The sequence below is a fragment of the Lactuca virosa genome, chromosome 2, assembly GCF_052849685.1.
Source record: "Lactuca virosa cultivar CGN04683 chromosome 2, Lactuca_virosa_CGN04683_v6, whole genome shotgun sequence".
In the NCBI taxonomy this organism is placed as follows: Eukaryota; Viridiplantae; Streptophyta; class Magnoliopsida; order Asterales; family Asteraceae; genus Lactuca; species Lactuca virosa.
Window position 1 is genome coordinate 274,250,832 of NC_136427.1, and position 72,089 is coordinate 274,322,920.

Consider the following 72,089-nt stretch of genomic DNA (forward strand, 5'->3'; position numbering starts at 1 on the left):
ACCAAACCCTGGTCCTACCCATGTGTGCTCATCCCCATTCTACAAAGTGGCTATTCCCACGATCAAGGCATAACCAAAAATTCTCCTTCCCGTAAGCTTCTCAGATTCTCCAAGACTCTCACCGATTCGAGTATGGGTCCTGTGCTTTCAGTAGTACGGGCTCAATACTACCTTCCACACCTACCCATACTTTCCTCAGTAATCCTCCCGAATCCTCTAAGTCACTTACTCCACCGGTATACTAAATGTTTTCTAAACAGCAAGACGATCTCTACTGTAGCACCTCCTAGGCTCCCCCTAGGTTCCCAACTTCACCGAACTGCCCCACTAAGCTCATTGGAGCATATCCTAGGCTTTCCTAGGTTCCCAACCTCACCCTGCCCTCAGCTGTTGAAAGATTCCCATTAATGTCAACCAGCTACCTCATGAATATAGCCACATGTAGCAGAGATCAAATAATCCTTCAAGTAAAAGTCTCATCCCTAGAACGGTTGGACTCATACGAGAGCTGCGCAATATGGTCAAGCCCATCACTCTGAGATTATCCATTCTGTGCTACATGTGACTTAGCATATTCACTTAATAGCTAACTCACAAAAATAAGAGTCCTACAAAGCACAAAGCAAGCACCATTCATGTAATCGGTAAATCTAACCAGCATACACTAGACAAGTCAGTCTATCCACTCGTACAATCCGCAAGCAGGTAACACGTGTCACTAATCTCATCCTAGGCTCTCCCTAGGGCACTCTCCAACCTGCAAAGCTATCATCGGACATTTAGTCCACGTACCACAACCCATGCTCTCACGTCCACACTCACTGTCAGCTGCATTATGCATGCAAATTGTATACAGAACAGGAAACGAGCCAGACCAATTATTCTGAGGCTATAATATCCTAACCGTATACAATTTTTAAAACATACACTTAGCAGTTATCAATACCAAGAATCATTCTCATTCTAGCATGGCATCCAGTATTCCAAGGCTACAAGCATCACATATCAGGCCAATCTATCACTGACTACTCAGCACTAGCATGCAAGTCTACCAGCTCATACAACATATAAAGGCATATCTCCTAGCCCTAACTAGAATGCGATACACAGATTCATAATCAAATCATAACAGATAACAAATGTGGGTATTCTAGGGAAACTTACTTGATCTCGGCTGATTGCATGCCCCGCACCTTTTCTTTTCTTAGAAAACTTTTCCTTGAAAACATTTTTCCTTTAAAAACATTACAGACCCTCAGTTTGAGTTCAGACACACCCGAAAATATGTTTGAATCCCTCAAACCAAGACTCTGATACCAACTTGTAGCAACCCAAAAATCAAGGGTAAAAATTTCATTTTTAATATAGCTAAAACATTGACACCATTTATTTCAAACATCTTAAATCATCGTTAAGTAAATCATTTATCAGAGTTCATCCCAAAATCATTCATTGCGTAAATCATAGGTGTGTGCACTGCGATCAATCTGAGCTCTTCTTTTCCAAATCGATGATACCTGAAACCAAAACTGTAAACCATAAGCACAAAGCTTAGTGAGTCCCCCAGAGCATACTCCACACACAATCCACATAACATATATCATATTAGCTATAAAAGCTATCTCTACCACATATCATATATCACATTAGCTGTTAAAGCTATCTCTACCACGTACCACATATCATATTAGATATACAAGCTATCTCTACCACATATCATATTAGCTATACAAGCTATCTCTACCACATATCGCATACCATATTAGCTATACAAGCTATCTCTACCATATGCCACATATCATATAAGCTATAAAAGCTATCTCTACCACATATCCCTGCATAAGGATGCCATGGGCTCTCCCACATGGTCTTACACTTAAGTGTCATGGGCTCCCCCATGGGCTTTCCCTGTCGGACAGCCATGAGCTCCCTCACATGGTCTTACATCCAAGTGCCAAGGGCTCCCCCCATGGTCTTTCTCTGCCGGACGGCCATGGGCTCCCCCACATGGTCTTACATCCAAGTGCAATGGGCTCCCTCATGTTCTTTCATGCAAATATCACATAATCACTAGCATACAACTTAGCATAAATATAACTATCATACCACATATCTCTACTACAGCTAGTGTACCATATATAATAAAATGGGTCTGCCTTGGTGCCTTAGACCCATTGGTATGGTGAGAAGACTCACCTCGCACTATAGAAGCTTCCCGCATGAATTCCTTAGCTACTGCCCCGCCAGCTTCCCGAGCTGTCACTACCAAACAATATACCCAATTAGCAATTGGGTCCCATACCGTAATCCTTAATCCATGCATGGGGTAAAATTACCATTCTACCCCTAGCCCAATATGATCCAAAACTAAGGCCCAAACCCAAAACCAAAGCCCAACCCTATGATGTCCATAAAACCATCAATGGCCCAATTTTCCAAATTGGGCCCGGACCTTTCTAATGGACCTTATACTAAAGCGCAATATTCTCCTTAGTCAATAATCCGGACCCCAATTGGCCCACAAAAGCCCACAACAACCTAATCAAAGAAATAGCCTAAACCAAGGCCCACAAATGTAAAGTCCATTTCTATATTGGGCCACAAGGCCCAATAGGCCCAACTATTCCAATATTAGCCCAAGATACATTTAGACCCAACAAGCCACAAATCCAGGCCCAAAACCATTAGGGCCCAAAGGTCCAAAGTCCACTAAGGCCCAAGTCCTCCTGAGAGCGTACGCCCAGCGTACCCCTTCTATACGCTTAGCGTACTGGGCAAATGGACTGTACGTGCATCGTACTACATAGTACGCCCAACGTACAAACAACTCATGTCCAAAATCCATTAAGTGCTTAATACTTGATCCCACCAGTCCAAATCACAGATCTGAGCTATACTTCACGTCTAAACCCATAAAGTCACTGATTTTGTGACTTTGCATGCCCGAAACAAATCCAAACTCCAAAAATGGCATTCTACTTCCATAAAAATAGTCTTAACTCTTGCATGAACCCATTAAGACCTTCAAGATTGCAACTTTCTGTCTTAGGGGCTCAAATAACACCAAGGGTGGCAACCCTAAGCCTAAGAATCAGATTTCCACCATAAAGCTTCATCCTTGGGACCAAAATGAACTAAAACTCACAAATGAGAGAGCTAAGATAGCTCGGCTAAGCCTGAAAATCATGAAACTTCCGAAGGCCATAACTTCTTCGTTATAAGCTCGATTCCGACGAGACTTATATCCACGGAAAGGTGACGAGAAGCCTTACAATTCTAACAACTCAAACCTTTCTTGAGACCTTCCGAACAAAAATCCATTTTCCACAAAAGCCCGAACCGCCACTTTACCGAAATGCCCCTAGGCTCCAAAACACGAACCGAACACCCGAATCACTTCTAATACATCACCTGTACCCAAATGGGCCTAGATCTTACCTTCCCAAAATCCATAATCCTTATAATGACCGATCTTCGAGCTACAGCCTCAGACTAGGAGTCAATTCGGAACAGAGCGTTATAATGGGCCCGCCCGACATCTGGCCCCGCTCGGTATACAGATCGGGCCCCGTCCGACATACATATACACATATATATCATATAAACACATACACATGTAATAATCATAAAAGATACGTAGCATACAAAATGATTATCGGGCCCTGCCGGGTAAGCATACAAGTACATAACACATGCAAGAGTCACGCAGAAACCTAGCACCCGAACATAACATAATCACACTTGCTAAACACATTGAGGAAACTCACCTCGAACTGCTGAATCACACTGATAAATCTCTGGCTAATGATCCGACAAATCCCCGAGCTATCAATACCAAATAACATCCAATTAGTTATTGGATTCCAATCCATAACCATCAGTCCCAATCATGGCCCAAATACCAAAATAATCCAATTAATTATTGGATTCCAACCCAAACCTACAATCCAAAAGGCCCAAATACCAAAATAATCATCCAAGTCCCAATCATGGCCCAATTTTCTAAATTGGTCCCAAATCCCTTTCACGGGCCTTTTCCAAGAGAACCCAAAATAGGCATTAACCCAAAAACATGATGGCCCAACAAGGCCCTAAGCATCTAAGTCCAAATATGGCCCACACCAAATCCCAAAACGTTCGAAGCCCACGCGTACTCAACACGTACGCGCAACGTACTCACTTTAGGGATTGTACGCTAAGCGTATCTGCTTGTACACCCAACGTACTCCCCCATTTGGCCATTTTCCATTTCCAGCTCTTAATCCATTAAGACATCACTCTAAATCTTAGATCTGACTTCCTTGAGATGGTTTATCATGTAAATTTGCTAACTTTACGTGCATGTATGACTTAATGAAGCTCTTAAAGCTCAAAGGGACTTAATAGATGACTTAATGCATGCATGAGACCATAAACTCCAAAAAGTTTGCACCTTTAAGCTTAAGAAACTCATAATATGCCCATATCTAAAATAATAAGCCCCACAAACGACTTAACTCATCAAACTAACCCAAAAGGGACCAAAAGCATAAAAACCTTTACATTAAGAGATCTAAGCATAAAAGGATCAAGGTTGGGACTTTATACCTCAAAGTTCACCAAAAGATGGAGCTAAATCTAGATCTCTAAGCTTCCTTCCAATGATGAGTCTTCCACTTCTTTTTCTTTCACTTCAAGGAGCATAAACCACCAAAAATCAATATCAAGGCTCAAGAACACTCAAATAGGCTATTAGGGTTCGAGATTAGGGATTTAGGGCAATAAAGGCTGATAAAGAGGCCAACCCTAGGGACTTAAGGAGCTTATATAGGGTGCAACACCCTAAAATTAGGGTTTCATTAACCCCTCATACGCCTAGCGCAATCCTCATACGCCCAGTGCAATCCTCATACGCCCATCGTACGAGGCCTCGGTCCCGCGATCAATCTCACTTAGTACACTAAGCGTACCATGTGGTACACCCCGCGTACTAGCTTCTCAGCTAGAACGTTAAGCGTACCCAGTGGTACGCCCTGTGTGCTAACCCTAAGGACCAAATTGCAATAATTAAATATAAAGGGGCTAAAAAAGGAACATACCCAAATCCAAGTGTTACAGAAAAGTTCAATAGAGAACCATTATTAATCAATGGACCAAGAAACTAATTCAAAGCGTCGAAATTTAAAACGACCAATGACAAAATGAATGGTTGTAGACTTTCACAATGGACGCACATACACCGGATTATAACAAAACCTACTTCCTTTTTTAGTTTAATTTTTTTAAGCCATATTTTTTGTCAAAAAAAAACCGAATATACCATTATTAATGATTTTTCATCATCTTTCCATAGAGACCTATATTGATATTTAAAAAAAATGATTTTTTTCTTTCAAAAAAACTCACTTCATTTTCTCTGTTTTTTGAAATGTTAATGTCTATTTTTTTATCGAAAGAAATTAATAAATATATCAAAATTCATATTTGTTGGTACTCTTTAAACATAGATTCATATTAATGTTACAAAAAAAATTCAGTTTAGAATAACATTATGAATCTGCTCAGATTCACAGTGTGAATAATAGTAAGTCAGATTCACAGTGTAAAACTAAAACTACGTGGAAATATATTTCAATTCATATATAAATTTCACTTAATATGTGAGTGATCAAATAGTTGAATTAGTAAGTCAGATTCACATTGTGAATGTAAAAATTAAAATATTTATAGTTTAAATTCACAGTGTGAATATGAACCGATCGAGTTTTTTTTTTAACTCATGTTGATGTTTATTAATAGACGACAAAAAATTAAGGGTATAATTAATTTTTTTTGATAAAAATAAACTTAAATATTGACAAAAAAAAAAACAAAACGAAGTAGGGTATTTTTCGAAAAAAAAAATTGTTTTTATATATCAACATGGATCTCTATGGAAAGATGATGAAAAATCGTGAACAACGGTTTATTCGGGTTTTTTTCAATAAAAAATATGGATTAAAAAAATTTAAACAAAAAAAGATGTGAGCTTTTTGGTAAAAAATTGATTTTATGGTATAATCCGGTGTATATACGTCCAATGTACAAATATACATTCATTCATTGATTGTTGATCATTATGATTTCCGACACTAACGATTGGTTCTTTGATTTTTTTTGTTAATAATGGTTCTCTATTGAAACTAATCTTATATATATATATATATATATATATATATATATATATATATATATATATATATAATCATTATGATTTCCGACACTAACGATTGGTTCTTGATTTTTTTTGTTAATAATGGTTTTCTATTGAAACTAATCCTATATATATATATATATATATATATATATATATATATATATATATATATATAATTTTCGGATTAAACTCGATTTTATTTTATTTGAAAAAGATTTTGTATTTTTTTCGTTTTTTCCGAAAAGCCCTTAACTTTGTATTTTATTCCGTTTTTTCCTAAAGAGATTTTGTATAAGCTATGGATTTTATATGTTTTACGATATCGCCTTTCAAATGGCGTTGCAAATTTACCATATAAAAATGAGCAGGTAAATTGCAAGGGGTTGTACGGAAATTGTAAGGAATCTGCAACCGTATGTTAAGCATATCCAAATGTCTAGTAGATATGTGAGATTCGATTTTATTATTATCAATTTAATTTTATATGTTACAAGGAAACATCAAATTACTAAATATACTACTCCATTATTTACCTTATAAAAGTATTTTAAATTTACATGACATATCATACAACTTTTTAAAAGTGATATGGTCAAACTAATACAAATTGTTTTGTCAAGTTTAACTGATCTTTAATATTTTGTTAAACTAGTCAAATGAAGAGTATTATATTGTTTTGCTACAATTAATCCTTTTGATAAATCTTAATGTTCTATGAAATAGGATGGTTTGTGGTTTCATTTTTAGTAAATTATTATGGGCTATATACAAGGAATAATCACACAATCTTATTTATTTGTTTATTACGGTTTTTTTATTTTTACCTTTTACACAATATTGTAAGTTTGGTTTTTGGTCTACTAATGGATTGTAAAATTATAATATGATTTTTATTGGGATATTATAATTCAAAAACATTATCATTTACAATAATAATTAAAATTATTGGTATTATATTATTATAATTTGGTAGATTAGACGCGGTCAGAAAATAAAATAGTTTTGTTATATAAAATAATTATATAATAATTTTTTTAAAATATTTGAGAATAATAGGTTGGATTTCTAAGGTTTTCCTTTTAATCAAATAAAGAAAGGAAAAAATATAACCACTTTCTAATGAACTGTCAAAAAACAGTCTTTTTTTTTTCAAAATAACAATCAATTTTACTGTATCAATTGTGAAATATATACTATTTACAGTGAAACGCACCTGTATTTGTATGATCCCTCAAAAAAGGTTTTAAGAAATTACAATATGAAATCATATTCACTAAGAAATAACGTATTGTGAAATCATTGTTTACCGTAAAACCAAATATATATATATATATATAACTACGTAGTATGTACTATCGAAATTGTTTCTTGTACTATGAAATACTTTTTTGAAAATTATGATTTTTTTTTCAATATATATATATTTTTGGTATAAATTTTCAACGACAATTTCACAGCAAAATGAAGCTTGCGAAAACAAAGTTTTAGGGTGAGAGGAATTTCATAAAAACATACATTGTAGAAATGAGGACAAAAATCTTATGTAATAATAGTAATTTATTTTATATGTCCCGCTAAAATGTTAACACGACGTGTTTATGGGTTTTGCGGTCCCTTCACCATTTCGTAGTGCATCAAAACCAAGCGTTTTATGGGTTTTATAGTTCCTTCACCATGAGCACTACAACATTCATGATTATTGAGATAAAAGTCTTAAATTGTTGTCTAATACAGGTATTAACACTTAAAAAAATTGGCTATTTTGTGTCATTTTCTCAATTAGATAATAAGTATCTTGTTTCATTGTTTGCTTATGAATTTATTTTTTATAAAGAGACTATTACATGGAGAATTAAACTTTAATTTTAAATATATGCTATAATCACACTAGTAAATATTATATAAGTTTTTGGGGCCTTTTCAAGGAGGGTAGGGGCATTTGTTTTAGGTTGAAATTTAGCATCCACCGTATACGCACCCACGTTTTGTGTTGTTATATTTTAAATGAATATTTATACTTCCTCACAAATTATGATATTTAAGAAAACTTTAAAATGATATACGTCTCAAAATCTAAGGTAAATATGTGTAATCAATATAAAATGATATTTTTTTCTTTTTCGAAGGCCATCTTGTTAACCTAAACATACTGTAATATTATCTTATGGCAATTTATCATATGATTTTTTTTATTATTATAAATTTAAGTTAGGTACTATATGTTCGATATCCTAAACAAGTTTAAATGATATATATGTCGAAATTGTGTTTATATGGTTAATGTCATGTTTAAAAACTTAATGACAATCTGTTGAATTATACTTACTATTTGAACAACAATAATTGAAGTTACCAAGTGTTGTGATTTTAGTGTCATCATGTCATTTTAAGTAATTGGAACCAACATGTGAGCTAAGGGGCTTCATGATTTGTACTCTAATATATGTACGGGGTTGTGCGGAGTGCACACATGTATAAGATTGAATCAGAAGCCGGTTTGACGACTAGTCGGGGGTCCGGGGGCAGCGCCCCTTTGGCGGGGTCTAGGGGCAGCGCCCCTAGCGGGGTCCAAGGGGCAGAGCCCCTGGCTGGGGTCACCGAATTTTACATATGGGAACATAATGGAAAATTCAATTTCTTGAGGGTGGTTATGGTAAAACTAACGAAACTCGTTAGTTTTTGGTAACCCTAAATCCTCATTAAATCCAGATTAACATTACTTGCTTCCAAAGCAACTAATGACGGTCCAACCCTAATGAAACCCTAATCGTGTTTGATATATAAACAACGCTTCCTCTACAGAAGAGGGTTACGATCTTAAGCTCTCGTTTTCATCTGACTTTCACAGAATCCTCTAGCATATTGGCTTACGTCTTCGGTGCCTAGAAACGTAAGTGTCCACTTGGATTATCCTAGGCTGGATTTCTTGTAACTCAGGCATAAGGTAGAAATATCAGTTCGGAAAGTGATATCACGATCCAAGTTAGTATCCAGATCTCCACCACAAACCCTAAATTTCCCAACACCAAGTTGGCAAGTTCATGTTGTAAATAAAAGTAGGTTTAATCACATTGACCTTCGCATTCCATTAGCATTCATATATGTACACCAATGAGTTATAAAAGAATCCTATCAAATGCTAAATATTAGAAAAGTAGTAACACAAACATTTCTGGATCTTTTAAATTATGTATCACATATACCAATCTACTACATCCAAGTTTACTCATGCTCACAACAAAATATATGATGATTCATCAAACATATATTCCTTTTCCTATCTTACTTCATCAAACACATTGAACTCTTGTTTGTCCCACTTGGTTTTAAAATAGCAACATTCTTGGTTTTATCCTTTCGTATACTAACATGTTTTTATTCATATATTTCTTATTGTGAAACATAACATTACTCATATAATGTCTTTAAGTAGCTTTCCAGATCATATATTAATGATCCTTGATTCCTTATGCTCTTTCATCTATTTCCTTCTTGTCCCCAAATTCTAGAAAATAAAAACATACTTTGCATTTTGTACCATTTCTCATATTAACACTTATTTCTTTATACCATTTCCATTCTAATGCATATTGTAATACCTTCAAACATTATTCACACTCCAAATCGACATTTAAAGCATAGTTTGGCAAGTGTTTACAAGTTCTCATAACTATCATAATTTCCCAAGATTACGACTTTCTATATCATAATTTGAATTACTACTCACAAAATTTGCATTTGTTTTTTTAACATAAATTTAAGGTTGTTACAGGTATGGTCATAACAATTATGATAACATTATTGGAAGAAAATGGTGATTGGAATTAATACATCATCCGATGGGATTACCGCCACAAGCTCAATGCCAAACACATATCGATTGATGTTTTCCATAACATTGTCGTCCCTAACTATTTTCCACTGTAGAAGGTTGCGATTTATGGAAGTTATTTTTTTAAGTTCCACCTTTTAGCCATAAGTCGATATCTTTCCCTTTCTTTAGGTATCTCCTATTTACAAACTTTTTATTTTGCAACGATCAATCATGTTCCACCAAGTTAGCATTTTGAAGTATGGGCATATCCGCAATGTTGTGCTCATTTATTGTCCTCCTTGTAGTAAATAAAGAGGGTAAGATGCACTAAAACGAAAAAGCCCTAATGCATCAAACAACCTAGAAATCCGAATCATGAGAGCAATATTAGTTCAAGCAGAATATGACTAAAATATCAAACCACAATCAATCACATGCAATGAAAAATACCAAGCAAGAAGTAAATCAAAGAGGCATAGAGATTTACGTGGAACACTCAAATCGAGAAAACCAACGAGCAGGGGAAGTCGAGAACCAATCCACTAAAATATGTCGCTAAAGAAGGAAGAAGAAAAAGTCTTCAAAACTTTCTCTCACTTAATTTGCTGATAAAGGGGAAAACCCTAAAAAATGTCGTTGACAAAGGAAGAAGAATAAGTCTTCAAAACTTTCTCTCACTTAATTTTCCAGCATTCAATGAGATTAAAAGGGTAAAAGCATTCCCAATTTGGCAGATTTGGCCCTTCAATAATAGAGTAAATACATTTTAGGAACAAGTCCTTTTTAGACCTGAAACCCCCATTTTAGACCCGATGCCCTTTTTAGACCTAAAACAACCAAATTAGACTTCGATTGTTGAAAAGACAATATAACCCTTGAACTAAGCAGAACTTGTCAATTTTGGAAGGCATGTTTCCATAATCTCCGTAACATCCGGATTTTAAGGTACTTTGTAATTAAAATTTTGCCATGTTTAGGGTTGCCACAAAGTGGTGAATGAACACCACAACGAGGAAAGTCTGGATTAAAACGCATGTTTCATTTAGCCACCACGATGTGACAACATGTGGCCACAGCGTGGCAGGGGCTTGATGGAAAAAACCATAATAACTCCCTATTCCAAGGAGTGAGGAGGCTAGGTTTAGCTCATCATCAGCCTCCATCAGCCTCCTCAAGCCTTGATGATACCCTAATCTTTCCCCTCTATTGTTGAAGCTCTTTTTAGTGCTCTTAGAAGCTTTTGAAGGAAGAATGAGGAATTATTGAGTTAGGATCCAACAAACAAGTTTCCATTCTTTACCTTGGCACTTTTCTGGACCTTTGTAAGTGTCCTCAACTTGACTTTTATCCTGTTAGGATGCTAGATCTTGAGTTTTGTCCCATAATCTTCTTGCTCTAGTTAGTTAGAATGGTGGGATCTCATAAAGTTTGCAACTTTATGAATTTCTAGGACATTTGTTGTAGTTTGTGACTTGGCTCTAAGGTTTAGTTGTATTTTGAAGTCATGCATAAGATTTATGTCATAAATTCTCATTTTAACCTAATTTGGGTTCAAGACATGCATGTCTATAAAGCACCAACTTTCATGTTAGTTTTAGTGTTAGAAACACTTATGGAAAAGATGGACTTTGGACTTAAAGGAATAAGTGCTTAATCATGCCTTATGGAACCTAGGGTTTGAGTTTTTGACCTTTTTGGATGGTCCTAATGGGTAAAGTTAGAAACTTATCCTTATAGATCATGTTTTGAGTTAGATTTGAGCTTTAAAGCTCGTGAGGTTGAAGAAAACAACTTAATTAATTAAGCTGTTTGGAACCTAGTTCCCACGACGTGGCATCAGGTTACCATGCCGTGGCGATTGGGGTCAGATCGTCTATTTTGTCCTTTAGGGACCACGACGTGGCCAAGGGTGGGCACGACATGGCGAGTCAACGTTGACCGTTGACTTTGACTTTTGACTTGTGTTGACTTTTGGTCAAACCCCTAGTCTGGGAGGAAAAGCTAAGGACGTACTTTATATGGTTGTATAGGTGGTTGGTAGCATCTGTGTTCGCAGTCGTAGTAGCAGTTGCAGTTGACTATCATTTGACAAGTGAGTTCTGATGGGTTTTGAGCATTACATCAATCATATGGTGCACATGCAAACCCTAAATCTTGGATCTAGGTTTCTCTAATTGTACATGAAAATCGTCCAAAGCTTGTAAACCCTAATTCTAGCATACAAAAATCGAAAAATCATAACTAAACTAGGGTTAAGAAATTACCTTTCAATTGTAGCTTGAAGATCTTGAGCTTTGAGAACCTAGCACCTCAAATGAGATGCCTCTAATGAATCACAAACACCAAAGCAAGTTGGATGATCTTGGAGAGAAGGGAAGGAGGCTCAAAATCGGCTCAATGATCTCTAGGGTTCCAGTGGTAGCCGATTTGTGAAGCCATAAGGTCCTTTATATAGGTGAGGTGCTAGGATTTCAGTCAAAACCCTAATTTGATTGCTTAGGCCTTAAGAAGTCCACAGGAACCTTCCAGAAACAAGGCCTTGGACGAAATCAATGTGGGCTTTCCCTTTGATTTCGTCCACCCCATTTCTAAGGGATCCACAACCCAAAATCCAATTATCTTATAACTGCAATTCTAGTCCCCTATGTTCAGTTAATATCTTTTGATCACAAAATTAATTCTTGACCAATATTAATTAACCAATATGATTTCTCTTTTAATATATTATTCATATAATATATTAATAAGCCATAATAACTTCTTTCTCCATTAATCATCCAGGCAAGTTGCTCTGATGAAGGTAACCCAAAAGGATCATGCTACAACCGGGTCAAGTACATACCAAATATAGTTATGGGCTTAGACACCTAATCCAACAGTCTCCCACTTGGATAAGTCTAATAACTATAGATGCAAGTACGACTTCAAAATCCGATTAGCAATCATGGCTCTCAAAAGCCGCTGTCGAACTCTGACACGTCCTTTAGATAAGGGATCGTATAGTCCTTTGTTCTCAAGATATCGTGTGGACAATCACATGGAACATAGTCATACTTATTGTCCAGCAGTTTGTTTCTCGATCTCTGATTCGTCTGACATGGAACTTAATTGAACACATCAATTCAATCATGACCGGGCCTGACACATAAGTCAAACCAAATCATCGAGGGGGCCAAGATATCGCTTTTACCCTAGTAGGATAAAAGGAACAGATAAAGTTTGACTTATATGCTTTTACTATTTACTCATCAAATCATACACAACAATGCGTTTTATAACATCAAGTTACTGATGCGTTTACGCATCATCAATGCACAACCAACTTGCAGACAATAAACCATATATCTAGGTTTAAAGACTATATGATATTATCGTCTCACAATCACTCGTGATTAATTCCATGAAGTGATTCAAGTGAGCGCGGGTTTAATCCAATACTTAAATCTTATTTCAAGAGCACTCATGAACGTTGCAGCAAACCTTTGTTATGTCTAAACACTTAGACAATCTACAAGCCAATTCATGACAACCTTCTCTCATACCTACTTCCAAAGTATGATCGACTTTGGGTAGTTTAAATAATCTTATTATTTAGGAAGTCAAAACATGCAAAGTGAAACAATATAATTAATTAACACAAGACAGTAACTTTACTTATAAATAAAACACATTTTATTTAATTATCAAATGTTAATTACAATTTATCTATTATAAGTTTCTAAAAGCTATCTAATCACTAAAACTAATATCGTCCTTCAGCCCAACGCTCCTAGCGTGCTGCAAGTGCTTAACCTTACTCAGTCCCTTCGTAAGGGGATCTGCTGGGTTACCCTCTGAAGATACCCTATTTACTGCAAGGATTCCCTCTTCTACCCGATGTCTAATGAAATAATATTTCCTGTCGATATGCCTGGATCTGCCATGATCCCTCGGTTCCTTGGTTAAGGCAACCGCACTTTCGTTATCGCAGAAAATCTCCATAGGCTCCTTTATGGCTGGCACAACTCCAAGGTCTCCGATGAAGTTCTTCAACCATATTGCCTCCTTCGACGCTTCGCTCGCTGCTATGTATTCTGATTCGCACGTTGAATCAGCTACGGTCTCCTGCTTGGAACTTTTCCAAGTCACTGCTCCTCCATTGAGGGTAAAGACCCAACCCGACTGAGAGCGGAAGTTGTCTCGGTCGGTCTGAAAACTGACGTCACTATACCCTCGCACCTTTAAGTCATCACTTCCACCAAGGATAAGAAACCATTCCTTAGTCCTCCGAAGGTACTTAAGAATATTCTTGGTTGCGGTCCAATGTGCTCTACCAGGGTTCCCTTGATATCTGTTGACCATGCTTAAAGCGAAGGCCACATCAGGGCGAGTACAAGTCATAGCATACATGATCGAGCCAACTACGGAAGCGTAAGGTACTCGACTCATTTCTACTATCTCAGCTTCGGTACTCGGGCTTTGAGTCTTACTCAACTTGGTATTGCTTTGGATTGGTAACTCCCCTTTCTTGGAATTTTCCATGCTAAAACGTTTCAGCACTTTATCCAAGTAAGTACTTTGACTAAGTCCTATTAGTCTTTTACTCCTGTTTCTCACTATCCTTATCCCAAGAATATAAGCAGCTTCTCTGAGGTCCTTCATAGCGAAGCACTTCCCAAGCCAGGATTTGACCTCCTGCAAGGTTGGGACGTCGTTTCCTATGAGCAGTATGTCGTCCACATACAAAATGAGAAAGCTAACTAACTCCCACTGGCTTTGACATATACACAGGACTCATCCTCGCTTCGCAAGAAACCAAACTCTTTGACTTTCTCATCGAAACAAAGATTCCATCAAAGAGACGCTTGTTTCAATCCATATATGGATTTCTAAAGCTTACACACTCTATTAGGGTGTTTTGCATCGACAAAACCCTCTGGCTGACTCATGTAAACATCTTCAGCCAACTTCCTATTAAGGAAAGCGGTTTCGACATCCATCTGCCACATTTCATAATCATGAAACGCAGATATGGCTAGCATAACCCTTATAGACTTTATCTTCGCTACTGGTGAGAACGTCTCATCATAGTCAACTCCGGGAGTTTGAGTAAATCCCTTCGCAACCAATCGCGCCTTATAAGTGTGTACTTTCCCATCTATGTTGGTCTTCTTCTTGAAGATCCATTTGCACCCGACTGTTTTACGACCTGGTACATTGCCAACCAAGTTCCAAACTTGATTGTCATACATGGACTGAACCTCGCTGTCCATAGCATCTTTCCACTTTGCAGACTCTGGGCCTGCCATGGCTTCCTTGTAGCTGTTAGGTTCATCCAAATTTACTAGTGTACTATCACTAATAAACGTATCACCCTCACTTGTTATATGAAAACCATATAACACATGTGGAAAACTAACTCTATCGAAACATCTAAGAGGTAAGGACTCGTCAATCGGTTCAACAGGAGTTTCCTCCTCAGGTTGAACGCCAGCGTTAGAGTTTCCTTCATCGCTTGACTCTTGAAGCTCTTCAAGATCAATTTTCTTCCCACTGTCCTCTTGGCTTATGAGTTCTCGCTCTTGGAAAACCCCTCTCCTCGCAACAAAGACAACATTGTCACTCGGTCTATAGAAGAGATTGTTGGATTAGGTGTCTAAGTTCATAACTATTCCTGGAATGTACTTGACCCGGTTAACATGGTTCATTTGGGTTGCATGGCATTGCAACACTTGGATAGACTAAATGAGAGAAAGGACACTTAAGGATTATTAATATATTATAAGTTCTAATATATTAATAATATTATTTAATTAGTATTGATCAAAGAATTAATTTGGAATTAATTAAGTGATCAAAAAGAGACTAATTAAATATATGGGGTTGATTGTGTAAATCATCTATTCTTGTATAGTGGGCTAATGATCCATGGTTTATATGGATTGGGCTAAAACCCATAAGGTGCTCCATGGATAGTCCATGGAGGTTACAAACCCATGGATCATGGAATATGGAAAGCCATGACAATTAGGGTTTACATGGTGTAACCCTACTTGTGCCACAACTATATAAAGACCCCTAGACTAGCAAAATCGCCACTACAAGCAAGTACAAGAGGGCTAGCCGAATTTTGAGTGTTAGTGAACTTCTCTCAAGGTTATTCCAAGTGTTGTGGTGTTGTGTGAGACATTTGAGGCATCACACTTGAGGTGCTAGGCTCACAAGGTTCTCAAGGATTCCAAACAACAAAAAGGTATGTTCTTCTACTAGCATTTACATTAAAAAGTTCCCCATGCCATGCTAGTTAGGTTAAGAACCTTGGAAAAATCAAATTTGCATGTATCATAGTAAAACATAGATCCAAGGTTTCTAGGGTTGTATGTACACCTTAGGAGTGTTAGAATGCTCAAAACCCTTCAGTGGTATCAGAGCCTAGGCTTGTTTATTTGATACTTGATGCAAATTGTTAAAAAAAAGTCGAAAAATATGCAATCTGTTGAGTGAACTCGCCGAGTCCATGGGGGGACTTGACAAGTCCATGCCTAAAATCATCCTACTCGTCGAGTAGGTTCATGCACTCGACGAGTAGAATGCCCAGAGTGCAGTTTTTCGAGTTTTGTTGCTGGAAATGGACTATAAACATTACCCTAAACTGTTTTGGTCTTATAAAACTTGTTTTAGATGATGTAATGGTTATGCTAATCCATTTTAAATGGCTATTATCAAAATTTCAAGTTTTATATGGTTTATTTATGATTCTTGAAATTGTTGATATGCATGTTCATGAACTTATGAGTTTAGAAGATCATAGGAATTATTTGTAACTTGCTTGTTAGTTTAATTATTGATCATTATGTGTTTTAATGGAATCCATAATTTGTACTCAAGTTATGGATTACCAAAAGTCACTCTTTTAAAAGTCCATTATGAAACACATAGGTTACATAAAATGAAAGTCTCTCGTTTTAATAAACCATTAACTCATAAGTTATGAAAGATGAAAAGTTTTGAAAGTTACAAAACTTGCCCTCAAGTTTTGGAACATGTAAAGTCACCTTAAAAACTTTTGTTCCAACCCCTGGAATTTTAAAAGTTAAAATTCAACCCTTATACTTTATAATATTATAAGTTTAATAATTATACGTATAAGAACAAGTCGTTTTACCATTAGTAGGCCTCATTCACGCAGTCGGTCTATAAGGGGGTATAAGGTTGCTGCCTATAAAATGGCAGCTTAATGGGTATCCACTCTCACCCACCGCTTCCTTGACCGGTGGATGGTCGTTAGCCGAACGGGTAAGACAAGGACTTTAAATCCTCATTAAAAGTATGATGAATGTAAAGTAACTAGATGTTTTTATAAATTCCCAATCTTAGTTACCTTAGGAAAATGTGAATAAGGTGCTAACCCATGAAATTACACTTTGCACCTTGATTAAGTCGTTAGTGGAGCGTGTGTGGTTAACCGGCACACTAACCTGGACTTAACAAGGTAGGCAAAGGATGGCTTAAGGTTTATCATAGGTCTGTGGAGCGTGTGTGGTTAACCGGCACATCCATTGAGTGATAAACATTAAGGGTACCAAGTAATTTGCATGGTTACTTCACACCTTGTTTTGTGATCCTCGGCATCCCAGTCACAAAACATGAAGGGCACACTCGAGATTGAAACATGCCATTGAAAAGTTCAATGAATCTCAAAGAATCTAGGAGTTTCAAAACCAATTAAAAACCTAATAATTTATTTCGTTTTTCATGGTGGAAATTGGTGAATCGTCATTCACCTACCTTCAAATATTTTATAGCTTGGATTACGGCATCCCTCTTCTAAGTTATAAAATATTGTGTTGGGTCCTAGCCTTAATATTACATTTGGGTGTCTTATTAAGGACTATCTTTATATCTAATCTAAACTTGTCTTTCTTCCTTTTCAGATGTCTTCCAACAATGTTGCTTCTGGCTCAAACCCTACTGGCTCCTTCTCTCTCATGAATCTTTGTGGGAGAGTCATCTTCGATGGATCCAACTTTATGGATTGGATCAGAAACATCAGGATGGTCACTCGGTATGAGGACAAGGAATATGTACTCAACAAGGAGCTTAAGGAGCTTCAGTCGTCTGCTACTCCTGAGGAGATCGCTGAATATCAGGCACATGAGAGAGATACTACCAAAGTGGTATGTATCATGTTGGCCACAATAACAGCCGAGCTCCAAAAGTCCTATGAGGACTACTACCCTTTTGAGATGCACCAGGACTTGATGGACCGCTACCATCAGAGTGATTGTCAAGAGCGGTATGCAATTATCTCCTCCATGATAACAACCCGAATGAAGGATGGAGAACCCATCACGGGCCACATGCAGAAAATGCAAAGGTATGTGGACCGTTTGCTGAAACTGAATGTGAACTTCCCTGAGGAGTTGGAAATTAACATCATTTTGCACTCCTTACCTTCGTGTTATGATTAATTCCGTATGACATACCACATGAACAAGGAGGAAGTTACACTCAGCAAACTTCAAGGACTTTTGAAGACCGCAAAATGTGGTCTTAAAGGTAAGTCGGCTGTTACTACTCCTACTCCTACCGCGACCCCTGTCTTGGCAATCGGGCAAGGCAAAGGAAAGAATAGGAAGAGCCCTTCGAAGGGTACCAAGGGAAAGACCCTTGATGGCTCCACTTCAATTGGAACCAAGAAAGTTTTCGTCACTCCTTCTGCCAACCCTGAAGAGGCTGAATGCTTCTATTGCCATGAAAAGCCGCACTGGAAGCGAAACTGCCCAAAGTAACTGCAAGATGTAAAGGATGGGAAAGTAAAACCCAACCATCCAGGTATATACACTATATTGTCTAATAACTCACCCCATTCTAATTCTTGGGTCCTTGATATAGGTTTTGGTATTCACATATGTACTGATTTGCAGGGACTAAGAAGAAATGAGAATGTGGAGCATGGGAAGATAAACTTGATCATGGGGAATAGGAAAGCATCACCTGTCACCAAGATTGGAGTTTATTCTTTGTTGCTAAGTAGTGGGTTAGTTTTAGATTTGAATAAGTGTTGTTACTCGTCCGAAATGGCGAGAAATATTATTTCCTTTCATGGTTTGTACAAACAAGGTTTTACCTTTTTCATTTGATAGTGAATGTGGTGGTATTAATGCTTTCTTTAATAATGTTCTTTATTTTAAAGCATTACCTTGTGATGGTGTGTATGAAACTGTGTCGGTTGTAGATAACCTAGGAAATAATGTATTGTGTATCGATTCTTCCACTAGCTTGGATAAAGCATCATTATGGCATTGTCGTCTTGGACATGCAAGCAAGAAACGCATAGGCCAACTCCAAAAGGATGGAGTCTTGGAGTCATTTGACCTAAAGTCAAATGATAATTGTGAATCTTGTTTGCTTGGAAAAATGACAAAGTCACCCTTCATTGGTTCTTGGGCTAGGGGTGAGGGTATGTTGGATCTCATATATACTGATGTGTGTGGACCCTTCAGAACCGCCACAAGAGATGCTAACCGCTTCTATGTGACTTTCACTGATGATTTTAGTAGATATGGATATGTCTACTTAATCAAGCATAAGTCAGAGACCTTTGAAAGATTCAAAGAGTTTAAACAGGAAGTGGAGAATCAGTTGGGCAGGAACATTAAGATGCTTCGATCCAATCGAGGTGGTGAGTATCTTAGTATAGAGTTCCTTGACTATCTTAAGGAATGTGGGATTATCTCACAATAGACACCTCCCAGGACACCACAGCTTAATGGTGTGACTGAGAGGCGCAATCGAACCTTGTTGGATATGGTTCGTTTCATGATGAGTCGAGCTTCGCTACCAATCTCATTTTGGGGGTATGCCTTAGAGACTGCCGCCCATATCCTTAATCTAGTCCCTACCAAAAAGGTTGCCAAAACACCTCATGAGATGTGGACCGGAAAAGCTCCCAATCTGGACCACATCAAGATTTGGGGTTGCGAGGCTTTTGTGAGGCGCGAGTCTCACGATAAGCTCGAACCTCGAAGTGAGAGGTGTATTTTCATCGGCAACCCAGAGAGATCCTTCGGTTACCTCTTCTACAGACCTAGTGATAATGTGGTCTTTGTAGCAAGGAGAGGAGTCTTTCGCGGGAGAGAGTTCATGAGCCAAGGAAACAGTGGGAGGCAAATTGACCTTGAAGAAATTCAAGAGTCAAGTGGTGAAGGAACCTCAAACCCTAGCAATCAACCTGAGGAGGAAACTCCTATTGATCCGACAGAAGAGTCTGTACCTCTGAGGCGTTCCACGAGAGTTAGGAATGCACCTGAGCATTACTATGGTTTCCATATTACTGCGGAAGGTGATACACTTATCAGTGATAGCACACTGGTAAGTCTGGATGAACCTAACAGCTACACGGAAGCCATGGAAGGCCCTGAGGCTGCTAAATGGAAAGAGGCTATGGACAGCGAGATACAATCCATGTATGATAATCAAGTTTGGAACTTGGTTGACAATGTACCAGGTCGTAAGATAGTTGGGTGCAAATGGATCTTCAAGAAGAAGACTGATATGGATGGTAATGTACACACTTATAAGGCGCGACTGGTTGCAAAGGGCTTTTCTCAAACTCCGGGAGTTGATTATGATGAGACCTTTTCACCAGTAGCGAAGATTAAGTCTATTAGGGTTATGTTAGCCATTGCTGCATTTCATAATTATGAAATATGGCAAATGGATGTCAAAACCGCTTTCATTAGTGGAAAGTTGGTTTAGGATGTTTACACGAGTCAGCCAGAGGGTTTTGTCAGTACAGAGTACCCTAATAGAGTGTGTAAGCTTGAGAAATCCATCTATGGATTGAAGCAAGCACCTCGCAGATGGAATCTTTGTTTCGATGAGAAAGTCAAAGAGTGTGGCTTTTCGAGAAGTGAAGATGAATCTTGTGTATATGTCAAGGCTAGTGGGAGTATAGTTAGCTTTTTGGTACTGTATGTGGATGACATACTACTCATAGGAAATAACATCCCAACTTTGCAGGAAGTGAAGTCCTGGCTTGGAAAGTGTTTCACTATGAAGGACCTTAGAGAAGCTGCCTATATCCTAGGGATAAGAATTTTGAGAGACATGAGTAAAAGACTAATTGGTCTTAGTGAGAGTACCTACTTGGATAAGGTGCTAAATAGGTTCAGCATGCAGAATTCCAAGAAAGGAGAGTTACCGATCTAGAGTAACGCCAGAATGAGTAAGACTCAGAGCCCGAGTACAGAGGATGAGATAGCAGAGATGAGTCAAGTATCGTATGCTTCCGTTGTAGGCTCGATCATGTATGCTATGACTTGTACTCATCCTGATATGGCCTTTGCGTTGAGCATGGTCAGCAGATATCAGGGGAACCCTGGCAAGGCTCACTGGATTGCGGTAAAGAACATTCTCAAGTACCTGCGGAGGACTAAGGACTGGGTCCTTACCCTCGGTGGGAGTGATGACTTGAGAGTATTAGGGTATAGTGATGCTAGCTTCCAGACTGATAGGGATAATTTCCACTCTCAGTCAGGCTGAGTCTTTACCCTAAACGGAGGAGCAATTTCTTGGAAAAGTTCCAAGCAGGAGATAGTAGCTGATTCAACTTGTGAATCAAAGTATATAGCGGCAAGCAAGGCAGAAAAAGGAGGCTATATGGCTGAAGAACTTCATTGGAGACCTTGGAGTTGTACCAGCTATAAAGAAGCCTATAGAGATTTTCTGTGATAGTGAAAGTACATTTGCCTTAGCCAAGAAACCAAGGGATCACGGGAGATCCAGACACATCGACAGAAAATACCATTTCATCAGACATCGAATTGAAGAAGGACTCCTCATGGCAAATAGGGTATCATCGGATGAGAACCCAGCAGATCCTCTCACGAAGGGACTGGGTAGGGTTAAGCATCTCCAACATGCTACGCGCATAGGGCTGAAGGATGATATTAGTTTTAGTAGTTAGATAGCTTTGAAATTTGTAAAGTGTAATTGACATTTGATGATGAATAAAAGTTGTTTATTTATGAGTAAAGTGTTGCTATCTTTTGTCAATCGTTTACTATCGTTTCAATTTTGCATGTTTTGACTTCCAGAATAATTATGTTATGGTATTTCATATTATCCAAATTCTCCACAGTCGGTCATATGTTGGAAGTAAATATTAATGAAGACTGTCATGTAGTTGGTTGTAGATGTCTAAGATGTTGGACATAGCAAAGTGTTGCTACAACACTCATGAGTGCTCATAAGTTATGAGTATTGGATTCAACCCACGCTCACTTGTATCACTTAATGGAATTTATCTCGAGTGATCGTGAGATGGTAATATCATATAAGTCTTCAAACCTAGAGATGTGATTTGTTGCCTATGAGTTGGTGATACATTGATTGTACGAAAACGCATTGGTAACTCGATGTTATAAAACGTGCCTTTGTGTATAATTCAACAAGTAGTAGAACAAGCATATGAGTCGAAGTTTATCTGTTCCTTCTTGGATTAGAAGCGAAATATGGGCCCCTCGATGATTTTGTATTGACCCATGTACTGGGCCCGGTCAGAACTAAGTTGATGTGTTCAATTAAGTTCTATGTCAAACAAATCGGAAATCGACAAACAAACTGCTGGACAATAAGTAAGACATTGTTCCATGTATTTGTCTGGCTAATATCTAGAACAGAGGATTATATGATCACTTATCTTAAATGGCGTATCATCATCATCTCAGTTCCGCGAGACCTTGAAAGAGCTACGATTGCTGATCGGTTCCTGGAGTCATTCTTGCAGTTATAGTTATTAGACTTATCCAAGTGGGAGACTGTTGGATTAGGTGTCTAAGTTCATAACTATTCCTGGAATGTACTTGACCCGGTTAGCATGGTCCATTTGGGTTGCATGGCATTGCAACACTTGGATAGACTAAATGAGTGAAAGGACACTTAAGGATTATTAATATATTATAAGTTCTAATATATTAATAATATTATTTAATTAGTATTGATCAAAGAATTAATTTGGAATTAATTAAGTGATCAAAAAGAGACTAATTAAATATATGGGGTTGATTGTGTAAATCATCTATTCTTGTATAGTGGGCTAATGATCCATGGTTTGTATGGATTGGGCTAAAACCCATAAGGTGCTCCATGGATAGTCCATGGAGGTTACAAACCCATGGATCATGGAATATGGAAAGCCATGACAATTAGGGTTTACATGGTGTAACCCTACTTGTGCCACAACTATATAAAGACCCCTAGACTAGCAAAATCGGCACTACAAGCAAGTACAAAAGGCCTAGCCGAATTTTGAGTGTTAGTGAACTTCTCTCAAGGTTATTCCAAGTGTTGTGGTGTTATGTGGGACATTTGAGGCATCACACTTGAGTTGTTAGGCTCACAAGGTTCTCAAGGAATCCAAACAACAAAAATGTATGTTCTTCTACTAGCATTTACATTAAAAAGTTCCCCATGCCAAGCTTGTTAGGTTAAGAACCTTGGAAAAATCAAATTTGCATGTATCATAGTAAAACATAGATCCAAGGTTTCTAGGGTTGCATGTACACCTTAGGAGTGTTAGAATGATCAAAACCCTTCAGAGATATCCAAAGGACTTCTGCGGATAGACGATGAAAATACACCGCTCACTACGAGGTTCGAGCTTGTCGTGAGTCTCTCGTTTTACGAAAGCCTCGCAACCCCAAACTCTATATATGCCAACGAGGGAGCTTTCCCTATCCACATCTCGTGAGGTGTTTTGGAAACCTTCTTAGTAGGGACTAGATTAAGTATATGGGCGGCAAACTCTAAGGCATACCCCCAAAATGAGATAGGTAACGAAGCACGACTCATCATGGAACGAACCATGTCCAACAAAGTTGAACCAATCCAACATGAAATTCATATATATATTCTTGACTAAAGATGATTAAGGTCTCAATCTAAGCCTTTAGAACTGAAATGAAGTATATCCTCTCCCTTAATTATAGCAAAACAACTTTTTCAATCCCTGCAGCCTCACGAATTGAAACTTTTGTTTTTTATAATTAACATTGCTAACTTGCAACACTAACAATAATTATCATGTTCCCACTAACATGATGATTATTAGCATAACACTTATGCTCCCACTAGCTTTGACATGTACTCAGAAATCAGCTGGACTTCTAGAAATCAATACTTTATTGACTTTCATACCAAAGTTCAGATTTCTGATACGAGATGCTTTGATAAAACCTTATCAAAATCATACACCTTTCCTTAGATAGCATGCATGTGTGTCTAAACAATTTCAGAACTATGAAAAGGGACGACGTAATCATAGTCTCAATTGTTTAGACCTTTTGCCATCTGCTTCAAATCTACTTGGTGGAAGTGTTTCCTCACCATCATTTTCATGAATAGTAGAGAAACCTTATGACCCTTAGATTTTATGATGTATGTGTTCTTATCCATGTGAATCGTCAAAACCATAGTCACAAGACAAGGATAATGACAAATCCAAACTCATATGGACTGAACTTATGCAATCTTAACTTCTTGCCACCTGGCAGTACAGGGTCTGCCATTGCTTCCAAGTTGTTATGCAACCAATTGAGAACTTTCAGAACTCCTATGCAAAGCCAACTTTAACTGGAATAGGCACAGAATATGTCAACACGATAGGTTATAAACCTCAAGTCGTGTGCTAGTGAAGAACCTCAGGTTTTATTCTTGATTAGTTCTTGAAATTCTTTTTAGGATCTTTAAGACTCCCACTATCCTCTTGACATATAAGAATATCTTGCCAAATATTCAAGAGATAGTGTGGATTCTTTATCAAGACAAACACTTCACACAATTGGCCTTAGTTGGTCTTTGTTTTATCCAAAACATCACAACTTACCAATTTCAAATGTACAAGAGTAGGACACTTTTACTCTTACATTTGACAAGTGTTTTAAACCTTTCTTTAAGATATGTCACTCAAGTTACAATCTTGGAGTATGACTCTAAGAATTGTTTTGGAACGAAGTATGACTCATCTTCCTGATCTAAGCATTTCAACAATTCATGACTCCTCTTCTTAGTCATAAGAATGCACTAAGATGACCTTTAGAGGACTAATTGTGATATGATTTCTAAATCATTAAGATGATCACAAACATGATACTAAAGTACTCTCCCATATTTTCAGATTTGAGAAACTTTTATCTTTCTGCCTAATTTGATTCTTCCCATTCGTTCTGCCATACATTGAGACTTTTCCAATGTTTCAGAATTATACTTAAACTTGTAAGTATAACCATATTTACTAAACTTTAGTAAATCTAATAGTCTTAACGAGCTTTGTGGTGGACATGACCAGTGAACAAGAATGTGTACTCGATCCCTTTAGTCCTTCACTTGACTCACACATCCATGTGAACAAGTAATTAGTCTTGATTTTCCAATGCTTGAAAGTTCTTATTCACCATACTATTCAACTTGCATGATTCCAAGTTTCGGTCCAATTGAAACTTGGGAGATGAGGAACTTTCCTGATTTGGTAAATTTAGACACTACCACAAATGAAAGAATCAAATCCATTTTCCAATATTGCTGTCAGTGGAATTATATAAGCAACAATTTTCCACAAATGCCATTGTAAGGATACTCCAAATAAATAAAATTAAACAATTTTCTTTTATTTTAAAACTTTGCGGAAAAACTTATCCTTACAATCCACATGGAAAATTGTTGTTATCTATTTCTTAGCAATATATCATAACTTCTTAAGCAACTGCTCAAAATTCTGATGCGATCGAAATCCACCTTCGCGATCAGAATCAGCATATACTTCCTTTAAGATTTCTCTCTATTCTTTGATTCTTAAAACATCAACATGTGACCCAGTCACATCATGTAATGAGGATCTCAGAATAGAACTTAACAGAGTTAGATAATGGGCTCTACCTGATGTAGAGTCAAACTTATTGACTTTAACATCCTTAGGTAAATTTGGCAGCTTTGCAATCAACGCCCCTTCCTTTGGCAAAATAAACATATGGACCCTTTGGTAATGGGACTATCGCAGACTTATCCTTTCTCTTTACCATTTGGTCAACCGGGTTAACTATGGCCAATCCCTTTCCATTGGGAAGAGAATGCTTTTTCTGGATTTCCAGTGTCACCATTGTCACTGTCCATAAAGTTTTTGGGAAGTTGATCTTCTAATCAAATTTGCTTTACTATCGTTCCAAATCATTGCTGATTCAGCAGCACCAAGCAAATAGATATGATCATTAAGGTTCATGTCATAGTCTGTTTCATAGTAGTCCCAAAGGAACTCACTATGTGACTTACAAAGTGATTGAACATCCAACTTTCTTAAGACTTTGACACCCAACTCTCCCGGCTTGTCAATATGTGACTTCATCTCTAAGATGTGATCACACATAGACCTTGCTTGCCATTAGGGCTTGAGTGACCTTGAACTTGTGGGTTAGGGAGAATATTTGGAGGAGGTAGAGGAAGAGAAGTATGACTTCCATGAGCCAAACTCGGGAATTCATATTCATTAGGAAAGCTTGGTTTGGGAAGATCATTGTTGTCTAAACCAGACACCAACAATGGGAGAAATTCACGTAAAGTTGATTTAAGTCCTTAATATAACACCCAATATGATATATTAAGGCTAGGACCCAACAAACTATTTTATAACTTGGAAGAGGGATGCCGTAATCCAAGCTATAAAATATTTGAAGGTAGGTGAATGACGATTCACCAATTTCCACCAAGATAAAAGAAATGTATTATTAGGTTTTAATTGGTTTTGAAACTCCTAGATTCTTTTGAGATTCATTGAACTTTTCAATGGCATGTTTCAATCTCGAGTGTGCCCTTCAGGTTTTGTGACTGGGATGCCGAGGATCACAAAACAAGGTGTGAAGTAACCATGCAAATATACTTGGTACCCTTAATATTTACCCCTCAATCGATGTGCCGGTTAACCACACACGCTCCAACGATACTATGATAAACATTAAGTTACCCTTTGCCTACCTTGTTAAGTCCAGGTTAGTGTGCCGGTTAACCACACACGCTCCACTAACAGCTTAAACAAAGTGCAAAGTGTAATTTCATGGATTAGTACCTTATTCACATTTTCCTAAGTAACTAAGATTGGGAATTTATAAGTGTTTAGTTACTTAGTATTTATCATTATACTTATAATGAAGGGAGAATTATAGTCCTTGTCCTACCTGTTCGGCTAACGACCCTCCACCAGTCAAGGAAGCGGTGAGTGAGAGTGGACACCCATTAATCTGCCATTTTATAGGCAGTAACCTTATACCCACCTTATAGACCGGCTTCGTGAATGAGGCCTACTAATGGTAAGACGACTTGATCTTATACATATATATATATAATTAAAATTATAATAATAGTATAAGGGTTGAATTTTAAACTTTTAAATATCTAAGGTCTAGTTTGGAATTAAAGTATACAGGGGGGTAACTTTACAAATTCCAAAACTTGAGGACAAGTTTTGAAACCTTTCAAAACTCTTGGATCTTTCATAACTTATGAGTTTAATTAAGGTTTAATGAAAAAAAAAATTCAAGTTCCATAACTTGAGGACAAGTTATGGAAGACATTAAATCATTTAATGATGACATTAAAAATAGTGACTCTTCTATTTTCATAACCTATGAGACTTAATGACACTTTAAAAAGAAAAACTCTTCACTTTCCATAACTTTGAGGACAAGTTATGGAGTTCATAAAAACCATTAAGATCAAATATTCCAATTAATACAATAATCAAATAATTTTTCTATGATCTAGATTAAACTCATAAGTAAAGATAATTCACATCAACAATTTTCAAGAAATTAGATAATCATATAAACTAATACAAATCTTGAAACTTTGACAATTATCCTTTGAAAACTCTTGGAATTCATAACCTAAAGATCTAATAAATGAGACATTTCACATCCATAACTTATGGAAGTTTCAAAACTCTTAAGATCATAACTTTAAAAAAAACTTTTGAGTTCCAAAATTTTATGACAAAATTTGTAACTCCTTAAAACCATTTAGATCAAACTTTTAAAACAAATAAAATAATCATATCATTCTATCTTTTAATAAATTGACCTAATTCAACTCTTGTAGTAAAGTGACTCAAATTTTATAAATAATTAGTTTTTCATAAAATCATGTAATTATCATAAAATTTGACAAACTTTATGTTTTTTTTCTTTTTTTTTCCTTCAACATGAAAAAAAATACATTTGCATCAAATATAATAGAAAACAACTCATGTCTCTGATACCACTGTTGGGTTATGAGCATTCTAACACTTCTATGGTGTACATGCAACCCTATAAACCTTGGATCTATGTTTTATCTATTATACATGCAAATATTAACTATTCCAAGGTTTCATCCTAACTAGCATATTATGAAGCACCTATACTACAAAGTTCTAGTTAGATGACATACCTTTTGATGTAGCTTGATGTCTTCAAGCTTTAAGAGCTTAGCCCCAATAGTGTGGAAGCCTCAAATGGAATCACAAATCACCAAAACACCTTGGAAGAACTTGAGAGAATATGTATGCACACTAAAATCGGCCCACTCTTATTTTCACACACTTGTGCCAATTTTGTGAGCCAAGGACCCCTTTATATATTATGGAGGATTAGGGTTACATCCATGTAAACCCTAATACCCATGACCTTTCATTTACATAGGATCCATGGGTTAAAAGCTCCATGGACCATCCATGAAAGCTTAGCCCAACCTAAATGAACTTGGCCCATTCCATATATATAAGAGTCCATATTTAATTAGTTCTTTTTGATCACTTAATTAATTCTAAATTAATTCTTGATCAATACTAATTAAATAATATGATTCCATATTAATATATTAGAACTTATAATATATTAATATAAATCATAAATATACTATTCTCAAAAGACTATCCATATAAATTGTACCGGTGAAGTGCAACCCAAATGGACCATGCCGGGTCGGGTCAAGTACATACCAAATATAGTTATGGACTTAGACATTAATCTAACAGTCTCCCACTTGGATAAGTCTAAAACTATTATTGAGTATGACTTCAAAACCTAACTGGCAATCGTAGCTCTTAAAGCCGCTGTCGAACTCTGACATTGTCAATGACTTGTCCATTAGATAAGGGATCATATATTCCTCCATTCTAGATATCATATGGACTGAGACATGGATTATAATCATTCTCTCTGTCCATTTGTTGTTTCCCGATTTTCGATTTATGATGACCGACTGATTGAACAAATCAAATCAGTCCTGGCTTGGCCAAGCACTCACATGTGTCATCGCTAAATCATCGAGGGGCCCACAGATATCGCTTTTATCCCGAAGGTAAAAGGAATGGATAAACTTCGACTCATATGGCTTGTTCTACTACTTGTTGAATCATACACAAAGGCATGTTTTATAACATCGAGTTACCAAATGCGTTTTCGTGCAATCAATGTATAACCAACTCATAGTAACAACTCATATCTCTAGGTTTGAAGAATATAATATATTATCGTCTCATGATCACTCGTGATAAAATCCATGAAGTGATTCAAATGAGGGCGGGTTGAATCCAATACTCAGAACTTATGAGCACTCATGAGTGTTGTAGCACCACTTTGTCCACCAACTTGGACCTCTACAAACCAACCCATGACAGTCTTGATTCATATCTACTTCCAACATATGACCGACTGTGGATGGTTTGAATAACTTAATCATTCAGGAAGAGCGACTTAGTTATTCTGGAAGTCAAAACATGCAAAGTGAAACACAAGAATAAATGAATCAAATATGGTATCAGACCCTATGAATATAAATAAACACTTTTATTTATCACCATACTGATTACTCATTATTCATTGTTTCGGTTTTATCAACTTTATACTTGAATTAAAAACACTAGTTGTCCCATGCTCCAAGCATGTACACTATGTTTTTCTTAAACAATAGCTTTGCCATACACCAAGTATGCACTCTATGTTTGTCTATGATCCTTACTTTGTGAAATAAACCAATTGAACATAATTTCAATGATTCTAATTTCACACTCCCAAATCCTTATCGAAAAATGTGAGAATTTCAAATTCCTATCATTTATCGAAATCTGTTTAGATTTTAAACTTATATGCACTGACCCTCCTGTAATGAATATGTACAAAGTCACAAAGACTTGTCAACAGTCATTATAAGGTATTCCAATGGAGATCAACTCCATGGAAACTAAGTCTCATATTCAAAGTACATTGCTTTGGACATGCTTCTTGCATTAAGTTTTCTAATCTTACACAGATAACTTCCACCTATGGAGACAACTCCATATTCTCATTTTGACTATCACTTCTGAATAAGAGATGCCTCTTTTCAGAATATGTCAATATGGTCCTTCCAAAATTAGCACTATACTTCCAACTGTCCCTGAGCAACCAATCTTTGGTAAACCTCAGATTGTCCTCGACAATTGCTTAATCATTTTAGACATATCCAATTCTAGACCTTTTCCCTTCTTAATGCCTCTGGGCATTTGGAAAAATTTAGAAATGACAAATATTATAGCACATGCAATCGATCCTGTACCCAAAGCAAATGGTACATGATTCATGATGTCTCACATAAAGACATGATTCTAGACCAGTCTTCTGCTACAATATTTTTATTTGCCATGTTTTCAAAATTTGACTATGAAGAGGGATGCCGTAATCATAATCGAATTTTGAGAACGCAATATATAGAATTTCCTTAAGTTGAACCAATCCAACATGAAATTCATATATATATTCTTGACTAAAGATGATTAAGGTCTCAATCTAAGCCTTTAGAACTGAAATGAAGTATATCCTCTCCCTTAATTATAGCAAAACAACTTTTTCAATCCCTGTAGCCTCACGAATTGAAACTTTTGTTTTCTATAATTAACATTGCTAACTTGCAACACTAACAATAATTATAATGCTCCCACTAACATGATGATTATTAGCATAACACCTATGCTCCCACTAGCTTTGACATGTACTCAGAAATCAGCTGGACTTCTAGAAATCAATACTTTATTGACTTTCATACCAAAGTTCAGATTTCTGATACGAGATGCTTTGATAAAACTTTATCAAAATAATACACCTTTCCTTAGATAGCATGCATGTGTGTCTAAACAATTTCAGAACTATGAAAAGGGATGTCGTAATCATAGTCTCAATTGTTTAGACCTTTTGCCATCTGCTTCAAATCTACTTGGTGGAAGTGTTTCCTCACCATCATTTTCATGAATCAGAGAGAAACCTTATGACCCTTAGATTTTATGGTGTATGTGTTCTTATCCATGTGAATCGTCAAAACCATACTCACAAGACAAGGATAATGACAAATCCAAACTCATATGGACTGAACTTATGCAATCTTAACTTCTTGCCACTTGGCAGTACAGGGTCTGCCATTGCTTCCAAGTTGTTATGCAACCAATTGAGAACTTTCAGAACTCCTATGCAAAGCCAACTTTAACTGGAATGGGCACAGAATATGTCAACACGATAGGTTATAAACCTCAAGTCGTGTGCTAGTGAAGAACCTCAGGTTTTATTCTTGATTAGTTCTTGAAATTCTTTTTAGGATCTTTAAGACTCCCACTATCCTCTTGACATATAAGACTATCTTGCCAAATATTCAAGAGATAGTGCGAATTCTTTATCAAGACAAACACTTCACACAATTGGCCTTAGTTGGTCTTTGTTTTATCCAAAACATCACAACTTACCAATTTCAAATGTACAAGAGTAGGACACTTTTACTCTTACTTTTGACAAGTGTTTTAAACCTTTCTTTAAGATATGTCACTCAAGTTACAATCTTGGAGTATGACTCTAAGAATTGTTTTGGAACGAAGTATGACTCATCTTCCTGATCTAACAATTTCAACAATTCATGACTCCTCTTCTTAGTCATAAGAATGCACTAAGATGACCTTTAGAGGACTAATTGTGATATGATTTCTAAATCATTAAGATGATCACAAACATGATACTAAAGTACTCTCCCATCTTTTCAGATTTGAGAAACTTTTATCTTTCTGCCTAATTTGATTCTTCCCATTCGTTCTGCCATACATTGAGACTTTTCCAATGTTTCAGAATTATACTTAAACTTGTAAGTATAACCATATTTACTAAACTTTAGTAAATCTAATAGTCTTAACGAGCTTTGTGGTGGACATGACCAGTGAACAAGAATGTGTACTCGATCCCTTTAGTCCTTCACTTGACTCACACATCCATGTGAACAAGTAATTAGTCTTGATTTTCCAATGCTTGAAAGTTCTCATTCATCATACTATTCAACTTGCATGATTCCAAGTTTCGGTCCAATTGAAACTTGGGTGATGAGGAACTTTCCTGATTTGGTAAATTTAGACACTACCACAAATGAAAGAATCAAATCTATTTTCCAATATTGCTGTTAGTCGAATTATATAAGCAACAATTTTCCACAAATGCCATTGTAAGGATACTCCAAATAAATAAAATTAAACAATTTTCTTTTATTTTAAAACTTTGCGGAAAAACTTATCCTTACAATCCACATGGAAAATTGTTGTTATCTATTTCTTAGCAATATATCATAACTTCTTAAGCAACTGCTCAAAATTCTGATGCGATCGAAATCCACCTTCGCGATCAGAATCAGTATATACTTCCTTTAAGATTTCTCTCTATTCTTTGATTCTTAAAACATCAACATGTGACCCAGTCACATCATGTAATGTGGATCTCAGAATAGAACTTAACAGAGTTAGATAATGGGCTCTACCTGATGTAGAGTCAAACTTATTGACTTTAACATCCTTAGGTAAATTTGGTAGCTTTGCAATCAACGCCTCTTCCTTTGGCAAAATAAACATATGGACCCTTTGGTAATGGGACTATCTCAGACTTAGCCTTTCTCTTTACCATTTGGTCAACCGGGTTAACTATGGCCAATCCCTTTCCATTGGGAAGAGAATGCTTTTTCTGGATTTCCAGTGTCACCATTGTCACTGTCCATAAAGTTTTTGGGAAGTTGATCTTCTAATCAAATTTGCTTTACTATCGTTCCAAATAAAAGATACGCACCTGCAATGTTCGGTGCAGAACCGTAACAATATAATCATGAGTCAAAGTTAACAAGGAAATAAAAGATACGCACCTGCAACGTTCGGTGCTGCTCGTGTCTCCATGGTAGTCATCTGAAAAGCCCTGCCTCCTACCGCAGGTGCCTCTACTCGGCCCTGTCGGCCGTCTGTAATCCTCAACGTCGCAGGGGCAGGTGCCATCACCCGTCCTGCTGAAGGCAAACTCGGACACTGGACCTTCTTGTGGCCTCGCTGACCGCAGTGAAAACATATCAGGTCTGATCCCTGAGTGGTGGTCGCAGTACAATCTCTGCTAAAATGACCAGTCCGGCCACACTTAAAGCAGCCAGAATCCCCACCACTACCACTCCTACACGCACCCTCGTGCGTCCTGCCACACTTCCCGCATCGGCTGCGACTATGAAAATCCCTCGATCTCGAATCTGACCCCTTGGGCCTTTTGCCTGAACCTGTGGCTACCTGAATCTCATCCGGCTTCCTCTTCTTGATCTGCTCCAGATCAATCTCCCTCTCTCTAGCCCGAGCAATCATGTCCTCCAGCGTCTTGCAGTTGGACCTGCTCACAAACTCCCTGATGTCACTCCTCAACATCTCATGATATCGGGCCTTCTTCATCTCCTCATCCGCGACATACTGTGGAACAAGAAGAGCCCTCTCTCTGAACTTGGCGGTGATCTCCGCCACAGTCTCAGTCGTCTGCTGGAGATCCTAAAACTCTCGTGCCAACTGCTGCACCTCAATAATTGGTGCAAACTCAGCCCTGAACCTGGCCGAGAAATCACTCCATGTCATCGCGTCCAACGCGGCATCATCACCCATGGCATGACCAACCTCCTCCCACCAATCCCGCACTCTGTCCTTCAAGAGACAGGAGGCGATTCTGACCTTGTCCCCCTCGGGGCACCGGCTAGTATGAAAAGCGTTGGCAACATCAGCCAGCTATTTGCTGCTAGCAATGGGGTCTCTGGCCCCATGATAATCTGGTGCTTCGCAAGCTCTAAACTCCTGGAATGTCAAGGTACGCGCTCCCACCAAAGCCATCATCTCTGCGCGAAAGGCTCCCAGCCTCTCGTCCAAAATCTCTAGTATACCCTCCTTGACCGTGCCAAAGATCACAGGAGTCTGGTCTAAGATACTGTGCGTGACCTCAGCTGATACAAATTCTCTCATCCGCTCCTCGAGCTGCTCGGTCCCTGAACCCGATCCTGATCCCTCTCCGGCGCCTGATCCGCCCACTGCTCTCTCATGCAATGTCACCATGCTGAAAACATAATACAATAACTATCAAAACACACATCACTGCTGAGGGATCACTCATACCCACACTACAAGTTTCCCGGCCTCATCTCGGCCCTTCTTGAATCGAGTAGGGATCCTCTGCTTTCAGTAGTACGGGCCCATACTACTTTCCACATCTATCCGTACTTTCCTCAAGAACTGCCTCGACTCCACCAGTCACTTTTACTGCTAATCTTTGCTACCCTCATCCTAGGCTTGCCCTAGGGAAATCTCTGACTCCACCCAAACCAGTCTTCAGCTGCTGAAGTCCTCCTTGTAATGCCAATTAGCCATTACCTGAATACCATCACATGTGACGAGGCTCAGATAATCCTTCGAGTAAAAGACTCGTCCCTACAACGGTTAGACTCAGATAAGAGTTGCTCAATAGGGCCAAATCCAGCACTCTGAGATTATTCAATCCTGATCGCATGTGACGTGGCGTATTCACCTAATGGCTAACTCCCATCACTCAGAATCCCACAAAGCACAAAGCAAGTAGCATTCAGACACAGGAAACTACTCAAGCAAATCTATCATTATAACAAGAAACTGTGCAAGCATACCACATAATCTCATATACTCAGGCATAACCTAAACAGGCTATCCTACTACTGTCTAACCAGTACTATCATGCAGCTCAAAAGCACATATAACAGGCACATAAGGCATCCTTCCTAGATCCTTAGCCCAAGTCTAGCATGCTGTTCTACTAACTGATAAACACAACATAAACTTGTATGGGTATTTTGGGGTACTTACTTGAGCTCGGCTGATTGCACGCACCACACCCTTTTTCTCCCTTCAAAATTCTTTTCTTTCTAATCCCTTTTTGGTTTTTCTAAAACTCTTTTCTCTTCTCAAAACTCCTTTTATAAAAATGATTTTCCTTTTGAAAATTTCTATACCAATTCCTTAGTTTGAGTTCAGACACACCCGAAAGTATGTCCGAATCCCTCAAACCAAGGCTCTGATACCAACTTGTAACGACCCCAAAATCACGACTAAAAATTTCTTTTTAAAACTTTACTCAAAACATAATTGTCAAAGCATAAATAAAATCATAACATAAATCAGAGTGTTAATTCCAAAACATATTTTCATTATCAGAGTAAAACATCCCAGGCTGCCTAATCAATGGTATGTGCCATGCGATCACCCTGAGCTCTTCCCTCCGCTACCGGAAGTACCTGAAACCAAAACTGAAAGCGTAAGCACGAAGCTTAGTGAGTTCCCCAACCTACCACATACCATACACATATTGCATACTGCAAATATTGGGCCTCGCCCGCTACAACAGGCCCCGCCTGGCTTCGAGCCCCGCTCGGTGTACAGATCTGTTTCTCTTAAGCCCCTCCTGTCTCTGGGCCCCGCCCGCTAACATATACTAACATACAATCATATCATAACACATAAACTGGACATATACTACTGGATTCCTGTTCTAAGGCCTCGCTTATCTTGGGCCCCGCCCCTGTCCTGTTACTGATGAGTCATGGAACCCCATCCACGCTCCTACTGATAGTGAGATACGAGCCCAGCCCACACTCACTCCCTTCCTACCTTGGGCCTTGCCCCTGCTCTGCTGCTAATGAGATATGGAACACCGTCCACACACTACAATTGGTGAGATACGGGTCCTCGCCCACACTCACCTCCCTACCAGGCACATACATGTATCACAAAGACAACAAGTATAAACTATCATGTAAACCGTTCCTTGGGCACCCGCCCGCTAACATTGGACATTGGTCCTGATTATCATACTAGCATACAGTGCCTAGGGCTAACCCCCGGGTCTTCCTACTCATAACTACATGGGTCGGCATTGTGGCCGTAGACCCATCCACACAAAGGGAAAACTCACCTGCACTACTGAACTTTGCTGATAACCCTCTGCTGCTAACTGGAATTTCCCCGATTGCTGCTTCTTCGGCTCCTCGAGCTACCAAGATCACAATATCACTTAGCCCAATATCATAGTCACTCTCAGGGTAAAATTACCATTTTACCCCTACCCCATAATGGTCCACAACTAGGGCCCAAAACATAATATAAAAAGGTCCAACATTAGGTAGGCTTCCCAAGCCCACTATTGGCCCATTAATGGCCCAATTTGCTATATTGGGCCCAATCCCATTATTGGGCCTTACCCTAAGCCCAAAACATATACTTGGCCCATAATCACTGACTCCTGATGGCCCACTAAGGCCCAAAGACCTATAGTCCAAAGCACAACCCACACTGAGGCCCAAATGCTCAAGGCCCAAACCTGGCAGCGTACGCGGGGCGTACTTCTAGGTACGCTGAGCGTACTGGCTGATGGCTTGTACGCCGTGCGTACCTCCTTGTACGCCCATCGTACAGCCCCATTAAGTCAACTTTCTAAGAAGTGCTTAATACCCCGATTCAGAAGCTACAAACTCAGATCCAAGCCTTATTCCATGTCTTAAGCCATAAAGTCACTGCCTTGGTGACTTTATATGGCCCAAACCAACTCAAACTCCCAAAATAATCTTCTACTTCCATAAAGGGGACTAGATCTCATGCATGGACTTAATAGGACCATAAAGGTTGGAACTTTACTGCTTATGGGACTCATATGACTCTAAGGGAGGCAACCCTGGTCTTAGAAACGTGCTTAAGTCTCAAAGACCCAATCTCGGGACCAAAAAGTCCATAAACTTGAACTAAAGGAGATCTAAGAGATTAATCATCAAGATCAAAACTTTTTACCTTGAAGAGGTCCGAAATGAAGCACTTATCCCAGATCTACAAGCTCTAGCTTCCAAGGTTCCTCCTTGCCAACCTTCTTCTTTTCTCTTCCAAGCTTTAAACCACCAAAAATGGGTTCTCCAAGGTCAAGATCTCACAAAATGAGGGTAGGGACGTTCTAGGGTTTCTTCTGAGGTTGGGGAGGCTGATATGGGGGCTAGGGTTGAAACCATTATGTCCTTTATATAGTGCTCAACCCAAAATTTAGGGTTTCATGACTTTTAGCGTACGCTGGGCGTACCTCCACGTACGCTGGGCGTACGCCTTGAACATCCGCGACCAAGTTGCCCCAGTACGCTGGGCGTAACCCAGCTTACGCTGGGCGTACCCACGTGTGTTCCAAACATGCATGCATGGCCTTCCATGCGAACTTTTCTCCATAAGGGCCATTATGTCAATATCTTCAAAGTGTCATAACTCCTTCATTCTAGATTCGTTTCTGATGAACTTTATATCCACGGAAAGGTGGCGAAAAGCCCTACGCTTCTAGCAGCATATCTCAGCCCCACAACCTTCTCAAAATAAACTCCCATCCTAAAAATGACCAAAACGCCCCTAGCTTTGGTTTCTGAAATCCACGAACGAATACTTTTAGAATAGGGTGTTACAAAGAATCGATATGCAACACATCATTTCCTAAGTTGTCTACAACCATCACAGTTTCATATATACCATTACAAGGCAATGCTTCAAAATAGAAAGAACCATTAAAGAAAGCATTAATAGAACCTTTTTCATTATCAAACAAAAATCTAAAACCTTGTTTATACAAACCATGAAAAAAAATAATGTTTCGTGTCATTTCTGACGAGTAACGGCAATTATTCAAATCTAAACCTAACTCACTACTAAGCACTAAGAGTAAACTCCAATCTTGGTGACAGGTGACGCTTTCCTATTCCCCATGATCAAGTTTATCTTCCCATGCTCCACATCCCTACTTCTTCTTAGACCCTGCAAGTCAGAACAAATATGAAAACCACATCCTGTATCGAGGACCCAAGACATATCATGTGATGATTTGTTAGAATGAATATCATAAATACCTACGAAGCATGGCTTTATCTTCCCATCCTTGATATCTTGCAAGTACTTCGGGCAGCTTCGTTTCCAATGCCCTTTCTCGTGGCAGTAGTAACATTCTGCATCCTTTGGGTTGGAGGAGGGTGTAGCGAGAACATCCTTGGTTCCACTAGAAGAGGTACCATCGTGGGACTTTCCCTTGTGGCTCTTAGAAGGAGCCTTCCTATTCTTACCCTTCCCTTGCCCAACTGCCAAAACAGGGGCGGTAGTAGGAGTTGATGCAACGAATTTATCTTTCAGACTACTCTCAGCAGTCCTTAGCAGGCCTTGAAGCTTGCTTAGAGTGACCTCCTCCTTGTTCATGTGGTAGGTCATACGAAACTGGTTGTAACAAGGAGGTAAGGAGTGTAGAATGATATATATGTCCAGCTCCTCATCGAAGTTAACATTTAACTTCAGCAAGCGGTCCACATATCTTTGCATTTTCTACAGGTGGGCTGTGATGGACTCTCCATCCTTCATCTTGGTAGTGATCATTGCAGCAATGATCTCGTACCTTTCTTGCCTCGCGCTTTGATGGTACCTATCCATCAAACCTTGATGCATCTCGTAGGGGTAGTAGTCCTCGTAGGACTGTTGGAGTTTAGCGGTCATTATTGCGAGCATGATGCAATGAACTTTCGTAGCATCTCGCTCGTGAGCCTCGTAGGCAGCAATCTCTTTGGGAGTAGCAGTGTTGACATTGATTTCTTTCAGCTCATTGTCGAGAACATACTCCTTGTCCTCGTAACGGGTGACCATTCGAATGTTGCAGATCCAATCGTTGAAGTTTGACCCATCGAAAATCACCCTCCCACACTAATTCATGAGTGAGAATGAGTCGGAAGGGGTCGATCCAAAAACGTTATTGTTGTTGGAAGTAGACATCTGAAATAGAAAAGAGACAAAGTTTGATTAGATAAGAATCCCCAATTAAACACCCAAATGAGAAATTAGGTCTAGGATCCAACAACATTATTTATAATTTAGAAGAGGGATGTCGTAATCCAAACTGCAAATAATTTGAAGGTAAGTGAATGACGATTCACTAATTTCCACCATGAAAACGATAAAAAAGGTTTTAAGTTTTAAATGAATTGAAACTCCTAGATTCTTTTGAGATTCATTGAACTTTTCAATGGCATGTTTAAATCTCGATATGCCCTTCAAGTTTGTGACTGGGATACCGAGGATCACAAACAAGGTGTGAATAACCATGCAAATATACTTGGTGCCCTTGATGTCATTTACCACCTAATCAATGTGTCGGTTAACCACACACGCTGCATTGATCTATGATAAACATCGAGTCACCCTTCGCCACCATTGCTAGTCCATATTAGTGTGTCGGTTATCCACTCACGCTCCACTAACAACATGGCAGGGTGCAAAGTGTAATTTCATGAAATAGCATCATTTCACATTTTTTCCTAAAGTAACTAAGATTGGGAATTTTATAAAAAACATTCAGTTACTTTATTTAATCATTATACTTTTAATGAGGAATTAATTGCCTTATCATACCCGTTCGGCTAACGACCCTCCACCAATCAAGAAAGCAGTGGGTGAGAGTGGACACCCATTAAACTGTCATTTTATAGGCAACAACCTTATACCCCCCCCCTCCCCCACCCGCCTTATAGATCGGCTTCGTGAATGAGGTCTACTAACGGTAAGACTAGCTTATCTTACATATATATATATATATATATATATATATATATATATATATATATATATATATTATTAATCTTATAATATTATAATAGTATAAGGGTTGAATTTTAAACTTGTAAAATTCTAGGGTTTAGAATTTAAATATTTCAAAATTAAACTTTTAATAAAAAATTTTAATTCCAAAACTTGAGGGCAAGTTTTGAAACTTTTCAAAACTTTCTAGATCAAACTACAAATAATTTAATTAAACAATTAATTAGTGATTATCTAAATTTGATCTAATTCGATTACATGGCAAAATAATGCAATCAAATAATTCAAATAATTAAAATTATCATATAAGGCAATAATTATCTAATTAATTGGCAATTATCTTCTATTTTGATAAGGATAATCATATCAATTTAATAAAAATTTGATTTTATTAATCAAAAACGTTTTTGGTAATTATCCCAATCCAAAATAGGCCAAAATCCCGAAAGATATGCTCTCTGACTCTCCGACTCGCCGAGTCACAGACTGGACTCGTCGAGTTCATCAGGTGACTCGACGAGTTCAACTGTCAGAGGGCAGAAATTTCGATTTTTCAAGCAATGAATGATTAAACAAGGCATCAAATACAATACAAAAACAGCCGAGGCTCTGATACCACTGATGGATTTTGAGCATTACATCAATCCTATGGTGCACATGAAAACCCTAAATCTTGGATCTAGGTTTCTCTAATTGTACATGCAAACCATCCAAAGCTTGTAAACCCTAATTCTAGCATAGAAAAATCGAAAAATCATAACTAAACTAGGGTTAAGAAATTATCTTTCAATTGTAGCTTGAAGATCTTGAGCTTTGAGAACCTAGCACATCAAATGCGATGCCTCTAATGAATCACAAACACCAAAGCAAGTTGGATGATCTTGGAGAGAGGGGAAGGAGGCTCAAAATCGGCTCAATGATCTCTAGGGTTCAAGTGGTAGCCGATTTGTGAAGCCATAGGGTCCTTTATATAAGTGAGCTGCTAGGGTTTCAGTCAAAACCCTAATTTGATTGCTTAGGCCTTAAGCAGTCCACAAGAACATTCCAAAAACAAGGCCTTGGACGAAATCAATGTGGGCTTTCCCCTTGATTTGGTCCACCCCATTTCTAAGGGATCCACAACCCAAAATCCAATTATCTTATAATTTCAATTCTAGTCCCTATGTTCAATTAATATCTTTTGATCACAAAATTAATTCTCAATTAATTATTGACCAATATTAATTAACCAATATGATTTCTCTTTTAATATATTATTCATATAATATATTAATAAACCATAATAACCTCTTTCTCCATTAATCATCCAGTCAAGTTGCTCTGATGAAGGCAACCCAAAAGGACCATGCTACAACCGGGTCAAGTACATACCAAATATAGTTATGGGCTTACACACCTAATCCAACAAGTTCCTTCACTGTACTCGTGGGTCGAAGGCACCAATGTCGGCCTACTAGATTATGTTTGTAGGATGATAATTGTTTTTGTGACACTTATTATGCATGTATGTGCTCCTTGCTTTGTGACTCTTGTTGATATGATTGTATGCTTAGCTGTAGGGGTGAAATAGACCCGATACCGGTTGAAAGAGACCGAAGGGGGTGAAATAGACTTGCTACCGGTTGAAAGAGACCAAAAGGGTGAAATAGACCTGATATCGGTTAAAAGAGACCGAAGGGGGGTGAAATAGACCAGGTACTGGTTGAAAGAGACCAAATGGGGTGAAATAGTGTTGGGTTTTATGTACTCTAACATCCCTATGGTTCACATACAAACCTAATGCTTTGGATCTAACTTTTCTCTAATTATACATGCAATATTCATTTTCCAAAGCATGAAGCCTAACTAGCATGCAAAGGTGATATTTGAATCATAAAAACTAGTTAGAAGATTACCTTGTGTAGTAGCTTGTAGAATCTTGGCCTTAAGAGAGCTTAGCACCTCAAGCGTGATGCCTCAAACAAGTCACAAACACCAATAAACAACTAGATGAATATGAGAGAGGTTTATGAGACTATGAAATCGGTTAGCTCTTCTTAGAATGCAAGGGTCATCGATTTTAGGGCTTAGGGTATACATTTATAATGTAGAATTCCAAGAGTCATATGTTTAACCCTAATTCTTACACTTAAGATTATGATCTAACAATTTATTTGGACTAACACTTTAAGGACTAACTCATAAGCTTAGCCCATCACAAATCATTCATGGACCATTAGCCTAAATCATATGTATCATTGATTTACATAATCAGTCCCCATTAATTTAATTAGTCTCTTTTTGATCACTAATTAATTCTTGATCAATACTAATTAAATAATATGATTTCTCAATTAATATATTATTCTTATAATATATTAATAAATAAAAAATAACCTCTTTCTCAAATATCCATCTATCAAATTGTTTTGGTGAAGGCAACCCGAAATGGACCATGCTACTATCGGGTCAAGTACATACCAATTATAGTTATGGGCTTAGACACCTAATCCAACAGTCTCCCACTTGGATAAGTCTAATAACTATAATTGCTAATGCAACTTCAAAATCCGATTAGCAATCGTAGCTCTCCAAAAGCCGTTGTCGAACTCTGATGTGTCCATTAGATAAGGGATCATATAATCCTCTTCTCTTCAGAGATATCGTGTGGACAAAGACATGGAATAAAGTTATACTCATTGTCCAACAGTTTTTTTCCCGATTTCTGATTTGTTTGACATAGAACTTAATTAAACACATCAATTGAGTCCTGAGCGGGCCCGACACATAAGTCAAAACAAAATCATTGAGGGGCCCAAGATATCACTTTTAATCCTCTTAGGATAAAAGGAACAAATAAACTTTGACTTATATGCTTGTACTAACTACTCGTTAAATCATACACAACATCACGCTTTATAACATCAAGTTACTGATGCGTTTTCGTACTATCAATGCACAACAAACTTGTAGTCAACAACTCATATATCTTGGTTTGAAGACTATACGATATTATCATCTCACAATCACTCGTGATAAATTCCATGAAGTGATTCATGTGAGTGTGGGTTTAGTCCAATACTCAAATCTTATTTCAAGAGCACTCATGAATGTTTGTAGCAAACTTTTGCAATGTCTAACTCCTTAGACAATCTTACAAAAAACCCATTAATGACAGTCTACTTTCATAACCTACTTCCAAACTATGATCGTCTGTGGATAGTTTGAATAATTTTATTATTCTGGAAGTCAAAACATGCAAAATGAAACAATAGTAAACAATTGACACAAGATAGTAACTTTACTTATAAATAAAACACTCCTTTTATTCAATCATCAAATTTCAATTACATTTTAGCTATTACAAGTTTCTAAATATCTATCTAATCACTAAAACTAATATCGTCCTTCAGCCCGATACTCCTAGCATGCTGCAAGTACTTAACCCTACTCAGTCCCTTTGTAAGGGGTTCTGCTGGGTTGTCTTCTGACGATACCCCATTCATTACGAAGAATCCTTCTCCTATTCGATGTCTTATGAAGTGATATTTTCTGTCAATGTGTTTGGATCTGCCATGATCCATTGGTTCCTTGGCTAAGGCGACCGCACCCTCGTTGTCACAGAAAATCTCCATATGCTCCTTTATAGCTGGTACAACTCCAAGGTCTCCGATGAAGTTCTTTAGCCATATCGCCTCCTTCGACGCTTCACTTGCTGCTATATACTCTGATTCGCACGTTGAATCAGCTACGGTCTCCTGTTTGGAACTTTTGCAAGTTACTGCTCCTCCATTTAAGGTAAATATCCAACCCGACTGAGAGCGGAAATTATCTCTGTCGGTCTGAAAGTTGGCATCAATATACCCTATCACTCTCAAGTCATTGCTCCCACCGAGGGTAAGGACCCAGTCCTTTGTCCTTCGGAGGTACTTGAGAATGTTCTTTACCGTAGTCCAGTGAGCTTTACCAGGATTCCCTTGATATCTACTAACCATGCTCAAACAAAGGCTACATCAGGGCGAGTACATGTCATAGCATACATGATCGAGCTAACTTCAGAACCCCTCTCCTGGTTAATATAACTATTTTACGATTGCAATATCTTTAAAATCCTGGTTCACTTTTACTTGTAGATTAACCAATTTGTAATTGCATTTTAGGAGTTGGTTTAGGAATGTTCCACATGTTTACTAGCTAAAGTTTAGATGCAATAGATGAAAGATGTCATAGTTTATAGTCAAGATACCACAACAAGTTACTTTATAAGGTTTTAGGTTAAAAAGAAAAAAGAAAAGAAAATTGCTAATCGAACAAAAGGCTTCTACTAAAACCAAGATTCTAAAAAGCTCATCATGGTTTCAAGACTTGTACTTGACACCACACTTAAACAAAATGTCGTCATAAGTCATATATGTATATGAAAATGAATAATAGTAGAATATATATATATATATATATATATATATATATATATATATATATATATATATATATATATATATATATATATATATATATATATATATATATATATATATAGACACACACACACACAAAATTGCCGCCTTAAGTCACACACACATACAAATGACGCGACTCATCACAGTTCGTTAAAACTTGAGATATGACATTGCCGCAAAGTTATGTCTAACCTTATTTAAAACCTTGACTAAAACCAATAACAGGTTGTGAATATAAAAAGTAAGAGGGTTAGAATGTAAAACCGTTAAAGTAGAAGGTCCATATAAATCAGAATAAAAGCGTGGGGGCTCTTTTCTACCAAGAACGTATGTATATCCCAATTTCCTTTTTGAACTTGCTCCCCCCTTTCTAAAACCCTAACCCTCTTGGCGCTCATCGCTTCCCGAAATCTGCCATACCTTAACCTTCAGATCGACGACAATGTCGATGTCGAAGGGTTCGAAGATGCTGCAATTCATAAATTACCGTATGCGGGTCACAATCCAAGACGGCCGTCAGCTAGTTGGTAAGTTCATGGCCTTCGACCGCCACATGAATCTCGTCATCGGCGATTGTGAGGAGTTCCGTAAGCTCCCCCCTGCAAAAGGTGCTAAAAAGAATGAAGAACGCGAGGACAGGCGGACTCTTGGTCTCGTTCTTTTAAGGGGCGAAGAGGTGATTTCCATGACTGTTGAAGGCCCTCCGCCACCTGATGAGAACCGTGCCAAGGCTGTTGGAGCGGCTGCGTTGGCCGGTCCCGGTCTTGGTCGTGCTGCTGGCCGTGGAATCCCAACTGCGCCTTTGATTCAAGCTCAACCGGGTTTAGCTGGACCGGTTAGGGGAATTGGTGGACCGGCTCCAGGCATGATGCAGCCGCAGATTTCTCGACCTCCTGTTCCGAATATGTCTGCTCCGCCGATGAACTACCCGCAGGCTCCTGTGATTCGACCTGGACAGATGCCGTACCCCGGACAAGGTCCTCCGCCTCAGATGCCACGCGGACCACCTCCACAGATGCCGCCTCAGTTTGCTCAACGGCCTCCTGGTCAATATCAGGTGCCTCCCCCCGGGCAATATGGGCAGAGGCCTATGGCTCCCCCTCCCCAGATGATGAGGGGTCCACCACCACCAGGGGGCGCTCCACGTCCCGGTATGCCTGGTCCGCCTCCACCTGCTCGGCCTGGTATGCCTCCTCCTGGTGGGCAGATTCCTGTATTTGGGCCTCCTCGTCCTGGTATGCCTCCTCCGCCAAACTCTCAGCAGCAACATCAGCAGCAATGATTGGTACGTGTCTTCTTATTGGGCATCCACCTTTCTTGGACCTGCTAGAATGTCTCCTTGGATGATAGCACAATTGTTGTTCTACAGAAGGCTTTAGTTTATTTCTTAACTATCAATTTGAATCCGGATTCAGTTTAAGTAAAATTAGACATGTTGTTGGTTACACTAGGCTGCTTCTGCGTTGTCCAACATCTTGCAGGATTTACTGTATTTCTTGATAATTAATGGTATTAATCTTGAGTAGGATGAACTGTAATGAGTGTATCATGGTACTCATCTTGCATAAGACAATAGCTGATCTTATGCACTCTTTAATGTAGCAGCCACTTAGTAAGCTAAGTTATGGCGATATATGAGCTTTAAGAGAATATTATTATATAATTTAAACTTGAACCTCTGAATTTAGTAACTATTCAACCTTAACAAGTTGAACCTTACTCATATAGCAACGTACTGAACTGAGAGTCATACCCAGTAATCTATTTATGTTTGGGAGTAGACCTTATGGCTAATAAACGATACAATTATCTTCTGTGACAGGCAAATCTGTGGAAGATGTTTTTTACTGGGAATTCAATGCTTATAAGCTGCAGAAAACATGTTCAGCTTGAATATTTCCAAATAGGGTTTGTATTGGTGTTTAAACGTTACATTCTTGTTGGACTTGATTTTGTTTTATGTTGGATTTTGCAAATGGCAATTAGCACATATCATAAAGTCATGACCTTTAAAAAATATCATTTTGCAGAAGTGTGAGTTCAACTGGTGGCGTCATTGTGTCTGTGTGATCTTTATGGCTGGCTAATGGCTATATATATAAGTATATTTTCTGTTCCCCTTCATCTCTCTCATTAGTTGTTATGCAATCATTTCTTTTGAATATTTGATTATTTGCACTGGCAAATTGGATTAGGTTCTCATCAGAATCAGATGGCTTCCAAGTTCTAACTGACATGGATTCTACTTGTTTGGTATTTCATATGTATATGTTCCATTGATAAAACTAGTTTTTTTTTTATGTTATTTTCAATGAAAAGGGTTTGACATTTTTTCCACACATTTCAGGTACAAGTCTTGACTACATTTCCTCTATGATTTTTTTCAACAATGTTTTTTGTCATTAATCCTGGAATTTAGTTTTGTGTGCTATTTGGGACCATGTCTTTTTTGTTTTGTACCTTGTATTAGTACTAGATTATAACTCGCGTTAAACGCGGGGGAACGCATAAAAAAAGTACAAATCGTCGAAGGACATATTTGTAGACAACTTTTTATGTTAAAAAGAATTGGATGCATTAATGGGTTAAAATGAATTTATTCAATTCTTCAATACATATATTAAACAAAATTATTATCATAAAACAAAATAAGAGATGAGTTGGCAATTAAAAAAATTAACGCTACCTTTGATATATTTTCCATTAGCCATTGATTATCACGGTGAATAACATCTTTAACATGATGGTCAAACAATACAAAAGAAGCAGACCCAATTTCATATTGAACACGAATTACGACCCTCACCCTAAAAATTATAAAATGACACTTTAATGGACAATGAAATAAAATTGGAAACATTCGAATATAGATTAATGGCACAAGAACTTTACAAATGTAAAATTATAAACTTACTTGCTATCATAAACTCCACCACAACCATCACAAATAAATGGTTCAACATTAGTATCATCATCATTCTTACTTTTTTGAACAGTCACGACAATAAAAAGAATACCAGCCTTTGTCTAAATCAAAACTGATGAAAGTAGCAATGATGGACAAACCAATTTCTTATTTCATAAAATTTTAAAAATATATAAAAAAATTTCATATATATATATATATATATATATATATATATATATATATATATGCGCCATAAATTTATAAAATTAATGGGAAAATATTAATACTGTTTATTATACCTCATTGTAATCTGGAATATCATCAATGTTCTTGATTGGAAAACGGAGGTAGTAATCCTCTGGCTTGGCCACAACAGTATCGGTGTTAAGCTGAGTAGTACTAATGGAAGACTCAACATTCAAATCTATATCAGCAATACCACATATAAGAAGAAAAAAATGAAGTTAAACAATATAAATAATTAATGATTAAGAATAAGGAAAAACAAACATTAAGCTATTAATTAATGATAAAAGACATACATTTTTTTGAATTCTGAAATGTGAGACATGTCATCATTAATATGCAATCTTGACCCAAACAAACAGTTACACACTTGAGGCTGACCTGGAAATAACAATTAACCTTATAAATTAATTTATCTTATAAATAAAATATTAATGTAATGACATTGACATTTATAATAGAAAAATATTCTTACCACCCCAAGTTTTGAGCTTTGCCATACGTAGACAATATCAAAAGTACATTGTCTTTTTTTTACCTTTGGTCGACCAAAAAGCATATGCTGATCGAGAAACACAGACACAAACATATATTAAAAAAATATATGATTCATTCCTAAAAAAGTAGTTTTTACTGCAAGGGTAAATAAGTCATTTTGAAGAAATAATATATGTAGACAATAAACATTTCGGGAAGGTACTCCACTTTTACTTTTCTTTATTTCTATTTTCATCCGATCCAAACACAAAATCAAATCCAAACATAGAACTATATAAAATGAATTTTACATCATCAAATATAAACACAAAATCCAATCTAAACACACACACACACACACAGAAACACAAACAGACACACACAAAAAGGTAAATAGGTCATTTTACAACAAGTATGTATAATACGGCAATATCAAAATTACATTTGCCTTTTTTTTTTACCTTTGGACAAAAATACATATGTTGATTGAGAAATACAGACACACACATATATTAAAGAATATAAGAATCATTCCAATAAAAAATAGTTTTTAAAGCGAGTCTAAATAAGTCATTTTGAAGAAATAACATATGTAGACACTAAACCCTTCGGTAAGGTACTCCGTTTTTACTTTTCTTAATTTATTTTTTCATCCAATCCAAACACATAATCCAATCCAATTAACACGGAACTTCATCCAATCCAAACACACACACACACACATACACACACACACACACACACACACACAGAGAGAGAGAGAGAGAGAGAGAGAGAGAGAGAGAGAGAGAGAGAGAGAGAATAGAAAATATGTTTATTAAAAACCCACTAATAAGCCATTGATACATATACTGAACATATAAATTATAATCAGATGTAAGAAATTAATCAGTAAATCAAAAAAATTGCTAACCCTGTGAAGCTGGTATTCGAACGTGATGCTTCAAAGTCCAGATTTCAAGAAATTGTGATAACAACCGAATGAGATTATACTTATACATAATTTTGAACAACGATTTTGGAAAGGATATGAAGAAATTAATATTGTGATTCATATGATACTATTTTGAATTCTTTAATTTCAAATTCTATAATTATGAAAGGTATATACAAATTACCCACATTTATGTTTTGACAATTATGTTGACATTTATTTCACTTTAATACATTCCAATTAAAAATTTCAGTAAGTTTTCAACTTTTCAAACGTAGTCAACTTAATTTAGTTAATATTAATTTTATTTTATTTTATGCTGACATCATCAAAATGATCTAATGATTGAAATTAATCAAGGAAACACAATGAATGGCTCTGATTGTTGAAGATGATGTCATCAAGTTTCTCTTTTAATATATATAGAGATTGGTATTAGTATTCAGTATTAAATCCCTTAAGGGATGCGATTAAGTATCTGTGCATTAAGGATCAAAAGCCCATGATTTAGAGTTTAAATAGCATCATTTAGTAACAAGTCAAAAATCAAGAAGATATTCACTTATTAAACATTTCACGTGTGCAAATTTTTTCAAACTTTCAATCTCGTATGATTAAAAACTTGAGGTGAGTTTTGGAAATAGAACAAAAGATAAATGATGTTGAGCAATCGAAGGAACAATTCTTCAACGATTATGAAAACTTCAAAAATCTACTTGTACTACTCAAAGCAATTTGGATGACTTTGTTGTTTCTACCATTGTTATTGATTCATCGTTGTGCTACTACTTTTGAAATCAGTTATTAAAAAAAAAAACTCGTTTTGGAGGAACGGCTTCCTTCATCAATAGTACCTACGTTTCATAATTGGTCTCTATTGGTGCTCTTGCAATTTTTGTATTGATTTTAGAATTTCTGCAATGTTTTTGGTCCATATTCGATATAAAACAACCATATTCTTTAGGGAAATCTGCAATAAAGTTATTGCATCTGAAGTTTGATTCTATTAACACAAAAACCATCTTTGATTTATTATCTGAAGTTTGATTCTATTAACACAAAAACCATCTTTGATTTATTTATTTATTGATTTCTTTTTTCTGCAATTTAGTCCAAAAAACTAGTACACTTGCAAAAAAACCATTGTTCTTGACAAATATCGGTTTTTAAAGCTTTTCTTAGAGGGTGTTTGGGATTACTTTTTAGCTTCAAAAGGTTTTTTTGCAAAAGAACTTTTGATAAAAAAACTTTTGGTAAAAGAAATTTTTTATATTATGTTTGGATTAGCTTTTGAGGGGCAAAAAGGATATTTAATGTTGTTGAGTGAGGGGAGTACTTAATGATTGGTAAGTTTAAGGGGATTAATATAATTTACTTTCTATTTGGTAAGTTTAAACGTATTAATGTAATTTTCTTTCTATTTGTTTCAAAAGTCACAAAAAATCACGTTTCCATGACTTTTGAAAGAGGAAGATTTTGTTCTTTGCCAAAAGTTGCTTCAAAAGATCTTTTATAACTTCCCAGATAACTTTTAGATTTTTTTGACTTTTTGTAAAAGTAAAAAGTCTAAAAGTTGTTTAAAAAACAATGTCAAACACCCTCTCAAAGTTTAAGGACTTTTCCGAACATTAGTAATCACAAATAACTTTTTCCTCAATAGGGTTAAAGTTTATGGACTTAATTAATTTTTTTTAATATCTACCAAGTTAATGAAGAAACTCAAATTTATTTATTAAAAAATAAAATAATATAGATTATATATCATTTGAGCTTATTTATTTATTTATTTATTTATTTCTTCAATAAATATCATAACCATATATCATTTTTAGTATGTGTTTTTATAACTATTGTAGCTCTTATAACTAGGTCCGACAATTCTCGACACGACTCGTGACCCCACACGAAGATAAACGAGTTTGGGTTGAGTTTTTTAACCTGCCAACCTACCAACCTGTTTATTAAACGGGTCGTATATAAGTTTGCCAAAAACATACGGGTTGACCCGCCAGCCAGTTTATGATATATATATATATATATATATATATATATATATATATATATATATATATACCGAGAACCCGAGAACCAATTGTGGGCCGTTAGATCAAAATAATAAAAGGCTAGGATGCCCGGTGGCGTTTTTGTAAATAGTTTGAAAAAATAGACTGGGGCATCTTAATTATTATGAATTAGGGGCATTTTAGTAAATAAATAATTCAGACCCCTCTCTCTCTCTCCTCTCTCTCTCTCTCTATCTCTCTCTCTCATCTCTACTGCTGTCGTCTAATCGCCTCGTAGTCGTCGGAGATGACGTCTTCGTCGGTGAGGTGGTCGAAGACGGAGACCAGTCGTTTGAACACGGAGGAGCATGACTTCAAAACTAACTTCCGCCGGTCAAAGAATCACCAAAAGTTTGATCTGTCAGCTTGTACATGGCATCATTTGATTTTCCGAGATGAATGCATCTGAATTACGAAAGCATACCGGATTGAGATCTGGATGTAATCTCAGGTTCCATGCCAACATTAGCGAGGCTCCGATCCTTCCGACGAACGTTTCCCCGTATAATTTCAATTGGAGAGGATATAGTGCAGACACCAATGATGTTAAGAATCAGGTACTCGGATTTACAACAATCAGTATCCTTCATATGGAAATCTAGTAATATTTATTATTGTTAATGTTATCATTTGCCATGATTATCCAATTTTATGGATTTTTGTTCTACAGTAGTACAGGGAATGTTGTCTTGAACTGAAAGGCGATTTGAAGTCTCTGTATCTTGGAGATTTTATTTAGCTCATCTAACTGCAGATGACTTTTTTTTGGTAAGTATGTTTGATCTTTTTGTTTTTTCCCTTTATTTAAGCCTTATATTTATAATATTTTGATGAATTACAAGTTTGAAAGTTATCATATAATGATTCTGAATGCCAAAATCATTTAGTAATACTTGTTAATCTTATTGAATGTTGTTCATACATACAGGTAACGTCCTATTGACATGAAATAGGTGATTTTTATCAAGAAATCTTAGTAATATATTTGTTAATTTGATTATTACCAGATGATTATTACACTTTTTTTTATCGACAGATTCATCGGCTATTATTGTAATAATTTAATTGATTGTTGGCATGTCTGAAAATATGATAACAGAAGAATAAGTAACAATAATAGTCTTAAAAAGGGATGAAGTGTAGTTGATTTGGTTTTTTTGAATGATAGGATCCTGGAAATTCAGTGATGATTGTGTGTGATGAAAAGCTGAAGGAAGTATTTGGATGTGAGAGCATTTCAGCAATGGGAATACCAGAGTTGTTGGTTAGACACCATTTACTCGAGCAATAGTCTTGTCTTCTCAACTTACATGGATATTTTGCAAACATGAATTGAAGAATTGAGCGTCTGACATATGATGTGAAGAAAGAAAGTAGTAGTAGTAGTAAAAGTTTTTTAAGTTTGTTTTTACGGTTGTGTAAGTGCTGTTGACATTGTAATGGTAGTGTGTAGAATGATGTTGGAAATTGTTTTTATGTAAAACCAAACCCAACAAATGTTTTTCTTGTTGATGTTATTGTGATGTTTAGCTGTTGTTTACCTTTATCCTTTTGTAAATGCATAACCATTGTATGTTAATGATCTATTTACTAATGTTTTCACTATGATTAAAGGCAATCTTCAGGTTTCATTTCAGCTTTTAGCAATTGCAATTGATTATGTTGTTTTTATCGTTTATGTTTTCATTAATCATATGATTAAATGCGATGTTCAGATTCATTGGCTATGATCTTTACTAAAATTGCTATGATCTTCAGGTTTGTTAATATGTATTTTGATTATTAAAATCATTATATGAGAAATTTGATTCAAGTTTCATAAACATTAGGACAAAAGCTTGTGAGGTGTTTCAGAGAGAAGATTGTCTAAATGAGATTGTATAGGTATGTTGATGGTTTTATTATATTGTATATGTTTTATTAGATGAGAATTATATATGTATATGAACATTTGATGGTGGTAGTTTGGTGGTTAAATAAGATGTAATTCACATATGAATTACATGTGATTTACATGTAAATTCACAAGTAATTCACTTGTAATTTACATGTGAATCACATGTAATTCATATGTGATTCACTTGTGATTTACATATGAATTACATGTGATTCACATGTAAATAAGATGTAATTCACATGTAAATCACAAGTGAATCACATATGAATCACATGTAAATAAGATGTAATTCACATGTAATAAGATGTGATTCACATGTAAATCACAAGTGAATCACATATGAATTACATGTGATTCACATGTAAATTACAAGTGAATTACTTGTGAATTTACATGTAAATCACATGTAATTCACATATGAATTACATGTAATTCACATATATTTCACTTTTATAATTCACATGTAAATCACAAATGTATTAGCAATTTTCAAGATGATGATAACACAATATATATTAGCAAAACTTACGTAATTTACCAAAAGTTGTTAAACTTAGTCATTATAGTGTTTTACAAAATAAAGTGCATACTAAATTTTTTGCCAAAATAGCCCATATAATTAATTAAATCCTAACATTCTACTGGATAACAAGAGCTTTGTTTTTAGACATTCCTATTCCTTTTTTTTTCTATTATAATTTTTTTTAACTTGTTCTCAGTGATCCTTTAAGAAGTTTTTCTATTTCTGATTATTTTAGAAGTTTTTCTAGATCTTCCTTCCTCTGTCTTATGGACCTCATCTGTGTAATCCACATGCTCTTTGTTATCGACCTCATTATCTTCTATCTTTTCTTCTTCACCAATTCCTTTTTCTGACATATTCTAGTATAGAAAAAAAATAGATGTTAGTTATGTTATTAGAATTTAAAATTTACTCAGAACTTTAAAAATATACCTTTGGGATTTCTTTTGATTTATGAAAGAAGTCATCAAATTCCTTAAGTTGTTCTTTGGTGATATTAAGAATCGAAATGATATCTTGCTCACTGTAATTTGATTGTCTCAAATCATTCAGAAGTTTACGAAGTCTTTCTCCTTCAATGATATGCTCGACTTGAACACATGCTTTTGGAAGATGTTGATTTTCCAAAGTTGTTTGAACTTTTTGAGTAATTTCCAAATTGTCAGGTTCTCCATCTATATTGTAAAATTTGTGTTGCACTCTATCTTTTTTAACTAAATCAAATTCATATAACACTTTTTTCCATTTTTTTAAATCTTCATTTTGCTGAAAATTTTCTTTTGCTTCTTCAAATGTTGATATTAACTTACTTTTCTTCTTACAAAGACTTTCAAAAGTTTTTGTCAAAGTTGACAAATAATCATGAGTAAAATAAAAACATGTACATATATGTATATTATTTCACATCTGATTATGAAAACAAATATATATAAGTATGTATATTTTGCATTAATATTTATTTATATATAACTATTTTTTAATAAAGTTTTTATAGATTTTTACCTCAATCTTTTTATCTGTTATATTTTGCAATCTTTCAAGAATTTTTCCTGTTCCAAACATTCCAACTTTCATTTCGCTAGTTTCTCGTTTTTTCATTTTGATAGAATCCCAATTTTTTATTGCTGGACGTAATCATAAATCATTTTCTTCATCGAATTGAACATGGTCAACATATAATAGCTGCATAAAAAGAACATAGTCAAATTTGTATGTTATAGTAAAAAATTTAAAATAATATTTTAAATAAAGAAATATTACCAGCAAATATGTCAGTGGACCATATAAGTACCCTTTACAATTGTGTGATACATATGACCTTGTGTTATTAATCAATGAGTCAATTGGGTAACTACACCAGTCAATTTTTAAAAAATCTGTGGTGCTTGAAATCTTCTTTAATATATTCTGATTGATTTTACCTGCAGGTGTACTTTCAACTAGAGTGTTGCAAAACAGAACAATGAAATTGAGTTTGAAGTTGAAATCAACCTCTTTTGATGATATAATTGCATTTGTGATATCATTCAATCTAATGTTTTCTGTTTTATGAAATTGGGATATCCATTTGCTGTAACATTCATCTTCTGCAGGTCGAAAACTAAGGTCTTCCAGTTTTTGGTCACCCATTGGAATTCCAAGCATCTCATTCACACTTTGTCTGTCAACCTTAATTTCTCCATTTATAACTTTTAGTACCTTTTTATCTATATCAAAGCTTTTAACAACAAATAAACCAAGTGATGAAGGCAACTCATCAACTTCCAATTTCAATAAGCTTTTAAATCCCATTTCTTTAACACAATTCTTCTGCTCCAAACTAAGTTTCTTTATAATTTTAAGCAATGATTTTGGTGATGACCTGTTACGTATTGTTTTGAAATGATTTTCTTTTTCAGCCAAAACTATCTTTGGATAACTTTTTTTCTTTTTTATTTTGGGCTGTTCTTTTAAAAAAAAAACAGTTTTGTTTATCAATATCACTTCTCTTTCTCTTTCCAACATTAGCATTCAAAGAACCTGCAAAAAATATTATTTGTAATAATGAAATTAATAGTATATTTTTTTAAATTAAAAACAAAGAAATTATTATACAAGTTATACATTAAAATGATTATACACATAGGATTGTATTTACTAAATTTCAATAACAAATTTTCATATAAGTACATATTCACATGTGATTAAATGAAAAGTATTTATTGTTATTTATTTTCATTTTTTCACATAATTAGATAATACCTTATTAATGGCATTCTATAATAAACAAAAAGCATTTAAACAAACAAAACATTATAAATTATTACTACATGGAAAAGTTGATTATTTGACTTAATTTGTCAAATCCTATTCAAATGTTATTTCATATGTGATTTACGTGTGAATCACATGTAACTTGTATGTAATTTACAAGTGAATCACATGTCATTCGTATATAAATTGCATCTGATTTACATGTTAATCACATGTAATTCATATGTGATTTACATGTGAATCATATGTAATTCATATATGATTTACAAAGTGAATCACATGTAAATTACTCTTGAATCGCATGTCATTCATATATAAATTGTATGTATTCCAAATCAAAATTTTTAATTTAGATTCTGGAAAGTCAACACTTTCAGGAAGGCTTCTACACCTTTTGGGTCAAATATCTCAGAAACAAATGCATATATTTTTAAAATGAGGCTAAGTTACAGGTATGAAAGAATGTTGAGAGTGCTAATTTTTTATTTAAAAAATCAGAGGAAAGGTTCGTTTACTTATGCATGGGCATTAGTTGAGTGTGCTGAAGAACGAGAAAGAGGGATAACAATGACAGTTGGAGTTTCCTTTTTCAAATCAAACAAATACGACGTTGCGGTGTTGGATTCACCAGTGCATAAATTTTTTGTCCCAAACATGATATCAGGGTCAACACAAGCAGATGCTGCAATTCTTGTTATTGATGCATCACTTGGTGCCTTTGAAGCAGGTATCGATAGTGCAATTCTTGTTATGACATGTTATTGATGATAAATTTATCATCAATTCTTGTTATTGATGATAAATTTTTTATTTTCTAAATGAAAAAAATTTATGACATGTTTGGTTTGTTGATTTCGGAGATATCATAAGAAGCTGAAAAACCATGAAAGAACTTAAGGTTCCATCATATCAATGTCAACATCATCTTTTCTACCGAAAGTAAAATCAAAGAAAGTTTCAATGAAAGGCTTATACCAATTTCTTGTATTAGAACAAGTAATACTAATTAGGGTTATTACTTCCTTTTCAGAAAACCAAAAACATAGACAAAAATTATGTAAAAATGCTAAATTACCTTTCATATTTAGAGTATAACGTTTTGAAGAAGTATCTTGTTGATCGATTTTCTTCAATCTTCTGTAACCATTTGAAGATTTATAGTGTTGATCGACCTTCTTCGAAGTTATACAACGCTTTGTAGAAGTACAGTGTTGATTGATTTTCTTCGAACTTTTATTTGAAAGAGGTAAATCACTTGAATGTTGTTCTGAAGACATGATTTAGTTTGAATCGCTAGCTTTTGAAATACGAAGGAAACCCTTTCTATAATTTTAGAACCCTAAATGAAAAAAAAAACGCTTTTATGTGATACAAAAATTCAGTTTCGTTTGCATTTACAGTATTAGCCCCTTGTTTTTTAAATTGTTTTAGATTTGTATTCATTTTTTTTCATTTAATTACAAAAATACAAACCTGCACTTTCATTTTATCTTTTTAATAATATTTAAGATTTGAATAAAAAATGATTTAATGCTACAAATTGTATTATATTTTTATTTTTTATTTATACTTCATTATACCTTTATTTGTATTTATATTTATAATTTTGTATGATGTGTTAAGTATTAAGCAAATATATATGTAACAATTATATAAATAAACATATTTTTAAAAGTATATTTTTAATACATATAATTTATATAATGAAAACTATAGTAGATGGTATTTGCAAATCAAATGGATTTTCACATCTTTTGACATCACATCTCCATGTACTTGCCTTGTTGACATTAGAGAACGCGTTGATTGATCAGACATGATAATTTATTATTATTATTATTTGAATAAAAATATTAACATATTTTTATATAATCTATCATAATATTTTATTTTAAGAAAACATTGAAACTATATAGATATACATTGACTTTTAACTTTAAATTATGAAATTTTTAATGATACATTTTTTATTTAAAAGTTAATCAAAATTTTCCAAATTATACAATCAAAAGTCAAATATGAAGTTTCATAAGTAATAACAAAAGTTTTAATGAGTTTCATATTATGATCTCATTAGAGTTACATACTTCATAAATTTTGAAAAAAAAAATAACAATAATAAAAAATAATAATGCTTTTAGTTCCACACATTACACTTCAAAGACATAAAGTTTCATCATTTTTAATCTCAGAGTATCCTTCCATCTTTTTTCTTCCATCCCTTAGCCAAAAGAGATTTTATCTGTTCATCAGATTTTTTTGCAAATACTTCAGACTGCTGTATAATTTTTTTCCTGTGAATATTTATCTCACACAACAGAATCTTTGTTAGATATTTCACTCTCATGTCATCCAATTGATTGTTATAGTTTTTTGATGATTTGTTTATGAATTCCACAATTCCAATTCCCTGTACGATCACCCATATAGACTTCCATATGTCTCATGAGAAAAACACCACAATTAACGTCATTGTTCCTACTCTTCCAATTCATTCTCAATTTTTCTGCCTCAACATTTTGTATTTGTAAGGCTGATTTGTGATTTACATTCAATACGTATCTACTGAAGAGTAATTTATGTGAAAATAAATAAATGAAATTAAAATTATTTTTCATATTAAATTTAATATATAAATTTGTATATTTCTTACCAATTCACCAGCTGCATCACCAAAAGAAGTTTGTATCTTTGATGTTGTCAAATTGTTGTCCATGACATCAATTTGTTTTTCTTTTAAATCAACACATATGAGGCAGTAGTGTTCATCACATACAATAGGGAAAAATACCTATTTTGATCAAATATGATTAATATGTTAATGATATGACATTCAAATGTAATGTAATGCATATATAAGTCATTTGTGATTTACATCTGAATCACATGTAATTCATATGTGATTTAATTGTTATTTTACATGTAAATTACATGTGATCACATATGATTCATATATATATATATATATATATATATATATATATATATTACCAAATCAAACTCTTCATATATTACCATATGATTCATATATATAAGGGAAAAAATAATATTACCAAATCAAACTCTTCAAATGTGATTAGTTCTTTCTGATATTTCATTGCTTCTTTTATTTTTCTTTCAAATTCTTCAAATCTTTCAATTAAAGGTCTTTTTCTATCATACATGCTTGAAGTCTACAAAAAAAAATTATATATATCTTTAAAGTTAAATTTAAGATTTTAATTTTGATGAAATGAATAATATTTATTAGAAACTTACCATTATTGTTGTATCAAAGAAGTATCTTTGCATTTGTTTTTTTGGAGAACTTTTTTCTTCAAAGTTTAAAACCTCAATCCATGCATCAATTACATTTTGATGAATATTCAACTTTGGCTGCAAAGTTTCAATCATCCCTCTAAGAACCACAATACCTTTCTTCACCTCAAATACCTTTTCACTGTTTTTTATTATAAACAAAATGAATTATTAGAAATTAAATAATTATCCACATTTAAAATTTAAATGTTTTAATCAAAATAAATAAAAATTCAATCTTTACCTTGGAGATCCAATCCTTACAAATATGCGGTTTGAGACTTTTATTTCAGCATCTTCTATCAATTTGTCTGTTGAAACAAACTTTTTAATATACGGTGAACATATTAAGTAAGATGGTTTTTTCTTTCTTTTTGAGAACTTTCTTCCGACCACTTTATTATTTTCAAGTTCAAAGTTTCTCTGATCATCTTTTATTTCTTCCGAGTTGTTACCTTCATCCTCATCATCATCTTCAACATTGTACTTTTCATCATCTTTATTTCCCTTTGTTTTCATTAAATTTTGTGTTAAGCCAATTGAAAAAACATGTGATGAGATATTAAATATATTTATCGATAATTAAAATAAAATTATAAATAATTACTAACCTTTGAATTGCTTAACAAATAATCTTGTTCTGACATGAGTTTCAATAGTGGACTTGGTGTTCTTTCATTCTCTGATTCAGTTGTTCTTTCATCTTCTTTTTCAATTTCAATTTCATTTTCTGTTTTATTTGAGTTGTCTTTTCCAAGTTTAACTTCATCCAAAACTTCAGCTCCTTTTTCTTTTTGAACTTCGTGCTCTACATCGATTTCATGTTGTCCTTCTTTTTCACTTGTTTGATTACTCCGCTCTTCATGTTGTGCTTTTTTTGAATTGGCTAGTTCTTCTTCAATTTTATTTTTAATTTCAAGCAGCTCATTGCTTTCTTTGAATTTTGAAACAGAAAAACTTAACAATTATGAAATGTTCTTTTTCATTTCAACCAAATTCATATATTTCTTTATTAATTTACATTTCAGTTCCTGAAAAGAATATCATCCAACTTTAAAGAAAACTCTTATATTAAAATTATATTATTGAATACTAAATAAATATTAATATTAACAGGCAAATGTTAATATAATAATTTAAAAATTCCAATTTATAAAATAATTTACATATGATTTTAGATGTAAATCATATTTTTGTGATTCACATGTGATTCTTATCCAAATCATATGACAATAATTATACTTATTTATATGTTTATATCATGTGTTGCAAAATATGAATCACATGTGAATAACATATAATCAAAAATTTAATCACATATGAGTTACATGTTAATATATAACCTTAAATCACCATTTAATTGCATGTATTTCTGATCTGAAACAGATATAATAACACATGTAATTGATATATTGAAAACATTTGAATCAAATGTTTAATAACAAAATCAATTAAAATCATATATTAAATCACAAGTGAATTATATGTGATTTACATGTAATTCACAAATGAATTATATGTGAATTACATGTGAATCATATGTAATTCACATATGAATCACATGTGATTCACATGTAAATCACAAATGTATTACACGTGAATTCATATGTGAATTACATGTGATTTACAAGTGTATTACATGTGAATTCTATGTGAATTACATGTGATTTACATGTGAATTACATGTAATCACAAATGAATTATATGTGATTTACATGTGAATCATATGTAATTCACATACAATTCATATATGAATTACATAATTCACATGTAAATCACATGTAAATCACATATGTATTACATGTGATTTATATGTAATTCACATGTAAATCAGATGTAATTCACATGTAAATCATGAGTAAATGTGATTTATATGTAATTCACATGTATTTCAACTATGAATAACATATGATTTATATATGATTCATATATGAATATGTGATTCATATATTATTCATATGTGATTTTAATATGAATATCAATCAAGAATATTTTAATATGAATTATATGTAATTAAAATCTAAGTATTAAGTATGAATTTATATTTAATTTATATGTAATTCTCATATAAATTACCTCAACGCTCATATCATCTTCATCATTAGAATCAGAATCTTCATTAAAATCAGGAATATTCTCATCAACATCTACATTTCCAAAAGATCCGCTGAGAATTTATGCTCTTTCTCTTTTTGACATTTTATCAATATCCCAGTAATGTATTGGATGTCTTAATCTTTTGATTGAATCTTTCTTCAAGTTTTTCATGAAATCTAAATAAGCCAACTTTAAAAAAAATAGATTTATTATGATGATAAAAATTAATTTCTTAATAAATATTTTTATTACCAGTAATACAAGTAGTGGTCCACAGAAGTTATCGGTTATATCTTTTTCATCCCAATGAAGTTTGCAAACCTTTAAGCAATCGATTATATGTTCACACCAATCTACATCTTTTAATGGCAAAGCTTCATACAAATGTGGCAAAAGTATGTTCTTGCAAGTTCCTAGTTTGTTTTGTTCACAAAACAAATTTAAAAAGAGAACTGCAAAGTCAAGTTGGAATATTTTTCCTGAATCTGAAGACTTGTAGATATGTTTTTCTATTTGACTAGGTCTCATACTTTTTCCATTATATATATTTCTCCATTCCAAAAGACCAGTCTCAGTTTTTTCATTTAAATCAAATTCATTGATTTTTCTTCCACCTGTTGGGATTCCAAGTAAATTGTGAATCAGATCTGATGTGATATCTATTGATCCAACTGGTAGATTGATCTTCATTTTATCTGGATCAAAGCAGTTAACAACATATCGTGAAAGTTTTCCTGGAATTCCATTACTTGCCATTGTTAATAAAGATCCTAATCGCATTTCTCTGACTGCCTTCCTTTGTTGTTTATTAATTGATTTGACTACATCAAAAAGCATTTTTTGACACATTCTTGTTCTCAATGATGTTGGCTTTTCTGGATCTATTGGTTCTTTGTCTTTCTTGACAAACTTCTTTTTCTTTTTGAAAGTTTTTGCAATTGAACTTTTTACATCCTTATCAATTTCTGCATCATCTTCAGTAATTTCTTTTCGTTTTCTTTTTCCTGATTAAGATGAAATGTAAATTATTAATATTCGATTAATAAACTAAGATATAAATTCTTTTATTAACAAAGTTAAATGTTCTTTATTGTTATTATCCTTCAGAATCATGATATCTAACTGTATTAAACAATTATATTTTTTTCTTTTTGTTTTTCCTGTTTCAAATTCATTTTATATATTTTAATTGTTTGAAAATAACTTTATTAAGTTATTTTTGTAACAATTATATAAATATCATATTAAAAAAATCATTAATAAAATTATATACAAATATCTTTATTAACAAACCTTTTTGTTTTCTTTTTTCAGGATACTTCACAACACTGATATCTTCTTGGATTGGGCTTTCATTTATTGAAACAATATCCATTGACTTTCTTATTCCTGTTTCAAATTCATTGGAAGTTGTTAACTGTTTCAAAATATATTTATGAGTTTTTTTTCTATATACAATTAAATAAATATATTTTATTAAAAAACCTGTTTGCATTTTAGTTTCAGCATTCTTCATAACACTACTATCTAATTCTATTGGGTTATTCTTTCTTTGTCCCGTTTCAAACTAATTGCAAAATATATAAAAGTACAAATTATTATTAAATTAAAAAAATATATTATTAACGAACCTTTTTGTTTTTGCTTTCCAGGTGTCTTCAGAACAGTGTTGTCTATTTGAATTGGACTAGACTGTTTTGAGCATATAATGTCCTTAATTCTTGGACTTTGTCTTGTTACTTTAAAATACAGATGTATATTTTATAAAAATTTAATTAGAATCTGTTTATAATTTTGAATCTCAAATGAATTATTTTAAATAACAATATATTTAACAAACCTTGAGGTACTTTGCTTGGACTGTTCTTACCAACTCTTTTTCTCCATATTTGATTCTTTTGCTCTTCAATCTCATTTTGAATATTGTAATCTATTTCTGTTTATATAAATATTCATTTAACTTTTAGACCATAACAAATTTTCAAGTAATTTGAAATAAAATATGTGAATGTTTTAATATTGATAATTTGAATATCATACTACATATCATATCAACAGGACTATAGTTAACTTCAATAGGGACAAATGATAGATTGTTGATGATTCGTATGATATTAAATTGGGAACGAAATAAAAACACAATAGTTGCACTGATGTTAAAAGAAACCTAGATGCTAGAAACGAAACATGTAAATTACTGTAAAACTTTGTAAATTCATAAAATATCAAAATGAGAGAAAACAATTCATATTTTATCTACTAGAATAGGTCACAAAACTGTCAAACAACCAATTAAACGGTGAATTGTTTTATAAAATTAGGGTTTTAGATTTTAGATTCACAATCATTTTTATAATCGTATAATCATTCGTGTTTATTAAATCGAAGTTTTGTTTAATATAGTTTACCAACATGTTAGTGTTTGTATTTATAATAAAAATTCGAATCTAATATTCAAACTTGATTTAAAAAATCTAGTGTTTTACTATTATGATTCAGTAACGAATCTATAAAATGTATAAACAAAACGCAGTAAAAGTATCGATAGAATGAAATACCTTCGACTTCCATGTTTTTTATCACTTTGATTCGAAATACACGGTTCAAGCTTTAATGATCATCGTCTGCGATTATCATCTTTTGTGAAATGATAGATGAATTCGGATGTGAAATTAAATTAAATTTCTAGTAATGAAGTGTATATAAATTTTAGATCCGTCCTTTACCATAGTTAAGTTTTCTAACTGAAGTCAAATTTGTTTTTACGAAAATAGGCGTTATCGTTACTTTATTTTAATTTATTTTCAATTTAATTTTTTATATCTATTTAATATTATATATTCTAAAATTATTTATCATTTATTGCTTTTACTGTATTCCATAGCAAATCAGTTATATGTAAACATTCAAAATTATTTTAATTTATTTTCTATTAAAATTTTTTATATATTTAAAACTATATATTCTAAAATTCTTTATCATTAGTTGCTTTTACTGTCTTCCATGGAAAATCAGTTATATCGGTAAACATTCAAAATTATTTTTTTTAAAGATAAGTGTTGAATATACTTTAAAAACAGTAAAAACATTTTTTTTTCAACAAAAAAAAATAATATATAATATATAAAATACATATTAATCACATATCAGTTATATGAATATATTGTTGGATATAGTGTCTAAGTCCATAACTTTATTTGGTATGTACTTGACCCGACCCGGCATGGTCCATTTGGGTTGCATGGCATTGCAATACTTGGATAGACTAAATGAGAGAATAAGGCACTTATGATTATTAATATATTATAAGTTCTAATATATTAATAATAGTATTATTTAATTAGTATTGATCAAGTATTAATCTAGGATTAATTTGGTGATCAAAGTGAGACTAATTAAATATATAGGGTTGATTATGACAATCATCAATTCTTTTATGGTGGATTAATGATCCATGGTTTATGGGTTATGGATGTAACCAAATGGAGCTCCATGGATAGTCCATGGGAGTTACAAATCCATGGGTCATGGGAAATCAAGAGTCATGACAATTAAGGAAATTCATGTGTAAACCCTAATTGTGACAACACTATAAAAGGAACCCTATGGCTAGCAAAATGGGGACATAGTTGACCTAGTGTTACTAGAGAGGGCATAACCGATTTTGAGGCTAAGTGACATTCTCTCAAGTTATTCCAAGTCTTGTGGTGTTGTGTGAAGCATTTGAGGCACAACATTTGGGGTGCTAGGCTCATAAAGTCTTGAAGGAATCCAAGCAACATCAAGGTATGTATTTCTACTAGTTTTTATGTTTTATGTAATCCCCATGCCATGTTAGTTAGGAAATAACCTTGAAAAAGAAATTTGCATGTATATAGAGAAAACATAGATTCAAGGTTATTAGGGTTGCATGTACACTTAGGAAGTGTTAGAATGCTCAAAAACCCATCAGTGGTATCAGAGCCTAGGATTGTTTTCTGTATACTTGATGCAAAACTGCTTAAAAATCGAAAATTCAGCATTCTGACGACTGGACTCGCCGAGTCCATGGGGAGGACTCGCCGAGTCCATGAACAAATTCATTCTACTCGCCGAGTAGAGTAGTGCACTCGGCGAGTAGGAGCGTGCTGGGCAGTTTTTTCGAGTTTTGTTGCTGGAAATGGATTAAGATCATTATCCCAATCTGTTTTGGACTTGTAAAATCTGTTTTTCAAAATGATAATGATTATGTTAACCCATTTTACATGACTTTTATCAATTTTCAAGTATTGTATATGTTTATATGATTTCTTGAAATTGCTTGACATGAATTTGTGTTCTTATGAGTTTTTAGAAGATCATAGGAATTATGTGTAACCACCATGTGTGTTTAATTCATGATCTTAATGGCTATGATGGTGTCCATAACTTGTCCTCAAGTTATGGATAACCAAAAGTCACTTCTTTTAATTGTGATTAAAGAACTAAAGAGGTTTCATAAAATGAAGAGTCTTCATTTTTATGAATCATTAAAACTCATAAGTTACAAATTGAAGAGACTTGGAATAGTTTCAATTCTTGCCCTCAAGTTTTGGAATTTGAAAAGTCTTATACTTTAATACTTTAATTCCAAATTAAACCTTAGATTTTTAAAAAGTTTAAAAATCAACACTTATACTATTATTATAATTTTATTATACAGATATGTATAAGAATATGTCATTCTTACCGTTAGTAGGCCTCATTCACGAAGCCGGTCTATAAGGGGGGTATAAGGTTGTTGCCTATAAAATGGTGACTTAATGGGTGTCCACTCTCACCCACCGCTTCCTAGATCGGTGGAGGGTCGTTAGCCGAACGGGTAGGATACGACTTTAAATACTTGTTAAAAGTATAATGAATTATAAAGTAACTATACCTTATAAATTCCCAATCTTAGTTACTTTAGGAAAATGTGAAATTGGTGCTAGCCCATAAAATTACACTTTGTACCTTACCAAGTCGTTAGTGGAGCGTGTGTGGTTAACCGGCACACTAACATGGACTAGTAAGAGTGGCAAAGGGTAACTTGACTTTATTATAGATCGGTGGAGCGTGTGTGGTTAACCGGCACATCGATTAGGTAATATTGTTGAGGGTACCAAGTCAATTTGTATGGTTATTCACACCTTGTTTGTGATCCTCGGCATCCCAGTCACAAACTTGAGAGGGCACAATCGAGATTCAAACATGCCATTGAAAAGTTCAATGTATCTCAAAAGATCTAGGAGTTTCAAAACCAATAAAACCTAATAATAAAATATTTCGTTCTTATGGTGGAAATTGGTAAATCGTCATTTACCTACCTTCAAATATTTTAGAGTACGGATTACGGCATCCCTCTTCCAACTATAAATAGTTTGTTGGATCCTAGCCTTAATATTTCATTTGGGTGAATTATTAAGGATTCCTAATCTAATGAAACTTGTCTTTCTTTCCTTTCAGATGTCTTCCAACAATGCTTCTGGCTCAAACCCAACAGGCTCCTTTTCCCTTATGAACTTGTGTGGTAAGGTCATCTTTGATGGATCCAATTTCAATGAGTGGATCAGAAACATCAGAATGATTACCCGCTATGAGGACAAAGAATATTTCCTCGATAGGGAGCTTAAGGTTGTGAATGAAGCCACTGCTACTCCTGAAGAGTTTGCGGAGTTTGTTGCACATGAAAATGATGCTACTAAAGTAGCATGCATCATGATGGCCACCATGACTCCTGAACTTCAAAAATCCTATGAAGATTTCTACCCCTATGAGATGCACCTGGATCTGATGGAAAGGTACCATCAGAGCGCGCGTCAGGAGAGGTATGAAATCATCTCCTCCATGATAACCGCAAGGATGAAGGATGGTGAACCCATCACCGGTCACTTGCAGAAGATGCAAAGGTTCGTTGACCGGTTGCTAAAGCTAAATGTTGACTTTCCTGAGGAAATGGCGATTGACATCATTCTCCATTCCTTACCTCCAAGTTATGATCAGTTTCGTATGAATTATCATATGAACAAGGAGGAAGTCACACTTAGCAAACTTCAAGGACTCTTAAGGACAGCTGAAAATAGCCTTAAGGGTAAAGCGGTTGCTACTTCTACTCCTTCAATAGCCCCTGTTCTGGCTATTGGGCAGGGAAAGGGTAAGAAGAGGAAAAACCCTTCGAAGGGTACCAAGGGTAAGACTCTTGATGGTTCCTCTTCAAGTGGGACAAAGAAAGGTCCCATTACTCCTTCTTCAAACCCAAAGGAAGCACAGTGCTTCTATTGCCAGGATAAGGGACACTTCAAGCGAAGCTGCCCTAAATATCTGCAAGATGTAAAGGATGGGAAGGTTAAACCCACCCATGCAGGTATTTACACAATATTGTCTAATAACTCATCTAATGCTAATTCTTGGGTGCTTGATACAGGTTGTGGTATTCACATCTGTACTGATTTGCAGGCACTAAGAAGAAGTGAGCAAGTGGAGCACGGGAAGATAAACTTAGTCATGGGCAACAGGAAAGCATCACCTGTTACCAAGATAGGAGTTTATTCTTTATTGCTTAATAATGGGTTAATGTTAGATTTGAATAAGTGTTGTTACTCGCCCGAAATAGCGAGAAATATTATTTCCTTTCATGGCTTGTACAAACAAGGTTTTACATTTTCATTTGATAATAAAAATGGTGCTATTAATGTTTATTACAATGATGTATTTTTACTTTAAAGCATTACCTTGTGATGGTGTATATGAAGCCGTGAATGTTGTAGACAATCTAGGAAATAATGTGTTGTATATTGATTCTTCAGATAACTTGGATAAAGCATCCTTGTGGCATTGTCGTCTTGGACATGTTAACAAGAAGCGCATAGGCCAACTCCAAAAGGCTGGAGTCTTGGAATCATTTGACCTCAAGTCAGATGATAGTTGCGAGTCTTGTTTACTTGGAAAAATAACAAAGTCACCCTTCACAGGTACTTGTGATAGGGGTGAAGGTTTGTTGGACCTTGTACACACGGATGTGTGTGGGCCCTTCAGAGTTGCTACAAGGGATGCTAATCGCTATTATGTGACTTTTACTGATGATTACAGTAGATATGGATATATTTACTTAATCATGCATAAGTCAGAAACCTTTGAAAAGTTCAAAGAGTTTAAGCAGGAAGTTGAGAATCAATTGGGCAGGAACATCAAGATGCTCCGATCCGATCGAGGAGGAGAGTATCTTAGCATTGAGTTCCTTGACTATCTTAAGGAATGTGGGATTGTCTCACAATTGACACCTCCCAGAACACCACAGTTGAATGGTGTAGCTGAGAGGCGCAATCGAACCTTGTTGGAGATGGTTCGTTCCATGATGAGTCGAGCTTCGTTACCAATCTCTTTCTGGGGGTATGCCTTAGAGACTGCCGCCCATATCCTTAATCTAGTCCCTACTAAAAAGGTTGCCAAAACACCTCACGAGATGTGGACTGGGAAAGTTCCCAATTTGGACCACATCAAGATTTGGGGTTGTGAAGCTTTCGTGAGGCGTGAGACTCATGATAAGCTTGAACCTCGAAGTGAGAGGTGTATTTTCATCGGCTACCCACAGAGATCCTTTGGTTACCTCTTCTACAGACCCAGTGATAATGTGGTTTTTGTAGCAAGAAGAGGAGTCTTTCGTGAGAGAGAATTCATAAGCCAAGGGGACAGTGGGAGGCAAATTGACCTTGAAGAGCTTTAAGAGTCAAGTGGTGAAGGAACCTCAAATGCTATCGAACAACCTGAGGAGGAAACTCCTGTTGATCTGATAGATGAGTCTGTACCTCCAAGACGTTCCACTAGGGTGAGGAACACACCTGGTTTTTATTATGGTTATCACATCACCACTGAAGGTGATACATTTATTAGTGATAGTACACTAATAGATTTGGATGATCCTAATAATTACAGGGAAGCCATGGCAGGCCCTGAGTCTGCTAAGTGGAAGGAGGCTATGGACAGCGAGATTCAGTCCATGTATGACAATCAAGTTTGGAACTTGGTTGACAATGTACCAGGTCGTAAGACAGTTGTGTGCAAATGGATCTTCAAGAAGAAGACCGACATGGATGGGAAGGTACATACTTACAAAGCGCGACTGGTTGCGAAGGGCTTTACTCAAACTCCGGGAGTTTACTATGATGAGACCTTCTCACCAGTAGTTAAGATTAAGTCTATTAGAGTATTGTTAGCCATAGCTGCATTTCATGATTATGAAATATGGCAAATGGATGTCAAAACCGCTTTCCTTAATGGAAAGTTGGCTGAGGATGTTTACATGGCTCAACCAGAGGGTTTTGTCGATACAAGATACCCTAATAGAGTGTGTAAGCTTGATAAATCCATTTATGGATTGAAGCAAGCATCTCGTAGATGGAATCTTTGCTTTGATGAGAAAGTCAAAGAGTTTGGCTTTTCTAGGAGTGAGGATGAGTCTTGTGTGTATGTCAGGGCTAGTGGGAGCATAGTTAGCTTCTTGGTGTTGTATGTGGATGACACACTTCTCATAGGAAACGACGTCCCAACCTTGCAGGAGGTTCAGTCCTGGCTTGGGAAGTGTTTCGCTATGAAGGACCTTGGGGAAGCTGCCTATATCCTAGGGATAAGGATATTGAGAGATAGGAGTAAGAGACTAATTGGACTTAGTCAGAGTACTTATGTGGATAAGGTACTGAAGAGGTTCAGTATGCAAGATTCCAAGAAAGGAGAATTACCAATCCAGAGTAATGCCAAGGTAAGTAAGACTCAGAGTCCGAATACAGAGGCTGAGATAGCTGAGATGAGTCATATACCATATGCTTCCGCTGTGGGCTCGATCATGTATGCTATGACTTGTACTCGCCCTGATGTGGCCTTTGCTTTGAGCATGGTCAATAGATATCAAGGGAACCCTGGCAAGGCACACTGGACAGCGGTAAAGAACATTCTCAAGTATCTGCGGAAGACTAAGGATTGGGTCCTTACCCTCGGAGGCAGTGATGACTTGAGAGTGGAAGGATATAGCGATGCTAGCTTCCAGACTGATAGGGATAATTTCCGCTCTCAGTCAGGCTGGGTCTTTGTCCTAAATGGAGGGGCAATTACTTGGAAAAGTTCCAAGCAGGAGACAGTAGCTGATTCTACTTGTGAATCAGAGTACATAGCAGCAAGTGAAGCAGCTAAGGAGGCGATATGGCTAAAGAACTTCATCGGAGACCTTGGAGTTGTAACAGCCATAAAGGAGCCAATGGAAATTTTCTGTGACAGCGAAAGTGCGGTTGCTTTGGCTAAGGAACCGAGAGATCACGGGAGATCTAGGCACATTGACAGAAAATACCATTTCATCAGACATCGAATAGAAGAAGGACTCCTCGTGGCTAAGAGGGTATCATCAGATGAGAACCCGACAGATCCCCTCACGAAGGGACTGAGCAGGGTTAAGCATCTGCAGCATGCGAGGCGCATTGGGCTGAAGGATGATATTAGTTTCAATAATTAGATTCCTGAAACTTGTAAAATGTAATTGACATTTGATGATAAATAAAAGTTGTTATTTATTTATGAGTAAGGTATTACTATCTTGTGTTGATTGTTTACCATGTTTCAATTTTGCATGTTTTTACTTCCAGAATAATTATGTTATTATTCAAACCATCCACAGTCAGTCAAACTTTGGAAGTAAGTATTGATTTAAGACTGTCATGAATTTGGCTTGTATGATTTGTCTGAAAGTGCTTTGGACAATGCAATGGTTGCTACAACATTCATGAGTACTCATAAGGGCTGAGTATTGGATCCAACCCACGCTCACTTGCATCACTTCATGGAATTTATCTCGAGTGATCGTGAGACGGTAATATCATATAAATCTTCAAACCTAGAGATATGAGTTGTTGACTATGAGTTGGTTATTCATTGATTGTACGAAAACGCATTGGTAACTCGATGTTATAAAACGTGCCTTTGTGAATAATTCAACAAGTAGTTAGTACAAGCATATCAGTCGAAGTTTATCTGTTCCTTCTAGAAATAGAAGCGATATCTGGGCCCCTTGATGATTTGGTTTTGACCTATGTACCGGGCCCGGTCAGAACCTAATTGATGTGTTCAATTTACTTCTATGTCGAAACAAATCAGAGATCGAGAAACAAATGCTGGACAATAAGTAAGACCATGTTCCATGTGTTTGTCCGGCTGATATCATAAGAACAGAGGATTATATGATTACTTATCTTAAATGGCGTATCATCATCATCTCAGTTCCGAGAGACTTTGAAAGAGCTACGATTGCTAGTCGGATTTTGAAGTCATATTCGCAAATATAGTTATTAGACTTATCCAAGTGGGAGACTGTTGGATATAGTGTCTAAGTCCATAACTTTATTTGGTATGTACTTGACCCGACCCGGCATGGTCCATTTGGGTTGCATGGCATTGCAATACTTGGATAGACTAAATGAGAGAATAAGGCACTTATGATTATTAATATATTATAAGTTCTAATATATTAATAATAGTATTATTTAATTAGTATTGATCAAGTATTAATCTAGGATTAATTTGGTGATCAAAGTGAGACTAATTAAATATATAGGGTTGATTATGACAATCATCAATTCTTTTATGGTGGATTAATGATCCATGGTTTATGGGTTATGGATGTAACCAAATGGAGCTCCATGGATAGTCCATGGGAGTTACAAATCCATGGGTCATGGGAAATCAAGAGTCATGACAATTAAGGAAATTCATGTGTAAACCCTAATTGTGACAACACTATAAAAGGAACCCTATGGCTAGCAAAATGGGGACCTAGTTGACCTAGTGTTACTAGAGAGGGAATAACCGATTTTGAGGCTAAGTGACATTCTCTCAAGTTATTCCAAGTCTTGTGGTGTTGTGTGAAGCATTTGAGGCACAACATTTGGGGTGCTAGGCTCACAAAGTCTTGAAGGAATCCAAGCAACATCAAGGTATGTATTTCTACTAGTTTTT

At 35.4% G+C, this 72,089-nt stretch overlaps 1 pseudogene across 4 annotated transcripts; it reads left to right on the forward strand.

Moving 5' to 3' along the window:
- The first annotated feature begins 44,734 nt into the window (after positions 1 to 44,734).
- On the forward strand, positions 44,735 to 46,993 carry LOC145161120 (uncharacterized; annotated as a pseudogene). Of its 4 annotated transcripts, none has more exons than XR_013738365.1 (5): positions 44,735 to 45,687; positions 46,225 to 46,310; positions 46,433 to 46,504; positions 46,598 to 46,666; positions 46,750 to 46,993. The product of XR_013738365.1 is annotated as an uncharacterized LOC145161120, transcript variant X2 (transcript). The 4 variants fall into 4 exon arrangements; XR_013738366.1 differs by having other exon boundaries at positions 46,598 to 46,655; XR_013738364.1 differs by having other exon boundaries at positions 46,598 to 46,993.
- Positions 46,994 to 72,089: the final 25,096 nt, after the last annotated feature.